At 47.4% G+C, this 69642-nt stretch overlaps 4 protein-coding genes across 4 annotated transcripts; 3 read left to right on the top strand and 1 right to left on the bottom strand.

Moving 5' to 3' along the window:
- The first annotated feature begins 648 nt into the window (after positions 1–648).
- On the top strand, positions 649–2704 carry LOC106543167 (uncharacterized). Its single transcript, XM_087711229.1, has 2 exons — positions 649–2157; positions 2241–2704. The coding sequence occupies exons 1-2, from the start codon at positions 694–696 to the stop codon at positions 2475–2477; spliced, it is 1701 nt and encodes a 566-aa protein (XP_087567355.1). The 5' UTR covers positions 649–693; the 3' UTR covers positions 2478–2704.
- Positions 2705–9647: 6943 nt separating this feature from the next.
- Positions 9648–28924, top strand: LOC106556423 (uncharacterized). The gene is made up of 6 exons (XM_087711226.1): positions 9648–10337; positions 12210–12663; positions 16307–16433; positions 19724–19879; positions 21682–21804; positions 23238–28924. The coding sequence occupies exons 2-6, from the start codon at positions 12376–12378 to the stop codon at positions 24395–24397; spliced, it is 1854 nt and encodes a 617-aa protein (XP_087567352.1). The 5' UTR covers positions 9648–10337; positions 12210–12375; the 3' UTR covers positions 24398–28924.
- A 3815-nt stretch (positions 28925–32739) lies between these two features.
- On the top strand, positions 32740–55271 carry LOC106554327 (uncharacterized). Its single transcript, XM_087711178.1, has 6 exons — positions 32740–32884; positions 35153–36240; positions 41806–41935; positions 47746–48222; positions 52554–52781; positions 54331–55271. Exons 2-6 carry the CDS (start codon positions 35482–35484, stop codon positions 54936–54938), a joined length of 2202 nt encoding a protein of 733 aa, XP_087567304.1. The 5' UTR covers positions 32740–32884; positions 35153–35481; the 3' UTR covers positions 54939–55271.
- A 2937-nt stretch (positions 55272–58208) lies between these two features.
- LOC106553935 (uncharacterized) lies at positions 58209–66874 on the bottom strand. The gene is made up of 4 exons (XM_087711231.1): positions 66501–66874; positions 65617–65908; positions 62747–63920; positions 58209–58534 (listed from the first exon to the last, which is right to left on the bottom strand). The coding sequence occupies exons 3-4, from the start codon at positions 63828–63830 to the stop codon at positions 58209–58211; spliced, it is 1410 nt and encodes a 469-aa protein (XP_087567357.1). The 5' UTR covers positions 63831–63920; positions 65617–65908; positions 66501–66874.
- Between the last annotated feature and the right edge of the window lie 2768 nt (positions 66875–69642).

Below are 69642 nucleotides of genomic sequence, written 5' to 3'. Positions count from 1 at the left end.
CTCCCTTATATAGACAGCCTCTTAAAGTGATAACGCTGCTGCCTCATTCTCATTGCATCATCTCAATTTACAGCCTTATTACAGCAGCTGGTCAATTATTATATCATATATTATATATTATACCATTAGAGTTAAATTGTCCTGCAGTGAGTTGTCTTGGGGTCGTTTGGCCATGGCTCGTTGCCCCATAGGGGAATTGACTATGGTGTGTTGGCTGCGGTGAGTTGTCCCATTCAGTCCACGTATACGGAGCCATCTGACATATGCATGTCAAGGGGGTATTTGTGTGTCCTCACAGTGGGTCCCTCATCTGCATTAACCCCCTGCCCCCAATCGAGAGAAAGGAAAAGGCAGAGATCATCCCAGTTCAGTTAGGCAAATTGGGGGAGTGGGCTAACAGGGATTTTGTTGGCCATCCCTCCCCTCTTGCTAAGAAGGGGAATGGGGGATCTCGGGTCAGCTCCACAGGGAGGATCCCAGCATTGCTTTGATTCGGCTGAGACGAAATTGAAGCTCCAGGATCTCCCCAAAGCTCATGTAAGGGGCCTCCTACCTGTTTTGGGAGCTGAAAGAGAGCAAATATATGTCCTCACTTCTTTTTTTTTTTGTCCTCAGGTGCAGCCAGGAAAAACCTGCAGTCAAAGTTTTGCTCGCAAATAGTCTCTGGTTACAAGGAACCGCAAGTGAGCCACTATGGAAACTATGCAAGAGGGGAAATGCGTCAACCGAAGGAATCAGGAGAGACTCTTCGAATGCTCCCATTGTGGGAAATCCTTTGCTTACCGGTCCCTCCTTTTGATCCACCGGAAGCTGCACACGAGGAATGGATCCCACCTGTGTTTCCTTTGTGGGAAATCCTTTCCTGGAGTGTGGAGCTTTGCCAAACATCTCCGCAGCCACCCTGGACTGAAGCCTTACAAATGCGGAGAGTGCAGGGAGCGTTTTGCTAAAGGCTCGGACCTTGGAGCCCATCAGCGAATCCACCAGGGAAAGAGACCCCAGGAATGCCTGAAGTGGTGGAAAAGAATGGGCTTTCCTCAGAGTTCAGAGCTGCTTCAACATCAGCAAATCCACACAAGGGACAAATCTTATATTTTAAAAATTGCCCAGCAATCATCTCTTCAAAATCAAAAGAAAAGAAACCGAAGGGAGAAAAATGAAGAGTGCCCAGAATGCGGGAAATGTTTTTCCACCCAGGCCTTCCTGATACGACATTGGAGAATTCACACTGGCAACAGACCTTATCAATGCTCCGATTGTGAGAAACAATTTATGTATTTTTCATCCCTTTGCAGACACCAGAAACGGCACCCAGGAAAGAAACGCCATACATGTGAGGAGTGTGGGGAAAGCTTTTCCTCCAACTCCTATCTTCGTGCGCACCAGGATGCCCACACAGGGGTGAAACTGTACAAGTGTGCAGAGTGTGGGAAATCCTTCGTTACAAAGGGAAACCTGTGGCAACACCAGATGATTCACTCACAGGAAAAGTCCTTCCAGTGCATCGAGTGTGGAATGTTCTTTCATACCAAAGGAGGCCTCAAACGTCACGCGAAAATTCACAAAGGAGAAAAAGATTACAAATGTTTAGACTGTGGGGCAGCCTTTGCTTATTCGTCATCCTTAAGAAACCACTGCAACATCATGCATATCGGAGTCTCCCCCCATAAGTGCCCCGTCTGTGGCAAATGCTTTTGTAGGAAAGCAAATCTTTTGAGGCATCAGCAAATTCATACCGGACAAAAACCTCATCAGTGTCAGGAATGTGGGAAATCTTTTACTCACAAAGAATATCTCCGGACCCATGAGAAATTTCACACAAGTGAGAAACCTCACAGGTGTGGGGAGTGCGGGAAGTGCTTTACTCGCCGTTCGGACCTTCGGGTACACGAGAAGATTCACACAGGGAGAGGTTCTTATCCATGCCCCGAGTGTGGGAAAAGCTTCAGTTGGCGTAGATCTCTTCGGAGGCATAAGGAAGCACATACGATTCGGGAAAAGTGCCCAGAGTGTGGGAAATGTTTCTCCCAGAAATCACATCTGTTGCGACATCAGAAAGTTCACATTGGAGATGGTCCCTATGAATGCCCAGAATGCACGAAACGATTTGTGGATTCTGCTGAACTTCAGAGACACCAGAAGGGGCACAGAGAAGAGGCCCTATAAATTGGGGGGGCGTGTGAGGAAAGTTTTTATCAACGTTCAGAACTTTGGGTACATCAGAGATTCCACACAAGGAGGAAGCCTATACATGTGGGGAGGTTGAGGAATGTTTTGCTCAAAAGGCGGAATTTGGGGACCATCAGAAAATTCACTCGGCGGAGAAGCCCTATCGGTGCATCGAGTGTGGAACAGTTTTCCGCCGTGAATCAGCCCTTAGAAGTCACATGAAAATTCACACGGCGGAAGTACCGTATTCTTGGGACTATAAGACACACTTTTTTGTCTCCCAAAAGGGGGTGATTGATGCCCTCTGAATCGGAAAGAGGCGAGAGAGCCTGGTCACATGACATCAGCTTTGGGACCACATTGCTGAGTAATAAAAATTCCAGTCCCACGTTGTAATGAAGGAGTACCTATATTTGATAACTCTCCTTCTCTGAAGAGCTGGCTTGTGTCTTGTCATTTCTTACAACAATACTGATATATAACACTTTTAATTAAACGTGTATCTTGAATAAATATAACTTTGACTTTCAAATAACACTGATTTTGTTATTGTCTTGGGTGACATCTGTGAAAAAAATTCAGGTGCTCAGGCATGAAAATGTGCCGCTCAAACACTATACTTTTCCGCCCACACTGAAAAAAAATTAGAGGGAACATTGGGGAGAAGCCCTACGTTTGCGCCCACTGCGGCAAGGGTTTCGTTTCCAAGTCGGACCTCCTCAAGCACGAACGGACCCACACGGGCGAGAAGCCCTACGTCTGTGCTGACTGCGGGCGCAGCTTCAGCAGGAAGCAGTTCCTGGTGACCCATCGCAGGACGCACACGGGGGAGAAGCCGTACAAGTGCGCCGAGTGCGGCAAGAGCTTCAGCCAGCGGACCTGTCTGGTCATCCACGAGAGAGCCCACACCGGCGAGAAACCGTTTCAGTGCCTGGTGTGCGAGAAGAGCTTTGGGAGAAGGGATATTCTTGTGACGCACCAGAAGCTCCATGCCCAAGAAAAGGCTTTGCAGTGCGCCAAGTGGCTGTGAAACGGCCACTTCACTGAGTGCGGGACACAAGGGAGTTCCCGTCTGCCATGTGATTGGGGAGGGATTAAAAGTGGAGAATGGAGGGTGAGGGAGTGTAAGTGTGTAGGAGATGGATACATGGATTGTGATTCAAGAAATAGGAGCTGTGTAAACATTCTACTTTGTGGTGTGCAGAGATAGCATTCATTGATAGAATGTGCCACTCAAACACTATACTTTTCTGCCCAAACTGAAGAAAAAATTAGAGGGAACGTTGCTCCCCAGCCCCCAGGAGGACTCTGCAGGCTTCCCAAACCCTTTGCACATCTCATTTTTGCCAAAAATTGGCCCATTTTTGGCAAAAATAGGACACACAGGAGGAGGGTTCGGGAGGCCAAAAACTGGGCCATATTCGGTGTGTAAGATGCACAGACATTTCCACCCAATTTGGGAGGGGGGGAGTGCGTCTTATAGTCTCAAAAATACGGTACTTCCTAGCCCATCCTAGAGCTCCTGATGGTCTCCCATCCAGCACTCCTGAGCTTATTGAATATTCAACTATTGAATGGAGATAAAAGACAGGATGAGCGAATAGCTGGGGTGAAGATGAAAAAAAAAAGGCATAAACTAAGGGAACTTTTTGATGACAAGTTTGGAAGTGGAAGGAACAGAAATATCAATGGGAAAATTAAAGGATTTTGGTGTTTCAAAATGAAAAGTCATAGAGGACGATATTCACAAAAGCATGAAAATCGAAGACCAAATATAATTGATGAAAAAACTGGTTTTTAGATAGACACAGAAATAAAACCCTTGATTTTTTTATTTTTATCCTGAATATGAATTGTACGTAATTTCAAAATAATTGAGTTAAGGCATGGAATGACTCCAAGAAGGATACGTTAAGAGGGAAAAATTACAACCGCCACTGCTGGGGAGATTTTCTGTGATTAAAAAGGAATATATTACCTAGAACCGTGATGGCAAACCTATGGCACACGTGGACCGAAGTGGCATGCGGAGCCGTGTCGGCTGGCACATACGGCATCACCAGTTCCTCTTCTGGGTTGCTGGTGCGCATGCATGCACAACGATCAGCTGTTTTTTGTGCACGTGGCAGTGCTGGAAACTGGAAGAGCTGGTCTTCTAGTTTCCATTGTGTGCATCCGTGCGGGCTGGCTGATTATTGTGCGCGCATGCTGCCAGTAACCAGAAGGCAACCAGGCCAATGCCCATGCGCGAACCAGAAACTGGAAGTTCATTTCCCGGCATGTGCATGCCCAATTGGCAGCTTCGGGGCACATCCCTGACGAGCGTGCGTGCACACCCTTTTTGGCACTTTTGCCATCACTGGCCTATTTTATACCTGTGATTTGTTTTTTTCTGGCCTGAGTGTAGAATCTTATTTTTTTCACCATTGAATTGCATCTTGTTAATCCATTCAAGACAGGATTAAAACTCATAAGGAAGCCGGCATCTAGGATTAATTACATTTGTTAAACTAGATTAAAAATCCAAGGAAGCCAGCACTTTAGACTCATTCATTGCTGGCCTTCCCAAGACAAACTAATTAAAAGCTTATACAATAGCAGAGTTGGAAGAGACCTTGGAGGTCGTCTAGTCCAACTCCCTGCCTAGGCAGGAGACCCTATACCGTTTCAGACAAATGGCTATCCAACATCTTCTTAAAGACTTCCAGTGTTGGGGCATTCACAACTTCTGGAGGCAAGTTGTTCCACTGATTAATTGTTCTCACTGTCAGAAAATTTCTCCTTAATTCTAAGTTGCTTCTCTCCTTGATTAGTTTCCACCCATTGCTTCTTGTTCTACTCTCAGGTGCCTTGGAAAATAGTTTGACTCCCTCTTCTTTGTGGCAACCCCTGAGATATTGGAAGATTGCTATCATGTCTCCCCTAGGCCTTCTTTTCATTAAACTAGACATACCCGGTTCCTGCAACTGTTCTTCATATGTTTTAGTCTCCAGCCCCCTAATCATCTTTGTTGCTCTTCTCTACACTCTTTCTAGAGTCTCCACATCTTTTCTACATCGTGGTGACCAAAACTGAATGCAGTATTCCAAGTGTGGCCTTACCAAGGCATTATAAAGTGGTGTTAACACTTCACTTGATCTTGATTCTATCCCTCTGTTTATGCAGCCTAGAACTGTGTTGGCTTTTTTGGCAGCTGCTGCACACTGCTGGCTCATATTTAAATGGTTGTCCAATTCAGATCACAAAATACACAAACAAGCCTAAACGCTGTGGGGAAAAACTGTATAAAAATCCATGTACTGACAAAAACCTCAGCTGACCCAAGATTGCTGTCGGTTCTGTTCATCATTAAACCATCTTTCCAATCAGTACCACCACCACCACCCCGTGTTTCCAGCGCCTTGCTCCCAGTTTGGAACTGGACCAGATGGATATTTATCCCAACAGTACATTGCTCGATGCCCACATTTTGGCCCTACAAGGTCTTTCCCCGTTCCTCTTTCCAGCACCCCAACAAGCCTTGCACGCCATCGATCCACTGCAGAGAAGATCCTCTACCCAAGATCCTCTACCCCAGGGATCTCCAACCTTGGCAGCGTTAAGACTCGTGGACTCCAACTCCCAGAATTCTGACTGAGCAATTCTGGCTGAGGAACTCTGGGAGTTGGAGTCTACGAGTCTTAACGTTGCCAAGGCTGGAGACCCCTGCTCTACCTCTCCGCTTCCTCCCCCCCCCCAAAAAAAGAAGCCGGAAGTTGCCTTGAGCTATTTGCATTCCTCTCCCCCACAGGCCGACACTTCCTGCCCCTCTAGGAGTGGCACCTCCATCTCCTTAACCCCTCGAGCGCCAGGCTATGAGAAGGTCTTTTCTCCCCGCCTTCTGTCGCCTTCCGCTTCGTTCCGGACGGCAGGAGGAGCCCCTCCGACGACCCCCCCCCCTCGGAGGGAAAGCGGAGGAGGTGATCCGGGGCTGCAAAGGAGAAAAGAGGTAAAATCAGGGGGAAGAAGCCCTAGCTGGGTGGTGGAAGGGAGCCCATATGCTGCGAATGAGTCAGTGGCTCTAATGGAGCGGGGGGGGGGATCCACCCACCCACCTAAGATCCTAAGATCGCTTGCGGGGATCTTCAAAACCGGGGAGTCGAACGTGGGGAGATTGCAGGAAAGGACCCCCCCCCCCGTGGATGTCCCCCCCACCCCCACTTTCACCCTTCTCTAGATGCCACAAGGACTCAGAGAGCCTTTGCACCTGCTCAGTTGGCAGCCCTCATTAATTCCACGCGTGGATTATGTGTTCTCAGCTCCAGCCTTCCCTCCTCCACCGCTACCGTTTTGCCAGAGGGGGTTAGAGTAAGAGAAGCAGGCAGTCCTCGATTTATGTCCAGAATGGGGATCAGATTGCTAAGAGAGGTGGCCGTTAAGTGAGTTGCACCCAATTTTATGACTCCTTTTTTCCCCTCCCGCGGTGGTTAAGCAAATCGCTCCTGTTGTTAAGTGAATCGTGCGGTCATTGAACAAATCCAGCTCCCCTCGGTTGATTCACCTTGTGGGAAGTGACCTCTGGACATTGCAATGGTCATAAATACATTAACAGTTGCCAAGCGCCCAACTTTGATCACGTGGCCGTAAGGAAGCTGCGACGGTCGTAAGTGGGAGGAGCGGTCGGTGCCGTAGCAGCTCCAAATGGTTACAAAACAAATGGTTGCAAGGCGAGGAGTATATGTATTGAGAGATTCAGTTGGATTGGCAGGTCTAAGAGATGGGGTCTTGGCTGTGCGGGAGGGGAGATCCTGAGGTTTTGGAGCTCCACCTCCTGGGATGGATATTGGGATCCAGGTTTACAGGTGGTCCTCAACTTATGACCACAATTGAACCCAAAATTTATGTGGCTAAGTGAAACATTTTTTAAGTGAGTTTTGCTCCATTTTACAACTTTTCTTATCACATTTGTTAAGGGAATTACTGCAACTGTCAAGCTAGTCACATGGTTGTTAAGTGAATCTGGTTTTCCCATTGAATTGCTTGTCAGAAGGTTGCAAAAGGTGATTCACTTAACAACCAGGTTACTCATTTAACCACTAAGGGGATTCACTTAACAACTATGGCAAGAAGAACCGTAAAATGGGGCAAAACTCACTTAACAAATTTCTCAGCAACATAAATTCTGGGCTGAATTGTTGATCGTAAAGTCGATGGCTACCTGTACAGTAATAACAGCTCTCGTATCAATAGAAATTTATCTTGGATGAGGGGAAAAATGTGTGCTTGTGATAAGGTTACTCTATTACTCTGTAGAAAACAGTTCCAATCACCAGCCTCAGGGAAGTTCAAAAATGAGCAGTTTATAATAACCCTAAGAAACTGTCATGGATTTTCTTTCCTAAAAGGTTAGATGGCGGGGTGGATAAATATCGATGATTTTTTAAAAATTTAAATTGTATTTTTTTATTTTTATCAAATTCATTTTAATAAAATGCTTTTGGAGTATAAAAACCCATCTAAAGATAGTTTTCTGTTTGAGATGCATTAACAATTTAGTTATTCAGCATGAAACGGAGCTTAGTTAGGCAGCATGAGGCTGTATATTCTGCCATATTTACGTTTTTGATAAACCCATTCAATGAATCCCGAGCTCTGCAACCTGAGATAACATGCACTCTAAATAGGAAACCTTCATTTTGTTTGCAAATAATAATATTAAGGATTTGAACTACCAGCAAGAATGAGTCCTTACGTTTAAAGAGCACTTGTCGTTTCGGATCCATCCTGGCAGTGCCTATTAGCGGGCAGCCACTCTGCTGCCCAGCTGCCCACCATGTCCCTCACCTTGTGTCATTGCTGCATCACCAGCCATCCCATTAAAGTGACTGGGACTGTGAATGAGTCAACAGCAGATCAGAGGATGAGCCACTGCAGGATGACATGCTATTTAAAAAAAAATTTAAATCAAGCCTTTTTACTAGTGTTTTAAATCGTGATTTTAATCGACTTGATTTAAATCAAATCCACCCTGGTTTTTGGTCAACTTTAATATCACAAAAATTTAAAGGGGACAGCCTTAATTTTGGATGATAGATGTTCTTTGAGAAAAGTCAGGTTCTACTCAGAAGAATTTACGCAGGCAATATTTAGATAATAGTATGTGAGTTTTTCTTTGCTGTCACATTAAAATTTTTATTTTGGAAATAAATTACTAGCTGTTAAGAAAAACAGGTCAACGGGAATTTAAAAACAATGAATTGAGCATATAAATGTGATCATATATTTTCCCAGTTGTTCGTTGTCTTTATAATTGTAGAAACGCCAAGTAAAAACTTAGCTTCCCCCGCAACCTATTTTAAATTTTTCTTTGCTTGTTATGTGTCCACATATTCAGTATCTGTGTTTTCAAGTCAAAGATCAATTTACCCACGAGCTGGGTTGATTATGGGGAAATGCAGATTTTGTGTTGTGGTTCAAATAGAAACAACTCTTTAGGGATGTAGGTGTGTGTAAGTTACACAAAAAAAGAAGCTTTGATGCTAGCAGATCATGAGAAAAAGGAGATGGAAAGTATCTATGTTTTGGCACGGTCTTGAAGATAAATGGCATTACAGTACAGCTAATCCTTGGTTCACAATCACTATTGGGATTGGGATTTTTTTTCACTAAGTGATGCAGTTGTGAGTTGTGCCAGATTTTTCCATTTTTGCCCTGATTGTTATGTGATTGTGGCTTCCCCAACTTTGCTTGTCGGTAGCTGACTGGGATGGTCCCAAATGACAATCATGTGTAACCCCAGAAGACTGAAACCATCATAAATACACACTGATTGCCAAGCGTCCAAATTTTAGAACCAGAATCGTAATAGAGCTGAAAGGGACCTTTGAGGTCTTCTAGTCCAACCCCCTGCTCAAGCAGGAGACCCTATACCATTACAGATAGACAGGTGGTTATCCAGCCTCTTCTTAAAAGCTACCAGTGATGGAACAGCCACAACTTCTGAAGAAGGGAAGTTGTTCCACTGGTTCATTGTCCTCATTGTTAGGAAGTTTCTCCCGAATTCAAGGATTTTAGAGCAACCCGCAGAGGCTAGTCTCAGGCGCAATTTGGAGTCGATTGTCATAAATCACATTTACGCACAAAGTTTCTGCTTGAGAGCCGAAGCTAATCTGTTTTTACCAACTTGGCCACCCTCCAGAAATGCTGGACTAGAGCTCCCATCGCTCTAAAGGCTGTATATGGGCCTACCTGCTGGGGATGATGGGGCTGGCAATCCAGCTTCAATCCAGCTTCATTTGAGAGCCTCTGGTTTAGAAAAATCTGATCTGCAGTCTTTCCCCCGGAATGCTGTTTTACCGGGGAAAATCTCTCTTAAGGGTTAAATTGACCGAGACGTCTATTCCTAGGGTGCCTTCTAGGAAGAAGAATTGTAAAATGGGTTTTTTAGGTCACTTCCTGCTTTTAACACTATTTCCACCTTCTTTTCCACCTAGGGATTTTTTTCCCCCCATTCTGGGGGTCAATGGCTGGGCGGGATCTGGTGAGTTTCTTAAGTTTAAGGAGAGGGGAAGAGAGAGACTCAAGAATGCAGAAGAGAATGGCTGTGAAATCCGAGGGAACGAGACAGGATTAAGGCTTTTTAAATGGATGGATGCCCCTGCTCGTTTGAGGAAGCAGATGGGGTTGCAATAAGGCAGCCTCTGAATGCACAGAGAGCCCCCCTCACCCCCTCACACACACACACACACACAAACCACACAAATGCAAGACGGAGGTTAATTGCAAAGAGAATCCCTGTTACGTTTTTTGCATCGGTGCATTTTCTTCATTATTGCAGTTGATTTGTTATTCAGTGCAGTCTCCTAAGAAGTCTTCAAGTTATACAGGTAGTCCTCAACATATGACCGCAATTGAGCCCGAAATCGACCTTTGCTAAGCGAGACGGCGATCTAAGCGAGTTTTGCCCCACTTGAGGACCTTCCTTGCCAGACTTGTTAAGTGAATCAACTGCTGTGGTTAAGTCCGCAACACGCTTGTTAAGGAAATCTGGCTCCCTCTCTGACTTTGCTTGTTGGAACGTCGCAAGAGGGGATCACGTGACTCTGGGACACCGCAAACCGTCGTAAATATGAGTCAGTTGCCGAGCCTCCGAATGTTGGTTAGGTCACCATAGGGCTGCTGCGCCGGTCGTAAGTATGAAAAAACGGTCCTCACTTTTTTCAGTGCCGTTGTAACTCTGAACTTACTAAGCGAACTCTGAACTTACTAAGCAAACGGTTGCAAGTCAAGGAATAGGTGTACAGTGTAAGCCGTATCCTCAGTGGGGGAAATTGTGAGTCTGTGGAGATATGACTGGTGACCTCACAATTGTCGATGGAGATTCTCTCTCATCCCAGGTCATGGTTGTCCCAAAGGGGTTGTTTTTTCAAGAGACAACAGGACTTTCTGGTTTTTCCCTGAAGAGGAAAAGAACTAGAGCTGAAGAAGCTTCTTGGATGAGAAGTGAAACCTCTTCAAGGAAAAACCAGAAAGTCCTGTTGTCTCTTGAAAAAACAGCCTCTTGGGGACAATCTCCCAATTAGTGTTTTTATTTTGATGGATAGGAAGCGCACCTATTCCAGGGATGGCTAACCTTTCCCATACCAAGTGCCCAAAGTGTGCGCAAATGTGCCCGTGCGTGCCCCAACCCCCCAAATTCAATGTGTGTCCCCATACAAGTGCCCCCCCGCATGCACGCACACCCCTGCCCATGCTCCCCAGCCGACGGGAGGCACGCGCGCATGCCCAGCAGAGTTGAACTGGGGCGACGGCTTGCGCGCCCACAGAGAGGGCGTGCTATAGGTTCGCCATCACGGATCCATTCATTCCCTTGGCTGCCTGCATTTTAATTCGTAGTGACTTAACGCAACGGCCCCCAATCTTTTGGGCACCGGGGACCGGTTCTGTAGAGAGAGGTTTTTCTGTGGACTTTGGGGCGGGGGGGGGGGAATTGTGTGCCGCCGGCATCCCGTGAATGGGGCTTTGCTTGTTTACGTGGCCCGGTTGCTGGCATGCTGCAGCTGAGTGCCAGACCACAGACCGAGGGTTAGAGACCCCTGAGTTAAAGCGATGGTGACCAAGTCAGTGCTTAAAGCTTTCTCAAATTTGAGATTGAGATTTAATAAATTTGTATGCTGCCCAATCCCGAAGGATTCTGGGCGGCTTAATAAAAACAATTTAAAAATACTAAAAAAAATTAAAATACAAAGAACAAAACAAGTTAAAAGAACACAACATACACTCAATTCTTAGTGGGGCTGGAACTCAATCAAGGATCAGCATCCCCAGGCCTGCCGGAACAGCCAGGTCTTAATAGACTTTCAGAAGGCCGAGAGAGTGGGGAGGGTCCGGATCTCAGGGGGTAGATCGTTCCATAGGGCCGGGGCAGCTACAGAGAAGGCTCTCCCCCGAGGAGCCGCCAATCGACATTGTGTAGTCGATGGCACACCAAATCTTGGCGACTTTCGCAAAGGAGCCTGGGATTTCTGTTGCTAAGCAAGACAATTGTTAAGTAAATGTTGCCCCATTTTATGATACTTGTTGCCACGGTTGTTAAGTGAATCCCTGCAGTCGTTAAGCAAGTAGCAATAGCAGTAGCCCTTAGACTTATATACCACTTCACAGTCCTCTCTAAGCGGTTTACAGCCTATGGCCTCCACCTCCACCCGCAACATTTTACCGATCTCGGAAGGATGGATCTCAACCTTGAGCCGTTCAGGAACATGAATCTGGCTTCCCCATTGACTTTACTTGTCAGAAGGTCGTAAAAATTTATCACGTAACTCCAGGACGCTGCTCTCTGTCATAAATACGAGTCGGTTGCCAAGTTTCTGAATTTTGACCATGTGACTTCGGGGATGCTGGGACGGTCATCCGTGTTAAAAAACGGTCACAAGTCCCTCCTTTCAGTGCCGCCGTGACTTTGAATCACCATTAACTGAACCGTTCTAAGTCAAGGACCACCTGTACAAGATTAGCTTATCTGTGTCAAGCTATTATGGTTTGTTTTTTTCCTCTTTCAGGTAAGGAAAGATCTGGCTAGCTGGAAATCAGCCCATCTTGCCTCTTCGGTGACCGTGTCCTTCAGGCGGGGTGTTACTAAACAACAATCCACTGACTTTGTAGAATCAAGAACTTGACCCTCTGGGCTTCTCGCATCTCCAAATTCCAGCTGTGTTGGTCCTGAAGATGAGGACCAAGCAAGGAGACTCTTTGCCTGCCAGCTCAGAGTTGAGAGAGAGGCTGAAGCAGGAAGAGAAAATGGGTGAACTGGATGTGGTAGGCCCCCAAACGGCTCCCCAGGCTTCTCTCGCCTTCCAGGCTGGTGGGAATAGCAGGGAAAGAAAGGGGTCAGCCATCTTGGATGAGGCGAATGCCGTCCACTCGGACACATCCCAGGATCAGATGCAAAATCAGGAATCGCAAAGGCAGAAGCTGGCAGAAGATGTCTTACTGGGGGAAGGAGAAGAAGATCAGGTGAGCCTGGGACTGCCTGGCATTTTCCAGGAGGAATCTGTTTCTTTCAAGAGAGAGTGTTGCGGTGGCCTAGAGGTGGGGTTCTTGCCTCACGGTCAGAAGGCTGTGAGTTTGATCCTGGGTAGAGGCAGATGCTTCTCTCTCTGGGTAAAATGAGAATGTACCATATTTTTCGGAGTATAAGACGCACCAAGATTTTGAAGAGGCAAATTAAAGTATATATATATATTTTTGCACTCTGCAGACCTCCCCAAAATGGCCCATTTTTTTTCCAAGAAAAGAGCATGCATAGCCTTTAGGAGGCTTGTAGAGGGCCCCTGGGAGATGCCCCCCCCCAAAGCGAGTAAAAAATGACCTGTTTTTTCCTAACATGGGCACATTTTTTTGTCAAAAAAGGTATGCATAGCTTTTAGGAGACTCATAGATGCTTCTGGGGGATGAGGGGGGGCAAAATTGAGCAAAAAAAATGGCCCTTTCTTTGCTCATTTCTATCCTCCCCAGCCCCCAGGAGCACTCTGGAAGCCTCCTAAAGACACTGCACAGCCATTTTGGTGAAGGAGGTGGGGTTTCGGGAGGCAAAAAATGCTGTATTCAGTGTATAAGACACACCCAGATTTTCAGCCTCTTTTTTGAGGGAAAAAGGTGTGTCTTATATTTCGAAAAATACGGTATCTGCTGAACAAAACTCCGCATTGGCGACAGGAAGGGCATCCGGCCAATAAACACTCAGCTCCTTTCAGTTGCTCAGACTTCGCCCCGCAGGGGATTATGTGATTCAGTGGTGGGTTTCCAATTTTTTTACTACCGCTTCGCTCGTGCGCATGCGCAGAAGCATCCAAGTGGGTGGGTGGAGCCTCCCGCCGCTGCTACTACTGGTTCCCCCGATCCAGGCCGACCCAGGAGCAACCCACCTCTGATGTGGTTGTTAAAAGAGGATGATGATGATCTGCTATTTCAGGAAAAAAGTGAAATGGAGCTGCTGATTACTGAAAAGGTTCTTCAGTGTGGCCAGATCTCCTGGCTTCAAATTGGCATTTCTAAAACAGATGAGATCAGATGGGCTCCTGGAGTGTGTGGATCTCAGATCCGATTCCTTGCAGATCGAAGGAAAAATCGGGACTAATCCGATGGCACTTTCTCTGACGAACCCATTTTTATCAATAGGCAGAGGTTTTTGTGAGCGAACTGAAGGTCATGAAACCTTATGCTCTGTAATACAGTTGAGTTGGAAAAGGTACTGCCGGACTTGAAGTACTCTTACCAATAAAGGAGACTATTTACCTCTCAGGGTTGACACGATGGCTCCTTGGCGCTCTCTGAGCTTGGTGGTTTTCTTGCAGACGTTTCATTACCCAACTCAGTAACATCATCAGTACTGCTTTGGGTAATGAAATGTCTTCCAGAGAACAATGAGGCTCAGAGACCACCAAAGATCCCTTTTCTGAGGTTTTGCTATTCTAGAGTCTAGATTAGGGGTGTCAAACTCAAGGCCCGCAGGCCGGATTCAGCCCGTGGGGTGCTTAGATCTGGCCTGCAGGGCCTCCCTCGAAACAGTGAATGGTTTGGTTTGGTTTGGTTTTATTAGTTTTGTATGCCGCCCACTCCTGAAGGACTCCAGGCGGCTTACAATAAAACAGGGAAAGGGGATAAATAAGACAAGACAAGACAAGACAACAATTAAAAAAAACAACCTTCACAATTGAAAAGGGGCTGGATACTTCAACAGCCCCCAGCCTGCCGGAACAGCCAGGACTTAGTAGCTTTACGGAAGGCCGGGAGGGTAGTAAGGGTCCGGATCTCCACGGGGAGTTCGTTCCAGAGGGCCGGAGCAGCAACAGAAGAGGCCCTCCCCCGGGCCATGACCGGCCCATGTTGCCTCTGTCAGTGAAATTGGAGTTCGGGAGGGCCGTTTTCACTGGCAGCAGGCTGCGGGATGTCAAGCTGGCCACGCCCCACCCTGGCCATGCCTGCTCAATCCACCCAAGGTCAAACATACCATATTTTTTGGAGTATAAGACGTATCTTTTTCCCTCAAAAAAGATGCTGAAAATCTGGGTGCATCTTATACACTGAATATCTCATTTTTGGCCTCCTGAAACCCTGCCCCATTCACCAAAATGGCCGTCCATAGTCTTTAGGAGACTTTCAGAGTCCTCCTGGGAGCTGGGGAGGGCAGAAGTGAGCAGAAAACAGGCCATTTTTTGCTCAATTTTGCCCCCTCCCAAGCCCCAGGAGCACTCTATAAGCCTCCTAAAGGCTATTCATGCCCCTTTTTTGACAAAACACGGGCCAGTTTATGCGAAAAACGGGCTGTTTTTTGCTTGCTTTTGCCCCACCCCCCAGGAGCACTCTACATGCCTTCTAAAGGCTATTCATGCCCTTTTTTGGGGGGGGGGGAAACAGGCCCGTTTTTGTGAAAAACAGGCCGTTTTTGGAAGGTTTGCAGAGTGCAAAAACTTTTTTAAAAAAAATTGCCTCTTCAAAACCTTGGTGCGTCTTATACTCCAAAAAATACAGTAACCCTGATATGACCCTCAATGAAATCGAGTTTGACACCCCTGGTCTAGACTGTGTTTCTCAATCTCAGCGCTTTTAGAATGTGCGGACTTCAACTCCCAGAATTCCCCAGTGGTTTTGCCCCAGTGGGAAAGAACCAGCGCTTAACTCAGGGTTGGCTCGTGTTTTCTTGGCGCAGCGCTTGCTCGGGGCTTCCTGGGTGCTGCAGCTTGGCGTGGCGCTGCTTGGTGGCTAGTAGGGGTGGCTGTGACTTCACCCAATGCTGCAACTCAAAGACCTCTTGCGAACCTATTCTCCAAAGCAACCGAGGGCAGGACAAGAAGCAATGGATGGAAACTAATTGAGGAGAGAAGCAACCTAGAACCAAGGAGAAATTTCCTGACCGTTAGAAACATTAGTCGGCGGAACAACTTCCTTCCAGAAGTTATGGGTACTCACTCCATCATTGGATGTTTTCAAGAAGAGATTGAACCCACATTGGTCTGGAATGGTATAGGATCTCCTGCTCCAGAATGGGGTTGGACTAGAAGACCTCCAAGGTCCCTTCAAACTTTTATTCTGTTATGCGCAGCATACAAAGCAGAAATGGGGGGGAAGATAGGGGTTTGTGTGGGAGTTGTAGGCAATCCTTTACCTTACTGAGGCTTGGGGCTGGTGGGGGGGGAAGCAAACCTGGCATTTATTTGTTTGCTGATTTGTTGGTTTCTTTGTTTTCCAATTTTATTGGCCGCCCATCTCACCACAGGATAACTCTGGGAATGGCTTGGATTGGGGTGAGTCCTTGGATAAGGACTGGAGGACTTCACATAACGATGGCAAGTGCTGGGATTGCCATCACTTAGTGAGGTGGTCGCATGCCTTCTTGCTTTATGACCGCAGGAGAAATTCCGATCTTGACCGGGGACGTAAGTCGAGGACTATATTTAAACCGCCTTCTCCAACCCTGTGGTTTGACCTGTGCTGGCCTAGTCCTCCCCTCGTCCATAGCCAACTTGCACCTCGAGGACTTGTAATGCCCATTATATGGAGGACAGCGGTTTTGGGGAAAGCTGGACTGGGCTAACGGGAGGGAGGTGCGCTCCAAATCGAGTGTCTCTTAAGAAATGTTCTCTCCCCTCCACCTCAGGGGCCGGTGACTTTTGAGGAAGTGTCCGTGCGCTTCAGCAAGGGCGAATGGGGGATGCTGGATCCAGAGCAGAGGGCTCTCTATCGGGAAGTCATGGTGGAAAACTACGGGACTGTGGTCTCTTTGGGTAAGAGTCCCTTTGATCCTCCGGTGGGAGGGAAGCTTTCTTTATCGTTATAAAGGACTAGCTTTATAGGGGTCAGCAACCATAAACACTTAAAGAGCCACAAAGCTCCTAATAGGAAGCCCCCCCATTCAATTCTGGAGCCGACTGGAAGTCTGGTTCCCTCACCATAGAGTCTCCTCCTAGCGTGGCGTCCTTTTTCCTCTACCTGTCCTAATCAAAAGCCCTAGGTTGGATTAGAAGACCTCCAGTATCCCTTTCAACTCTGTTATTATGGCATTCAGGCCTTCAATTTATGAATAGAGCCACTGAGCCATTGCTGCAACTGCCAGAAATTCCCTGTTTAGTGCTTGAGGAGCCGAGGTGGCGCAGTGGTTAAATGCAGCACTGCAGGCTACTGCTAGATCAGCAGTTCAGCGGTTCAAATCTCACCGGCTCAGGGTTGACTCAGCCTTCCATCCTTCCGAGGTGGGTAAAATGAGGACCCAGATTGTTGGGGGCAATATGCTGACTCTCTGTAAACCGCTTAGAGAGGGCTGAAAGCCCTATGAAGCGGTATATAAGTCTACTGCTATTGAGATAGCAAGTTTGAGCTCAAATATTTGGAAAATGCCTAGTTGGACTCTGCTGGTGAGTCACTTCAACTCAAACAAAAGAGAAAGAGTACATATACATTATATATGTATATATATATGTAGGACTTTGGTTATTCGGGTTTTCTCCCGCGTAAAATTGGAGGTGTCTTGGCGACGTTTCGACGAAGTCTCATTCATCATCTTCAGGCTTGTTTGCTCGGCTTCATGCTTCTAGGAGCAATTGCGAAACGTCGCCAAGATACCTCCAATTTTACGTGGGGGAAAACCCGAATAACCAAAGACCTACATACTAACACCCGCGAAAACCTTAGAAATATATATATAAAGTCACAACCCCTGGTATGCCCAAATATGGGAGGAAGATCACACTTCCATTCTCTGTCCTTCGGCTCGTCACAAGAGACCATCCAGACAGAAACCCAATATTTTTTACTGTTGCCTTTTTGTTACATTTGTTATATTTGTGCTGATAAATAAATAAAGGGAGACTAGTATAGATCTATTTCAAGCTATTTAGCTCTCATCAGCTAGCCATACCCTTACTGGGATTAGAACCTGTGCTGTATTGCCTCTTAGGCAGATGTGTTAACCATTGAGCTACAGAGCTCGACTCCTTATCAGCCAGGCCAGGGTAAAAGGTATATATTTAAAGTCACAACCCCTGGTATGCCCAAATATGGGAGAAAGATCACACTTCCATTATTTATCAGCACAAATATAACAAATGTAACAAAAAGGCAACAGTAAAAAATATTGGGTTTCTGTCTGGATGATCTCTTGTGACGAGCCGAAGGACAGAGAATGGAAGTGTGATCTTCCTCCCATATTTGGGCATACCAGGGGTTGTGACTTTAAATATATACCTTTCACCCTGGCCTGGCTGATAAGGAGTCGAGCTCTGTAGCTCAATGGTTAACACATCTGCCTAAGAGGCAATAGAGCACAGGTTCGATTCCCAGCAAGGGTATGGCTAGCTGATGAGAGCTAAATAGCTTGAAATAGATCTATACTAGTCTCCCTTTATTTATTTATCAGCACAAATATAACATATATATGTATGTATGTATGTATGTATGTATGTATGTATGGAGAGAGAGAGAGAGAGAGAGAGAGAGAGAGAGAGAGAGAGAGAGCGCTAGATACTGTATATATCTCTATCTATCTATCTATCATCTATCTATCTATCTATCTATCTATCTATCTATCTATCTATCTATCTATCTACTATTTATATATGCTGGTCTTGTATCATCACGTTTATTCATGTTGTGGGGGTGTTTCTCTATTTCGATAGCTTCCATAATTATTCTCTTGTTGAAGTGTTCTGTTTTGGAGATTAACCTGGTTCCTTCAAAAATAATTTCATGTCCTGTAGCTTTAAGGTGCTGGAAAAGGGAGGAAGTTTTTTCTTTTTTTCTTGTGTCCTGCGATGTGTGCATTTTTTCTCCTGTTTGTTTGTCCTATGTATGCTGCAGGGCAGATTTTGCATGGTATTTCGTAGAGTCCTTGATTTTCTAGCTGGAGAATAATTATGGAAGCTATCGAAATAGAGAAACACCCCCACAACATGAATAAACGTGACGATACCTCCCGCCTACCAGACATCTGGAAACCAGCCCGAGTCAACAAATGAGCCCCACCCATCACCCAGGCCGTTACAACACGAAACAACAATGGATACACAGCCAGCACCAATCAGCACCAATCTTACCAATCATGATACAACCACACAACCAATCATTCCACTTACTGAAACAAAGCCAGCACTCCACACACACCCCCACCAAGATTTATAGAAAGACGGCAGCTCCGATCACACTTTAAGCCAGGGGTAGTCAACCTTTTTATACCTACCGCCCACTTTTGTATCTCTTGTTAGTAGTAAAATTTTCTAACCACCCACTGGTTCCACAGTAATGGTGATTTATAAAGTAGGGAAGTAACTTTACTTTATAAAATTTATAAAGCAGGGTTACAGCAAACCCCTACCGCCCACCATGAAAGCTGGAACTCCCACTAGTGGGCAGTAGGGACCAGGTTGACTACCACTGCTTTAAGCCCAAAACCCAGCCTGAAGATGGCGAGTGAGACCTCGCTGAAACGTTGCCAAGACAATCTCAATCTTACACGGGAAAAGACCCGAATACAACAAGACCAGCATACCTACACCTGTGAAAATCCACAAATATATATATATATTTGTGTCTGGTCCCAAGATTTGTTTGTTGCCTGGGGGTTATATTTAAGTGATTCAGGTGATTTTTCTAGAAATTAACCTTGGTTGAATCTGGGTAGGTTGCAGGAGATCCCAAACGTTTAGTAGTTGGACTCCAAATAAAGTAGGTTCCTGTCTCCTGAGGGATGTGCAAAACCAGCATTTTGGAATGAAATGTTCTGGAGAGTGGCAGAATATCCGGTTTCTCCTTCAGGCCCTGATGGCCCCTTTAGGACTTCTGGACTTCAACTCCCAGAATTCCTGAGCCAGCATGGGAGTTGAAGTCCACAAGTCCTAAAGGAGCCATCGTTCCCCAGCCCCGTGTTACAACAAAAATCGAAGAATAAAAGTTATTTGCAGAAACCCACGTGGGCCTTGCTTCCTGAACTTAACAGAGCTTGACAGCTTTATCTATAGGGAAAAGGATCTTTGCTTGAAGTCCTGCTTCTCCCTAACTTTCCCCATGGCCTTAATTCCAACAGGTGACACCTGGGAGAAGGATGGTGAGAATAGACCTGTTGGTACGGTGCCCAGTGAAGGTCCAGGGAAAGAAGCAGAAGACAACCTGTGGAATGAGAGGGGGGGAAAGGAAGAAGAAGACAACCAACCGACTGAGACGTGGCCAAAGGAATCAGCAGGTATTGAATGAAGAAATATTGTGCCTTTGATGGATGTGGGAATTGTGACATGCAGTAGCATCAGGTCCTCATCTCCTGCCCAGAGTCTTAGTACTTAAGGTCGTCTCTTGAAATGAAATGCAGGGAGTCTCGGGAGGAGAAAGCAGAAAAATCGAAAAGTTAGGCTGTCTGCTACAGCCAAGAGATTTCTCCTTGATTCCTTTTTTTTGGGGGGGGGGGGTTTGTTGTCCTGCGCAGTGGAGAATTTTGCAGAACATAGCAATACCAATAGCACTTAGACTTATATACCGTTTCATAGTGCTTTTACAGCCCTCTCTAAGCGATTTACAGAGTCACCCTATTGCCACCAATAATCTGTGTCCTCATTTTATCGACCTCAGATAGATGGAAGGCTGAGTCAACCTTTGAGCCTGGTGAGAATCCAATTGCTGGTTGTGGGCAGAGTTAGTTTGTAGTATTGCATTCTAACCATTGAGCCACTAGGGCTCCTAGCCTAACCTAGCCCAACCTAACCTACATAACATAACATAAGATAACATAACATAAGATAACATAACATAACATAACATCAAGGGTGGGTTCCTGCCAGTTCTAACCTCTTCTATAGAAGAGGTTCCACAAATCTACAGTGCTTTTTAGAACCGGTTCCAGCTCCCTTTCCCCCACCCCCCATCCGCACATCATCAAGATGAAGAGCGAGAGGAGAAATTCTGGGAGTTGAAGTCCACAAGTCTTAAAGCTGTCAAGTTTGAACACCCCTGGGGTTTTTTTTCTAAAGGGTTAGGGGTGCAAGGGCCTTGTAACTTGACAGCTTTAAGACTTGCGTGCTTCAAATGCCAGAGTTTCTGAGCCAACATTTTGGTTGCTAAGCAAGAGCGTTGTTAAGTGAGTTTCATCACATTTTACAAGTTGGCCATGCCCACCCAGTCACATGGCTGGCAATCCACTCCCACCCAGTCACATGGCCGGCAAGCCACTCCCACAAAGCAGGTCACACCTACAGAAGAGGTTCTAAAAAAATGTTGAAACCCACCACTGCATAACATATAACATAACCTAAAACCAGAGCGGAGGCCTCTGCTGCCATGCGAGCGGTCGCCCAGCTGAGCTCCACCAAGTACGTGCCTTCTGCCAGCTAGTTGATTTTCGGGTCTCTGCAAAGCACTATACAAGCCATCGAGAATATAATAGGAACAGGAAGTGCCTCACAAGAGCAGGTAGAGGTAAATCCTAGAGAGGAAGGAAATGCATCACTGAACAATGGAGATGAATGCTAGACAGGAATAAAGCTGCATACAAGGCATGTGGGGGAGGGGGGGTTGTGCCCTTTTTTTGGTCCCAGGAGGCTTCAGTGAGGCCCTGGTGTGTGTGTGTGTGTCGCGGAATGGGGGTGGGTGGGTGCGCGCATTTTATTATGGTTGTGGGCGCATGTGTGCACACTTTTGGCACACGAGGGCGAAATGGTTAGACATCACTGACCTAAAACATGACCCAACACAATATAACATAAACAGCATATTATAACATAAAACATAACAACATAGCATAACAGACATAAACATTCTTTCATGGTGCTCTGGTTGAGCTTCAGGTGTTGTTTTGTTTCTTTGCTTTAATCCTGGACAAATCAGCTTTTGTTCTTTTTTCCTTTGAAACAAGAGAAACTTGTTAAAATAAGCAACTTTGAAAAATTGATTTGGAAAATGAGAAACTGCCGATTTATATTCTGGGAAGAAATAAATCTATGTGGTTCCCCCCCCCCCCAACTTTCCCTCTCTCTTCGTTTTCTTGATGGCTGAAAGAGGATGGGACAATTGCTGGAACAGACACTGAGACCGCTGGAGACCCCGAGTCCAAGGTGCTCCCATCAGCACTGCCAGGAAGATCACCAGGAAAGATCTCTTTTGTGATGGGGACGACTGAAAGTGAGTATCCAGAAGAATGGGGGGACTGCCCCACCCCCACCCCAGCCCCATCAGCAGAATGCCTGTGTCAGCGTTCCAGGTATCATGTAGAATTAAATCAGAGTCCAAGGCAAAATGATCCTTAAAGTTCCAATTTAATAAATCAGATATTTTAGCACATCTGTGTTAATCCCAATTCTGGAAATGACATCAGAATTCCACCCAGTTAAAAGTTCATGATCTTGTCCCCACACCCACAATCCATCACATGGTCCAATCTTCTTCACGCTGGCATCTCCACCCAGCTGCTTTCGGTCAGGTGTAAAAGTGCGGAGACAAAAGATGACCTTGAGCTTCTAGAAAAGATGATAACAATACATTCCACAATCCTACTCCGGTCTATTCCCCCCTCCCATCAATTATACTAATGAAACAGCATAATGAAATAAGAGGAATAGGAATAGGAATAAGTTTATTTATAGGCCGCCCTTTTCCCTGAGGGGACTCAGGGCGGCTAACAACTTATAGGGTGGGGATACAAACAGTAACATATAACATAACACATAATTAAAAAATAAACAACATTCATTCAGCATTCGGGTGGGGGCGAATCAAATCTTTACCCCCAGGCCTGGCGGGATAGCCAGTTCTTGAGGGCTGTGCGGAAGGTCTGGAGGGTGGTGAGGGTACGAATCTCCACGGGGAGATCGTTCCAGAGGGTCGGAGCTGCTACTGAAAAGGCTCTCCTCCGCGTAGTGGCCAGCCGGCACTGGCTGGCAGATGGCACTCGGAGGAGGCCTAATCTATGAGATCTAATCGGTCTCGAGGAGGTAATTGGCAGGAGGCGGTCTCTCAAGTACCCAGATCCACTACCATGAAGGGCTTTATAGGTGGTAAGAAGCACCTTGAAGCGCACACGGAGATCAACAGGTAGCCAGCGCAGCTCGCGGAGGATAGGTGTTATGTGGGTGAACCGAGTTGCACCCACAATCACTCGCGCGGCCGCATTCTGGACTAGCTGAAGTCGCCGGATGCTCTTCAAGGGCAGCCCCATGTAGAGCACGTTGCAGTATTCCAGCCTAGAGGTCACGAAGGCCCGAGTGACTGTTGTGAGGGCCTCCCGATTCAGGTAGGGTCGCAACTGGCGCACCAGGCGAACCTGGGCAAATGCCCCCCTGGTCACAGCTGACAAATGGTGTTCAAAAGTCAGCTGTGGGTCCAGGAGGACTCCCAAGTTGCGGACCCTGTCTGAGGGGTGTAAAATTTGGCCCCCCAGCCTGAGCGGTGGAACACTAACCAAATTATTGGGAGGGAAACACAACAGCCACTCGGTCTTTTCCGGGTTGAGTACAAGCTTGTTAGCCCGCTCTTTCTCTCTCTTTCTTTCATTTTCTCTATTTCCCTCTCTCTTTCAATCTCTCTCTCTTTCTCTTTCTCTTTAACTATCCTACTAGGTGACCCCTGTGAAAGTGGAAGTGAATGGGAGCCGTACGGGGTGCTGTCAGAAGAGACAGAGGACGAAGAAGACGCCGTAAGCCACTTTGGGAACCTCCAAGAGCCAGGAAAGAGTAAAGGAAGCCAACCCGAAGAGTGGCTGAATGAAGACAGTTCCCAGGGAAGCGACTACACTGCCATGCTGGCGCAACAAAAGGCCCACAAGGGCAAGAGGAAGAACCAGTGCAAAGTGTGCGGGAAAAGTTTCACCCGGAAGGCGAGCCTGAAAGTTCACCAGCGCATCCACACGGGCGAGAAGCCCTATAAGTGCACCGTCTGCACCAAGGGCTTCTGCGACAAGACCAGCTTCCTTCGCCACCAGAGGATCCACACTGGGGAGAAGCCTTACAAGTGTCCCGAGTGCGGGAAGAGTTTCAACCGGACTACCAACCTGATTACCCACCAGAAAACCCACGTGGAGAGCCGGGAGAAGACCTTCCACTGCTCCAGCTGCAGCAAGAGCTTCTACAACAAGTACAGCCTGAAGACCCACTGGCGGAGCCACACGGGGGAGAAGCCCTACAAGTGCTCCAGCTGCAGCAAGAGCTTCTGCGACAAGTCCAACCTGGAGGCCCACTGGCGGGTGCACACCGGGGAGCGGCCGTTCGAGTGCTCGGAGTGCGGGAAGAGCTTCAGCGACCGCCGGACCCTCCTTCGCCACCAGAGGATCCACACTGGGGAGAAACCCTACCGGTGCACCGAGTGCGGGAAGAGCTTCAACGACCTGGCCACGCTCCTCCGGCACCAGAAAATCCACACGGGAGAGAAGCCCTACCATTGCACCGAGTGCGGGAAGAGCTTCAACCAGAGCTCGCACCTCATCCGGCACCAGAACACGCACGACGCCAAGCGCCATAAAACCTTGGAACCCAAGCGCGGCGCAAAGGCTTCCGTCGGGACCAATATCTTTTTGGATATTGGGAGCTTCGCCCAGGGGAGCTATTACCAGTATGCCCACCCTGCCGAGCCGTTTCATTGGCCTCTTTCGACCTACCCGTCTTCCGCCGAGCCGGGAGAAGCAGGCATGCCGAACCTGTGGACTATTCAGGAGACCTCAGTGGGCGATCAAGCCATCCTGGTTATGAAAGAATTCACAGAGGAGAGGACCTTAGCCCTGTGAAGGCTCTGAACGGAGGAGAAAAATGAAACCTGTATTTTTTTCCCCGGGGAGGGCAGGGGGGCAGGTTCATCGATCTGAAATCACAAAAAGCAGGGATTTTAATTTTTATTTTTGGGGAAAAGAAACTGTTCCCCCCCGCCCCCCCCCCCCCCCCGAAAAGATATCAGTTTCCACAAGGACGGTGTGAAATCCTCTGGACTCCTTTGCTCACTGTTTGGCTTGTGGCCATGATTGGAGAGAGATCTTTTCTTTCTTTCTTTCTACAAAGACTCAGTTTCGGGAGTAAGCTTGGGGAGGGGAGGAAAATACGAAGAGCTTGAAGGTTCAGCTGGCATGGTTTGGTTCCCCCGGGGGGGGCTCTGTTTTCTCAGTCCACCCATGGAAGAGAAGAATTGAATTGAAACAGTTGGAAGGAAAGATAGTCAATGTCTTTGAAAGGAGGGTGTTTGCCCTCCCCGTTTTTCAAACGGGATCCCTTTTTATTTTAGTTGAATCAGGGGGGACCCCGTTGGATCTCTTCCACTTGCTCTGAGTAACAAACCCAGGGTTGAGAGGGATGTGGCAAGAAGGGCTTTCTGGTGTTTAGTAAAATAAAAAGACGCCCTCTTTTGTCAGCTGAAGAGAAACTGAAGTACAAAAAAAAGATGACAGGTAAAGAACAGGCGGTCCAGAAAAAGCTAAAGGGGAGGGAAAAAAGCATTGTAGAAGTGACACAAGATCACTGTTCCGCAAAGACATTTTTTTTATTGTTAGGTTTTCAAAGAAGAGGCCTTCGAAAGGGGGGGCGATTCCCAGCCGTGTCAGCTTTTAAGATGACAGGACTTCAACTCCTGGAATTCCCCAGCTACGCTCAAAGAATTTCCCAGGCCATCTGGGAGTCGAAGTCAGGGCTGGGCTTCAAAAATTTTAGGAATGGGTTCTCTGCCCAGTTGCTGGGTGGGTGTGGCCATGGTGGGCGTGGCCTAGTTGGGGCCTCCTGCAATACAGTTGGGGTATTTTCACCTTCCCCAGGCTAAGGAGGCTTTCCTTGAGACTCTGGGCAAAAACTGCTTTCCCGGAGCTTCAGAGGCCCTTTTTCCCAGCCTTCCAGAATTTCCGGGAGACTCATTTTTCCCCTTCCCCGAGCCTCCACACCACAGGTGGTATTCAGCAGGTTCTGACCAGTTCTGGAGAACCGATAACGGAAATCTTGAGTAGTTTGGCGAACTGGTAAATACCACCTCTGACTGGCCGCGCCCCCATCTGTTCTCTGCCTCCCGACTCCCAGCTGATCAGGGATTTTGCGGTATCCATCCACTGCCATGCCCACCAAGCCACCCCCACCAAGCCACGGCCACAGAACCGGTAGTAAAAAATGTTGAACCTCACCCCTGCTCCACGTGGGCCCTGCACTTACCTTGCATCCAAAACGGGCTGCATGGAGACTCCTGGGAGGGGAGGGCAGGGCCAGCCAGTGGTGGGATTTGGAGGTCCTCCGAACCAGCCATAACGTTAGCTACAGGTTCTCCCGAACCAGGGCGAACCTGTAGCAGCCCCACCCCTGGTTGATGTCCAACGTCTTAAAGTGGCCAAGTTTGAAAAAGCCCGAAAGCAATGCTGCCAAAATTACAAACCCATCATGGATAATAAGTGTGGATGCACGAATAGCCAGGAGTGTGTTAGGTTTTCAGCATGCTGTGTTTTTTTTTTAAAAAAAACCAATCAAACCGTCAATCCTAATGCAGCACAGAATTTAAAGCATGTTATGGCCAGTTTATTTTAGTGGGAATCAGCGTGCTTGACTACAGCTGCAGAACGTAACAATCAAACCGATTTAAGATTGCAGGTTTAACAAAAAAAAAGGGCCTTGTAGGAGCCTGAGAAAAAGATGGATTAATGCTGCATTATATTTTTTTACAGCCAAACATTAATCCTCTCGAATGCTGGTGAGGAGATTCCCAATGAGACACGGGCACAATTCTGGGGCAGGAAAATCTCTGCAATGGAAACAGAATCTCCTTCTGTTTGCTTGTCTGAGGAAAAACATCACAGGGAAGGCTTGCTTTATTTATTATTATTTTAAATCCCTCCCCTTTTATTTTATTTTTTTAATACATAAATACTCCTTCCTCCTCCTGTTTCCCCTACAATAACAACAATTGCTTTGGGAGGTGGGTCGGGTTGAATGAGAGGGATGCTCCCCCAGTCACTCAGCCGCATTTCGTGGCTAAGGTGGCACCACAACCCAAGCACTTCGATTCCCTTGAATTTGTAAATTGATTTCAGATTAAAAAAACATTTCTAGCCTGGAGCCTTCGCTACTAGGCCAAACTGACTGTTGTTTTGCATGCAGACAACAAGGTCACCATCTATAGCAGGGGTATCCAAACTTGGGAACTTTAAGACTTGTGGACTTCAACTTCCCGCTGGGGAATTCTGGGAGTTGAAGTCCACAAGTTTTTAAAGTTCCAAGAACTAATGTGAGTCTTATACTCTGAAAAATACGGTAGATCTGCTGAACAAAGCTCCGCATTGGCGACAGGAGGGGCATCCAGCCAGTAAACACCCAGCTCCATTCAGTTGCCCAGACTACACTCCGCAAGGGATTATGGGGTCATTAAAAGATGATGATAGAAGAATAAGTGGAGGACTGGGGCCTCATAGGACTCCTGAGCACAAATCGGGGCCATGCGAGGATGTCACACAACAGAGATTCGGTGGGAGTTAGCTTAAGCATTTGAACATTGAAAGATTTGAGGGTTAGGTCTTACTCAATTCAGGCTTCCTGTAAATTAGAAAAAAGAGAGCAAGTTTGGTGAAGTGGTCAAAAGCATTGGGCTAGAAACTGGCAGGCCCTCAATTCCAGCTGGGTGACCTTGGGCTAGTCCCTCTCTCTCAGCCCTAGAAAAGAGACAATAGCAAACCTCTTCTAAAAAATATTGCTAAGAAAAATGCAGGGATTGGTGGTCGTCGTCTCTGGGAGTCAAGATTGACTCCAAAGTGTGCGTGCACACACACACACACACGCACACAAGCTGTAACTTCTGTTTAAAATATTTCTTAACCGTATTTCATCCGATGAAATCATTGGGGTGAAAATGTAGAGACGGGTTAATTTAAAAAAAAAACACATTTCTAAAACAATTTTGGGTTGTAAATGCTGACATTTATTGGTTAACGATGAAAGTGAGCTGTTTTTATAAAAGGGCCAGTAGGGTTTGAGGCAGAGAATGATGGCCTTATGCAACTCTACAATGGTAAAGATTAAAGATTTTCTCAAGGGGCCTCTGTACTGGAAGCTACTTCCATGGTTGTGAGATTTTTCTGGGAAGTGTTACATAGAATGGTACTGTGGTGCAAGTTTTGGGAACTTGTGATCAGACAAACACTAATATTTTTCATTTACCAGTACCTGTAAAGGGATAGAGAAAAGGATGGATATAGGTCATTTACCAAAGGTACTTCAAATTGAAATCTATAAACAGGATTTTCTCAAATGGCCATCACGTTCATCCATCCTGTTCTGAGTTTTCAACATGTTTATTGAGTTTCTGATTCTATTGTACGTTCTGTATATTTTAAATTTAGATTGTGTCTGCTATCCATACTTAGTTTAGGTTTTCGCTATTTATATTACTTTAGTTTCTCTTTTGTTTTTATTTTAACCCTGAGGTCTTTCCAGCACAACAAACTTCTAAAATTACACTGTAAAACCCAGCACTTTGATTCCCTTGAATTTGCGAGGTAATTTCAGATGTTTTTAAAAAGGCAACTGAAAACTAATAATTGTGATCCTTCTGTAAAACTCGTAGTGGAAAGGGGGGAAAAGTCTCTTGGATGGAGAGAATCTATTCTGAAAAACGTTGCAATACAGATAATCCTCGGCTCACAACAATTCGTTTAGTGACAGTTCAAAATTAACAACGGCACTGAAAAAGTGACTTATGACCATTCACACTTGTGACCGTTGAAGCATCCCCATGGTCACGTAATCAAACTTCAGCTCCTCAGCAACTGATTCATATTTATGACGGTTGCAGTGTCCTGAAGTCATGTGATCAACTTTTGCCACCTTTTGGCCAGCAAAGTCAATGGGGAAACCAGATTCACTTAACAACTGTGGCAAGAAATCTCATAAAGCGGGGCAGAACTCATTGAGCAATTGTCTCATTTAGCAATGGAAATTTGTGGGCCCAGTTGTGGTTGTGAGTCAGGAGCGACCAGAACTTTAGAAGAAAATGGGACTTGCGAATGGAAGACTCTTTGAAATAGTGACATGGTGTAACATGTGAATGCAAACACGATTGCTGCTGAGCAAGTGTCACTGGTCAATTTCCCAAACATGAGATCCCCCCCACCTCCTCTTAACTGGTTCCTTGATCTTTTGCCCTTTTGTAGGAATTGTGTCAAATCTGTGCTTTTGGAAAGTTAGCTGGTTCTTGTAGGTGATTGCCTTTCATATGCATGGGCAGCTTTAAAGGGATTGTATGGTAATCATCTTTTAGTGTAATGGGAAGATGCTTTGCAAATAAAGAGTAATAAAATGGTCATTTCTGTCCAAGGTTTTAACATTTATATATGTTCAACTAGACAACTCGGCTCCTGGGGGGGGGGGGATGAGACCTCATTTCAGAGGTCTTTCCTTATCTAAATAGAGAAACAGAATAACCAAAGACAGGAAAAAAAACTGGGAGTTGGAACGATTTCTGCCAGCTTTCCCATTACTTGTGGTAATCTGGCTGGGGGTATCAAAATTCCTTCCTTCCTTTCCTTTCCTTCCCTCCCTCCTTTTTTCTCATCTTTTCCTTCTCCCTCTTCTCTCCTCCCTTCTCATCTCTCTTCTTCCCTCCTTCTCTTCTCTCCTTACTTCCCCACTTCCTCCCTCCTCTTTTCTCCCTCCTCTTCCCTCCTCTCCTTTTCTATTCTTTTCTCCTCCCTCCTTCTCTTCTTCTAATCTCTTCTTTCCTCCCCTCCTCTTCCTGCCTCATCTTCTCTCTTCCTCTCTCCTTCTCATCCCCTCTTCCTTCGCTCCTCCCCTCCCCTCTTCCCCCTCCTTGTTCTCCCTTCCTCCTCTTCTTCCCTCATGCTATTATTTTCCCCTCCCTCCCTCTTCCCCCTCCTTCTCATCTCTTCTTTCCTCCACTCCTCTTCCTCCTCCTCTTCTTCCTCTCTCCTCCCCTCCTTGTTCTTTTCTCCTCCCTCCCTCCTTCTCATCTCTTCTTCACTCCTCTTCCTCGTTTTCTCCTCTCCCTCCCTCCCTTCCTTCCTCCTGAGCATCATATGCACCAGGGATCTCAAAAGTAGACAGTCTCTTTGGTTCAGCTTTCTGCAGCCAGTGATTGAACGTATCGCCGCAGCAAGGATACAGAAGTTATTGAAGAACCGCTCTGCATAAGTACCAATGAGAACCCAAATCCTCCATTTAATGCTGGAGGTTGAAAAATTAATTAGTGTTGCTGATCAGCTTTTCTGGGGTTAAGGTTGCCTCTGATGAGAGCTTTGGTGTCGCATATTAAAATCCATGCTGTTTAGAGTTTGATTAGGGTTGCCTGAATTAATGTTGTGGCTTTAAGGCTTTAATGACAATACAACCTGTAAATGAAATAGTTAAAAAAAAAACCACCTTGGAATCACCAACGTCATAAATCAAAAGGAGGCGGGATTTCCTTTCCACCATGTGCCTTGTAATTCCGGGCCTTTCTAGGCATCGCAGTGCGGTTGCTTTAACCCTTGGAGCCCCGCTGCGGACTAAATATCTTCAGCTCGCGAGCATGCGCTTAAGGCAGGGGTGTCCAACTTGGGAACTTTAAAGACTTGTTGACTTCAACTCCCAGAATTCCCCAGCCAGCATGGGGGGGGGGGAAGCATGGCTGGCTTGGGAATTCTGGGAGTTGAAGTCAACAAGTCTTAAAAGTCCGCAAGTTTGGACACCCCTGCCTTAAAGCGCAAGCGCTCGCGTCCCTTTCTCATCTGTCACTCTGAGCATGTGCAGAGTTCTTTCCCCGGAGAAACCTCAGGGGTTTTGAATGAGGAGGAGACGGAAGCCCTGCTAAGAAGCAGCAGAGCGATTGAGCTGCGCTTCAGCCGCGTCAAGGAAACACTCTGCACATGTTCAAAGATCCTGCCCTGCTGTTTCATCTGGAAACTAGAAAGCCCCGATGGATTCGGGGTGAGAAAATGCAATTCCTGTCCCGCAGAACGGATCATTACTTAGGAGTGTGGCGTTAGGAGTTGCAATCTTGCTTAATGTTAGGCGTGCAATCTTGGATTGCAAATCTGTATCCCCCGCCCCCAATATTTTGGAGGAGGTAGAAGCAATTCTAGGCTGGGTCAATGTGTTTATTGATTTATTTTAATAAATTTATATACCGTAGCTACTCATCTCACCTGGAGGAGGAAGAACAGAATTAAAAATGAATTAGTATAATAACAATCGTGAAATCATACAAAATTTTAAAAAAAATGGGTTGAGGGATGAAATCATACCCCAGTCTCCAAGGTCCCTTCCAACTCTGGTATTTAAAACTCAATAAACACCTAATGCAATCAAAAATACTATGAAGTATCATGCAAAGCAATTCAACAGTTAGCAATTCTACATTTAGTTCTACATTTAGGCAAGAAAGACAAAATGCACAGGTACAGTTTATGTGGTACCTCCCTCAATAGTAGTAACTGTGAGAGGGATCTTGGAGTCCTAGTGGACAACCATTTAAATACGAGCCAGCCGTGTGCAGCAGCTGCCAAAAAAAGCCAACACAGTTCTAGGCTACATAAACAGAGGGATAGAATCAAGATTACGTGAAGTGTTAATACCTCTTTATGAGGCATTGGTAAGGCCGCACTTGAAATACTGCATCCAGTTTTGGCTGCTACGATGTAGAAAAGATGTGGAGACTCTAGAAAGAGTGCAGAGAAGAGCAACAAAGATGATTAGGGGACTGGAGGCGAAAACATATGAACAACAGTTGCAGGAACTGGGTATGTCTAGTTTAATGAAAAGAAGGACTAGGGGAGACATGATAGCAGTCTTCCAGTATCTCAGGGGCTGCCACAAAGAAGAGGGAGTCAAGCTACTCTCCAAGGCACCTGAGGGCAGGACAAGAAGCAACCGATGGAAACTAATCAAGGAGAGAACCAACCTAGACAAAGGAGAAATTTGCTTGACAGTGAGAACAATTAGTGGAACAACTTGCCTCCAGAAGTTGTGAATGTTCCAACATTGGAAATTTTTAAGAAGATGTTGGATAACCATTTGTCTGAAGTGGTGTAGCCACTTCAATATGTGCTTAATGAACTCGCATACTGTCTGGGTCATTTACATAGTAATACTTATTGTGCTCCTAATCTCTTTTATCCAGTCATTGATAAACAAATCCCAAGCTTGAAAATATTCTGTGTCTTCTTTTTCTTTTATCTTTCAACTCTATTTTAAACTAAACTAAACTGTTGTTCTCTGGAGAGTGTTAATTCAAAAGGTTCAATTTGAAGAAGAATAGATGTGAAAATATCTATGGAAAATAGAATAGAATAGAATAGAATTAAACAGAGTTGGAAGAGACCTTGGAGGCCTTCTAGTCCAACCCCCTGCTTAGGCAGGAAACCCTACACCACTTCAGACAAATGGCTACCCAACATCTTCTTTAAAACTTCCAGTGTTGGAGCATTCACAACTTCTGGAGGCAAGCTGTTCCACTGATTAATTGTTCTGCCAGGAAATTTCTTAGTTCTAAGTTGCTTCTCTCCTTGATTAGTTTCCACCCATTGCTTCTTGTCCTGCCCTCGGGTGCTTTGGGGAATAGCTTGACTCCCTCTTCTTTGTGGCACCCCCGAGGCATAGCAACACTGCTATCAATTGAAAGAGTGAACACCCCGAGAGAGAAGCCAACTTGTTTAGAGCACGGCTGACCGAAGAATTCTGGAAGTTGAAGTCCACCTGTCTTTAAAGTTGCCAAAGTTGGAGTAAACCCTGAAATTAGAAGGTGTTAGCGATGTTCCTACGGATGCTGATCCCGTTGAGAGATGCTTGGGATATTATAAGCTCTTCCCTTCTGATTGTCCAGGCCAGGGAATCCTCTTCTCCAGCTGTGCTAGAAATCCCAGGAGCCTAATTGCAGGTCTCTATCGTCCCCAGGCCTTGTGTGGAATTGTCATCCTGGCCACCCCCCCCCCTTTTTTTTTTAAAGAAAAGAACCCCAATCAAAATGTTCTCCGTGTGCACCTCAACAGGAGGCCACGGGGCCGTCCTGCTCTCACACACCAGTTGCTCCCTCCATGCGCCTCCGAAAGCCCACTAAAGGGTTACACCGCAGCCACTCCTACTTCCTAGAGAGGCTGGAGTAACCTTGGGGCTGGAGGATGGGTGTGTATAATATTGGCAAGGCCTCTTCCTGCCTTGTAGGAAACTACCCGGAGAACAACAAGAGGCCAACAGCCAACACCAACACCCCATTCCCATCTACGCCAGGGGAGCTCCGTAGATTGTGGGGACAAAGCATTAATGCGCAGGTGAGAATCAAGCTGTGTGCAAAATTGGGATGTCAAGGTTTTTGGACGGTCCAATCTCGGTCACTTGTGGTCCTCGCGCTCTCTTGCACTCTTTTCTCCTTTGTGCGATGCTTACATTCATTTTCAGTTGGCAATCTGTCTCGGCAGCTGAGGTTTCTTTCCCCAGGGGGGTGGGGGGGAGCCTTTTATTTTCCGTTTTCTCCTTGGTTCCGCTTAAAAACTAAAATAAAAGAGCACTGGAATTTTATTTCTTCCTGCTGCAATAAGCTGCGATGCCTGCCCTTTTAAAAAGCTTTAGCATTCTCTCTCTTTACAGCGATGAATTTGGATGGCGGGTGCTCTCAGAAGGTAAGGCCAGGGCAGCCACACGGGGGTGAAAACCCCAGCAAAAAAGAACTTGAAACACTTTTTATAACTTCCCCTCTTTACTTGACATCTGAGTAGCAGTGGTGTAAGCTAAGAATGCTTCAGAATTTGTTTCTAGCTTCGAAGAAGCCGAGGTTTGTAAAGTTACACCCAGATTAGTCCACAGAGAGAAGAATTTGCAGTGTGTGCATAATGTTGTATTCGTTTATTTATTTTCGTCATGTTTGTGTAGTATATATTGGCGGTGACCCTTTGAGAGAGCTGAATGCAATGAAATTTCATTTTAATTTAGGGCGATTAGCGTTCATTTAAAGTGACAATGAAGTTAGTCTTAAGTCTGTTATTAAGTCTGCCCAGGTGTGTTGGAATTGAGGTCCCTACAAATATTATCTTTTAAGGATGCCTTCTAGGCCCTGATTTATTTATTTTAAAAATGTTGCAATCCATTTTTTCTCTTTCTTATTAGAAACAATCCCAATATGAAGTAAAATTGATTTTTTTTTAAAAATGTTAATGGTTTACCTCTAAAAATATCTTTAAAATCTTTGGTAGTTAAAAAAAAACAACTTTAAAAGGACCAAAAACTTGGTATAACATCTTAAATCGAAAAGTCTAAACAGGAAGGGTTATATCTGTTTCTCAGGATGTTCAAATTGTTGGACTCAAAACAGGCGAGACTCCGATTTTAAACAGTTGTACCTTTTGGATCTAATCTACTCTGCAGGGTTGTTTTGGGGAAAAGCAGCTGAGAAGGGACACATTATTGGTTCTTTAAATTCTAGAGGATAAAAAGGGTAACTTTTCAATACAGTATTTCAGGTTAACATTTTACATTCGGTTCATTTACTTGGGAGCAAATCCCATTTAATTCCTTGTTAGGATTGTAGATGCATAGATTACATCAGAAGGATAATCCTTTCCATAAGATTTTGCAGTCGAATAAACAAGACAAAAAGAGAAGGAAAAAGAAAAATAGTCCTCAACTTGCAATCATTTCTTTAGTGACGGTTAGAAGTTACAAACAGTTCTGGAAAAACTGACTTATGACAATTTTTTCACACTTACGACTGTTGCAGCATCCCATGCCACGTGATAAAAATTCAAATGCTTGGCAACTGACTCACATTTACGATGGTTACAGCCTCCCAGGATCACATTATCTCCTTTTGCGACCTTCCATTGGGAAGCCAGATTCCCTTAATAACCATATTATTAACAACTGCAGTGATTTACTTAACAACTGTGGGAAGAAAGGTCATAAAATTGGGCAAAACTCATTGAGCAGCGGTCTTGTTTTAACAACATAAATGTTGCACGCAATTGCAGTCGTAAGTTGAGATAAGTTAAAGCATAACGCCATTTTCAGCCAGGCAGCCACACCAATTTTTAAAAAATAAATAAACAGTGATAATTCTGCTGGTTGAAAACAAAAGAAATCTAACAATAATAGCAATAGCAATAGCAGTAGACTTATATACCGCTTCATAGGCCTTTCAGGCCTCTCTAAGCGGTTTACAGAGAGTCAGCATATTGCCCCCAACAATCTGGGTCCTCATTTTACCCACCTCGGAAGGATGGAAGGCTGAGTCAACCCTGAGCCGGTGAGATTTGAACCGCTGACCTGCTGATCTAGCAGTAGCCTGCAGTGCTGCTTTTAACCACTGCGCCACCTTGGCTCTTAACAAGGTTGTAGAATACTATGTTGATTAGAAGCTGGTGAAATTATCTAAAAAAAGTCTGCACGCTGTTGAATTTTCCTGAACTCAGAAAAAATATAGGGCCACAGTTCACTCAACTCATGTGAGATGTGCAGCTAGATAGATCAGATTAATAAGTACTTAAAATATCTGGGGATAATCCGAGTTTTATTCCAACATTTTAAAGTGCCTTTCTCTCTTTCAGAATCAGCTGGGCACCTCTCCAAGGAAGAAAATTATCTCTGCTGACCAGAAATGCTGCTGGTCCCTTCCTTGAGTGATTTCTTCTTCTTTTTTACTGAAATCTTCCAAAGTTTGTGGGCCTCACCAGAAGATCCACCTGGTTCCTCCTTTGTAATCATTCATCTTTGTCTTTGAAAGCTATCTTTCAAAGTAGAGACTACAATTGTTCATGTGCTTATTTGGCTTCGAAACCTTCGCCATTGCGGCTTTGAAAAGCTCCTGTCTGCCTCAACGGGGACCTTTCCTCCATTATATGTGGCCGTTGCCTTCTGCGAAGCGTTAGCCGCCAAAATGGCTACCGAACTGAGGGCTGGAGGAGCCGCCTTTCTCTCCTTGCAGAATGTTCTGGGACACCCCCCAAGAAAGCCTGAAGAGGAAGCCCAAGTGCGGGCTCTAGACGCGGATGGGGAACGGACGGTCCCTCGGGTCATTCAGGTTGGCACCATCGGAGAATTTCTAGGCTGGATGCCTCCCCAAGAGATGATCCAAGGATCAGAAGAAGGTTTGGCTCAACGCTGGGAGACCCAGTGGCAGGAAGTCTTGAAGGCGGTCCAGCCTCGTCCTCCTGGGTTGGGGACTCCACACCAGACAAAACCTTTCCCCTGGGACTCCTGCGAGTCCGTCCCCAACACCAGCCAGTGGTCGAATGGAGAAAGTGTTCCTCAGTTCTTGGTGGTCAACAACGGAGAGTTACGTCCTCGGATCCTTTATGGTCCAGGGGTGGAAGAAAACAGGCCGATGAAGCACTTACTTGTAGACCAAGAGGCTCTCTTGACCGAGGCACAGCGCCAACGTTTTAGGCAGTACAGTTACCAAGAAGCTGAAGAGCCTCAAGAGGTTTGCAAGAGACTCCGGGAATTTTGCCGTCAATGGCTGATGCCAGAGAAACACTCCAAAGAGCAGATCCTGGAACTGGTGATCTTGGAGCAATTCCTGGCCATCCTCCCTCCAGAGATGCAGGGCTGGGTCAGAGTCCGTTGTCCTCAGACTTGCTCCCAGGCCGTGGGCCTTGCAGAAGAGTTCCTCAGGAGTCAGAAGCAAGAGATTAAGGTAACACTGGTCTACACCAGTGGTGGGTTCTGGTACCCACCAGTGGTGGGTTCTGGTATGACCTGGTACAAGTGTACCGTTGCCTGCTGGGAGCAGCAGGCACCGTTCCTGTACAGTTCTTCAGAGGGCCCACCCGCGTTCCTTACCTGTATTTGACCCAACCGGGCCATTTGCGCACACAGCGTACAGCGCCTGCGCAATGCTCCGCTGAGCAGCTGGAGCGTCGCAGGCGGTGAATGTGCATGCATAACATATTTTGATTAGATGAATTAGAAAACAGGTGATCAAGGTGCTGGTTGGCTAAAGTTTCAAGATATTTCCCAATATAGATGTATACACAGGCAAGGATCGTGACCCGACAAATGCGCGAACGACAAAAGCGCGGCGACAAAAGCACGGCGCTAAAACCGCGATGTCAAAAGTGCGCTGACAGAAGCACGATTTAAGTTAAGGTAAGGTTTAGGGTTAGGTTTGGGGTTTGGTTTAGGGTTAGGGTTACAGCACGCTTCTGTCGGTGCGCTGTTGTTGGCGCGCTTCAGTGCTCATTCGCCGGCACGGTTTTGTCACCGCGGTTTAATCAGGCGCTCTTTTGTCGTTCGCGCATTTGTGGTGGAACCGGCGAGGATATTTGCCTAAAAGGAGAGAGGTGTCTTAATGACCATGATCAGCGGTAGGTTTCACATTTTGTTACCCCTTGTTTGCCCCATCTTCCCGCGCCCACTTCACACGCACCCAGCCTTCCACGCATGTGCTTTGCTTGCATGTGCGCCTTCCATGCGTGTTCCCAACCTACAAAACATGCCTAAATAGGATTGCATAGAGCCGCGGCTGGAGCGGGCCCACCCGCAATTTCCGCTACCGGTTCGGGCAAACCAGTCCAAACCGGCTGAATACAACCTCTGATCATGATGCCTCATAACTTCTCGACAAAGTACGCTAGAACAATGAAAATGGTACCACGTGAAAGGGTCTACCTTTATCTTCACTTTGAGAACAAGGAGGGAAGCAACTTAGAACGGAGGAGAAATTTCCTGACAGTTAGAACAATTAATCAGTGGAGCGGAATTTGCCTCCAGAAGTTGTGAATGCCCCAACACTGGAAGTCTTTAAGAGGATGTTGGATAGCCATTTGTCTGAAACGGTATAGGGTTTCCTGCCTAGGCAGGGGGTTGGACTAGAAGACCTCCAAGGTCCCTTCCAACTCTGCTGTTGTATTATTGTATTGTATTAACAGCAAGGCAGATAACTATGAAAAACACGTGGAAAATTTGCTTAGGTCCTAGAAAGCATGTCACTGAAAATTAATTTCTTACACTCGCATTTAGACTATTTCAAGAGCCACCATGGCACAGTGCTTAGAATGCAGTATTGCCGGCTACTTCTGCCTGCAATTGGGCAGTTCGATCCTCACCAGCCTCAAGGTTGACTCAGCCTTCCATCCTTCCGAGGTTGGTAAAATGAGGACCCAGATTGTTGGGGGCTTAGAGAGGGCTGTAAAGCAGTACAGAAGTCTTAAGTGCTATTTCTATTTCCCTTTGAACTGTGGGACAGTAAGTGATGAGCATGGGGAGAGATTCCACCAGGATATTGCAGGCATGGAGCAGGCATGGAGAAAAGATACCAATGCTATGCTTGTAGGATCTCCGACAGGATCCTACAGCACAGAGGTGGGTTCCTGCCAGTTCGCACCAGTTCGGTAGAACCGGTTCGTCAAATCTACCGAACCGGTTAGAAGAGGTTCCACCAGTGGACCCGGAAAGCAGGCCGCACCTACAGAAGAGGTTCCAAAAATTTTTGAAACCCACCACTCACACACACACACACTCACACAGAGAGAGAAAGAGAAAGAGAAAGAGAAAGAAAGAAAGAAAGAAAGAAAGAAAGAGAGATGAAAGAAAAAAAGGAAAAAGGGACAGAGAGACAAAAGGAAGGAAAGAGAGAGAGAGAGAGAGAGAGAGAGAGAGAGAGAGAGAGAACACATGGCCAGCAAGCCACTCCCACCAGGTCACATGGCTGGCAAGCCACTCCCACAAAGGAGGCCACACCCACAGAGTAGGTTCAAAAATTTTTTGAAACCCACCACTGCTACAGCAGTTCACAAGAGAAAAGCCAAAAAGCCCAGTTTAGATACCGAATAAAGTTAGAACCTTGTCGTTTAATCTGGTGTTAGAGCGTGTCAGTTTTTCATGCCAGAAGCTTGAAAATGTTACACGAAACAGCAATAAACAAATGGAAAGTTATGCTCTTGGCATCAATAAAAAGATAAATGTATAATGATTGGCGTGGCACCATCCTCATTGGTACATTGCGTTTTGCAGAAAAGTTATGGAGCATAAATGTACATTCCCCCCCTCGTAATTTTGAGTTATTTTGATGCCATTTTCGCCTGAAGCTGTATTTTGGGAACTGGAGCCAATTGATACTCAGGACTTAATTTTCCTTTATTAGTGACCTAATTCAGATAAAATTAAGCTGCTTTCGTTTCCAAGGCTTTTTCCTTGTGGAGCAGCGTAACAGGGGGAAAGTTTGCAGCAGTGGTGAAATCTAATTTTTTCCCCCTACCAGTTCTAGTGGGTGTGGCTTGGGGGTGTCATGTGACTGGGTGGGCGTGGATATGTAGTCATGTGACTGGGGGGTGTCACTGAGCCGAGGTGGCGCAGTGGTTAAATGCAGCACTGCAGGCTACTTCATCTGACTGCAGTTCAGCAGTTCGGCTGTTCAAATCTCACCGCTCAGGGTTGACTCAGCCTTCCATCCTTCCGAGGTGGGTAAAATGAGGACCCGGATTGTTGTTGGGGGCAATAGGCTGACTCTGTAAACCGCTTAGAGAAGGCTGAAAGCCCTATGAAGTGGTATATAAGTCTAACTGCTCTTGCTACTGCTATAAAAGACAGAAACTCACTTTAACAATGTCCTGCTGGAGTTGGGTTGGACTAGATTACCTCCAGGGCCCTTCTAGCCCCGGATTGCTGTGCTCCTTCAAGGTATCCTCTGAAACTGCATCTAGTGCCAACTTTATGGTCCTTCCTCACTCTCCTTTTTCCTTCCCTCCCTCTCCCTCCACCCTCTCTCTTTGTTTCTTCCTTCCTTTCTTTCGCAGCATCCCCCCCATCTCCCATTTTTGGCCCAGCAGGCCTCAGGGAAGCCTTCCGAGAGCAAAAACGGACCCCAAATGCTAAAAAAAAGTTTTTTAGAAAAGTTCCTACCATCGCACAGCACAGCTAATTGTCGAAACTTCTTTTTACTTTGTTAAGCATTTTTTTTTTACTACCAGTTCAGCCGAACGGTAGCATTTCACCTCTGGTTTGTAGTCTAGAATTAGCATCAACTGGAAAGTTTTTTCAGAAAGTGATTTATTGACTAGGTGTGTTCCCCACAATCGCTTCCCACAACAGGTTGGACTAGATCAGAGAAACTGGTCCAGGATTCCCTCGGGGAGTTTTTATGATTGAAAGGGACCAAAATCTTGAGTCTCTCACTCCTATCGTGATTGTGATGCAATATTTCCCCTTTGGGAGGAAATGCTGGGGGGAGCTCAGGCTGGATTTTCAAGAGTTAAAACCAAGCCTGTGAGACATTGCACCTGATCACCCTGTGGGATTCACAATGACAGCCATCAGAAAACTTTTGCGACTTCAGTAGAGAGACATCTGACGCTGCTCTTTACAAATGCGTTTTTAAGTGATGACTGTCTAAACGTCCTAGAAAAGGTTGTGTGGGGGTTTTTTGTGGGGGGGGGGACACACAGAAAAAAATGACCAGATTATTTCAAGGGAAGGGCCTCTGTGGAAGAATTAAAGGAATGTGAATTTCTATAAATCTTCTAAAGCATATAAAGAACGGTTCAAATTCAAATTTAATGAATTTATATGCCGCCCAATCCCGAAGGACTCTGGGCGGCTTACAGAATACAACTCTAAAAAGGATTAAAATTAAAAATAGGGAAGAGAAACAGATTAAAAAGAAACACGTCATGCACTCAATCTAGGCGGGGCTGGACCTCATTCATGAGGTCAACAGCCCGAGGCCTGCCAGAATAGCCAGGTTTTAGTAGCCTTTCGGAAGGCCGAGAGAGTTGGAAGGGTCCGGATCCCTGGGGGTAGGTCGTTCCATAGGGTCGGAGCAGCTACAGAGAAGGCCCTCCCCCAAGGAGTCGCCAGCCAGCATTGTCCAGTCGACGGCACTCGGAGGAGGCCCATCCTGTGAGATCTTATCGGCCGTTGGGAGGTATGTAGCAGGGTTCCACCACAAAACCACGTTCGACTAAAGGGCGCTCGACGAAACCGCGTAGCTGACGTCATCACAGCGCGACAACAGCGCGGAGAAAAAAGCACGCTGTAAACGCTAAACCTAAAATTAACCCCTAAACCTAAACCTAACCCCCTAAACCTAACCCTTAACCTAACCCTAAACCTAACCCTAACCCTTAACCTAACCCTAAATCTAACCCTAAACCTAACCCTAAACCTAACCCTTACCTTAACTTGAATCGGCTTGCTTTCAAAGCGCTATTTAAAGCACCCTTCTTTCTCCGCGCTCGCTGTTGTCGCCCTGTTGATGACGTCAGCGACGCAGTTTCATCGAGCGCACTTTAGTCGAGCGTGGTTTTGTCGTGCCACGATGTAGCAGAAGACGGTCTCGCAGATATCCGGGTCCTAGGCCATGTAGGGCTTTAAAGGTGATAACCAGCACCTTGAAGCGCGTTCGGAGACCAATAGGGAGCCAGTGCAGCTTGCGGAGGATAGGTGTAACATGGGTGTATCTCGGTACACCCAATATCGCTCGCGCGGCTGCATTCTGGACCAGTTGTAGTCTCCGAACACTTTTCAGGGGCAGCCCCATGTAGAGCTGGGCATGGCTAGTCTAGTGAGGAGAAGGACCAGGGGAGACATGATAGCAGTCTTCCAATATTTGAGGGGCTGCCACAGAGAGGAGAGAGTCAAGCTATTTTCCAAAGCATCCAAAGGCCAGACAAGGAATAATGGATGGAAACTGACCAAGGAAAGATTCAACCTAGAAATAAGGAGAAATTTTCTGACAGGGAGAGCAATCAACCAATGGAACAGAGGTTGCCTTTGGAAGTTGTGAGAGCTTCATCACTGGAGGCTTTCGAGAAGAGGTTGGACTGCCATCCATCAGAAATGGTGTAGTAGGGTCTCCAGCTTGGGCAGGGGGTTGGACTAGATGACCTACAAGGTCCCTCCAACTCTTCATCTGTAGCATAGATTTTAAATACAGTAGAGCAATGACCTCCAACCTTTTGGGCACCAGGGACCAGTTCCGTGGGGAGAGGTTTTTCCGTGGACCGGAAAGGGCTGGTTTCATGTGCCATCTGCATCCCATGGATTCGCTTGTTTGCACACCCCAGTTGCTGGCATGCTGTGGCCCTGTGCTGGTCTATGGGTTGAGGACCCCAGCAATACAGCAGTCCTGATTTAGCTACCGAGCATTTAGAACAGGGGTGTTAAATTGAAGGCACATGGGTTTCCTGCTTGAACAGGGGGTTGGACTAGAAGACCTCCAAGGTCCCTTCCAATCCTGCTATTCTATTCTGTTCTGTTTTAGGTGCTGGAACCATGCACAGAAGTGGTGATGATCTCCTTGGAGGCTGAAGGATCCCTGGCAGCCTCTGGATCTAACAGCCTCCTTTGTGGAGAAGCTGAACGGAAAGACGGTCAGGATCCCAACTCAGTGGGTAGGTACTCCTTGTAGTAAAGGCAGGAGAGAGCATTATATGTTGATTGGTGCTGGAAGTGTATGATCGGTATTTATCCGTATTGAACACAGGCAGTCTTCCACTTACAACACTTCCCTTAGTGACCGAAGTTATAATAGCGCTGGAAAAAGTGAGTTATGACTATTTTTCGCACTTACGACCATTGCAGCATCCCCTATGGCCACGTGATCTACAGTCAGATGCTTGGCGACTGATTTCTACTTATGACAGTTTCCCTTTTGCTGACCAGCAGAGTCAACGGGGAAGCCAGACCGAGCTAACGAATGTGCTGCTAACTTCTCAACTGCAGTGATTCACTTAACATCTGCGGCAAGAGTGGGGCAAAACTCGCTCAACAACTGTCTCGCTTAGCAACGGACATTGTGGTCATAAATGAGGACTCCCTGTAGGTCTGGAGCAGAGGTGGGTTCCTACCAGTTCGCACCAGTTCGGTAGAACCGGTTCGTCAAATCTACCGAACTGGTTAGAAGAGGTTCCACCAGTGGACCCGGAATGCAGGCCACACCTACAGAAGAGGGTTAGACTCACACAGAGAGAGAAAGAGAAAGAGAAAGAGAAAGAAAGGAAGAAAGAAAGAAAGAAATAAAAAAAGAAAAAAGAAAGAAAAAGTGAGAAAGAGATGGAAGGAAAAAAAGGAAAAAGGGACAGAGAGACAAAAGGAAGGAAAGAGAGAGAGAGAGAGAGAGAGAAAGAAAGAAAGAAAGAAAGAAAGAAAGAAAGAAAGAAAGAAAGAAAGAAAGAAAACACATGGTCGGCAAGCCACTCCCACCAGGTCACATGGCCAGAAAGCCACTCCCACCAGGTCACATGGCTGGCAAGCCACTCCCACCAGGTCACATGGCTGGCAAGCCACTCCCACAAAGGAGGCCACACCCACAGAGTAGGTTCAAAAAAATTTTGAAACCCACCACTGGTCTGGAGAGGTCCTCCAGGACAATCACTTAGTGATTCGTTGTTAAACGAGGACTACTTATACCCCAAATTTGACCTCTTAGGAGAGGGAGGAGACAGGTGGAGAAATTGTGAGGGCAGCAGCCAATGGGTTAATTATCATCGGCTACATCCGGGGTGTTAAATCAATTTCATTGAGGGCCACATCAGGGCTGTGACTCATCTTGAAGGGGGGGGGCAACTGGGTGGGCGTGGCCAGTTTGACACCACTCCCCAAATTGCTGGCATGGGTAGAGCGGGCCGAAGCGACACAGGCCAGACCCTTACATTTTCTAGGCCGGCCCCCACAGGCCGGCTCCAACGACATCACGGGGCAGATCTGGCCCACGGGTCTTATATTTGACACCCTACATCAATAGCAATAGCATTTAGACTTATATACCGCTCCACAGAGCTTTATAGCCCTTTCTAAGCAGGTTACAAAGTCAACGTGTTTCCCCCCCCCCCCCCAAACAATCTGGGTCCTTATTTTACCCACCTCAAAAGGATGGAAGGCTGAGTCAACCTGGAGCACCTGGTGAGATTCGAACTACCCAATTGCAAGGAGCCGGCAGTCAGCAGAAGTGGCCCGCAGTACTGCACTCTAACCCCTGCGCCACCGTAGCTCTTGAAATAGTCTAAATCGGTTTTTCTCAACCTTGGTGACTTTTAAGTCCTGTGGACTTCAACTCCCAGAATCCCCCAGCCTGGGGGATTCTGGGAGTTGAAGTCCACAGGACTTAAAAGTCGCCAAGGTTGAGAAACACTGGTCTAAATGAAAGTGTAAGAAATTGATTTTCAGTGACATGTTGGCACCAAGCGCTTTCTAGGCACCGAAGCGAATCTTCCACCTGTTTTTCATAGTCTGAGGAAGGCCGAGTCAAAACCTTGAGCCAGTCAGGAGGTTCAGGGTTTCAGATCTCTGTCCTTGATGGATCCGATACGAAAAGATTCTGGAGGACCAAGAGAACAGAGGGAAATTAATGGTTTGCCTAGTAAGCTGTTGTTTAATGGAGACGCTCAGTCATCCCAGGACACAGTTGTCCCAAAAGGGTTTTTTTTTTCTCAAGAGGCAACTGGACTTTCTGGTTTTTTCTTTGAAGGCGTTTCACTTCTCATCCAGAAAGGTTCTTCAGCTCTGACTGAACAGCTCCCAACCAGCCCAATCTGTGGTATTGTGCTCTCCTCACCTCCAGACCTGAATGGGGAGGTGTGTCTTGTCTGGTGTGGGCTGACCTCACCTTTCCTCCTCCTCCTCCTCCTCCTCCTCCTCCTCCTCCTCCTCCTCCTCCTCCTCCTCCTCCTCCTCTTTTTCCTCCTTCTCCTTCTCCTCTTCTACTTCTTCCTCCTTCTCCTCCTCCTTCTCCTCCTCTTCCTCCTCCTTCCCCTCCTCTTCCTTCTCCTCCTCCTTCTCCTCCTTTTCCTCCTCCTCCTCCTCCTTTTCCTCCTCCTCCTTCTCCTCCTTCTACTCTTCCACTTCTTTCTCTCCTCCTCCTCCTTCTACTCTTCCACTTTTTCCTCTCCTCCTTCTCCTCCTCCTCCTCTTCCTCCTCTCTCCTCTTCCCCCTCCTCCTCTTCCCCCTCCTCTTCTCCTCCTCCTCCTTTTCCTCTTCCTTCTCCTCCTCCTTCTCCTCCTTTTCCTCCTCCTCCTCCTTTTCCTCCTCCTCCTTCTCCTCCTTCTACTCTTCCACTTCTTTCTCTCCTCCTCCTCCTTCTCCTCCTTCTACTCTTCCACTTCTTTCTCTCCTCCTCCTCCTTCTCCTCCTTCTACTCTTCCACTTTTTCCTCTCCTCCTTCTCCTCCTCCTCCTCTTCCTCCTCTCTCCTCTTCCCCCTCCTCCTCTTCCCTCTCCTCCTCCTCCTCCTTTTCCTCTTCCTTCTCCTCCTTTTCCTCCTCCTCCTCCTCTTTTCCTCCTCCTCCTTCTCCTCCTTCTACTCTTCCACTTCTTTCTCTCCTCCTCCTCCTTCTCCTCCTTCTACTCTTCCCCCTCCTCCTCTTCCCCCTCCTCTTCTCCTCCTCCTCCTTTTCCTCTTCCTCCCCTTCCTCTTCTTCCTCCTCCTCCTCCTCTTCCACTTCCTCCTCCTCTTCTTCCTCCTCCTCCTCCTCTTCCCTTGCTTGCTGCTTCTATCCTTGTGCCCTTCCTTTTGCCTGCAGTCCCAGAGGTGCAACTGGACTTTCTGGGTTTTTTTTTCTTTGAAGACATTTCTATTCTCATCCAAGAAGCTTCTTCAGCTCTGACTGAATGGTGGGGAATGGAAGGATTTCTATTCCTTGCAGACAGCTGGTCATTTGCATCCTTTTAGAACAGGGGTAGTCAACCTTTTTATACTTACCACCCACTTTTGTATCTCTGTTGGTAGTAAAATTTTCTAACCACCCTCTAGTCCAACAGTAATGGTGATTTATAAAGTAGGGATGTAACTTTATAAAATTTATAAAGCAGAGTTAGAGCAAACCCCTACCGCCCACCATGAAAGCTGGGACGCCAGGGGTGGGTTCCTGCCAGTTCTAACCTCTTCTATAGAAGAGGTTCCACAAATCTACAGTGCTGTTTAGAACCGGTTCCAGCTCCCTCCCCCCCCCACCCGTCCGTCTGCACATCATCAAGATGAAGAACGAGAGGAGGAATTCTGGGAGTTGAAGTCCACAAGTCTTAAAGCTGTCAAGTTTGAACACCCCTGGGTTTTTTTTCTAAAGGGTTAGGGGTGCAAGGGCCTTGTAACTTGACAGCTTTAAGACTTGCACACTTCAATGCCAGAGTTTCTGAGCCAACATGACTGGAGGAGGAATTCTGGGAGTTGAAGTCCACAAGTCTTAAAGCTGTCAAGTTTGAACACTCCTGGGGGATTTTTCTAAAGGGTTAGGGATGCAAGGGCCTTGTAACTTGACAGCTTTAAGACTTGCGTGCTTCAAATGCCAGAGTTTCTGAGCCAACATTTTGGTTGCTAAGCAGGAGCGTTGTCAAGTGAGTTTCGCCACATTTTACAAGTTGGCCATGCCCACCCAGTCACGTGACTGCCAAGCCACTCCCACAAAGCAGGCCACACCTACAGAAGAGGTTCTAAAAATTTTTTTGAAACCCACCACTGTGGAACGCCCACTAGTGGGCGGTATTGACCAGGTTGACTACCACTGTTTTAGAGGGTCCTTGAAGAACTTGGAGATTTATCTCTGTCCTGAGGGTCCTCTGAGTAGTGCTAATGGTTCCTGTAGTCTGCCATTTCCCCCCCTGGAAATCCATTCCTACTCCCACACCATTCAAATGATGTTCATTCCAAATTGCTATCTACTATCTAGTGGTCACCTGGATTTTTGCTGTTGTTGTTCAGTGTTTAAATCATGTCTATCTCTTCATATCTCTCCATGGATGCCACTCTTTCCTCTCCTCCACTGTCTCCCGGAGTTTACGCAAATTCATGCTCATTGCATCCATGACTCCATCTAACCATCTCCATCCTCTGCCCTCCCCTTCTCCCTTTTGCCTTCCATCTTTCCCAACATCGGGGTCTCTTCCATCGAATCCTCTCTTTGGATTAGGTGGCCAAAGCACAGGAAGTCCTCAACTCCAATTGAGCCCCAAATTTTATCTTGCTCAGTGAGTTTTTCGCCATTCTACAACTTTTCTGGCCACAGTTGTTAAAGTGAATCCCTGTGGTTGTTAAATCAGGAACACGGTTGTTAAGTGAGTCTGGCTTCCCCAGGGACTTTGCTCGTCGGGAGGTCGCAAAAGGAGAATCCCATGACCCTGGGACACAGTGACCGCCATCAAGGGTTGCCAAGAGTGCGAACGGAAATCATGTCATAAGTGTGAAAAACGGCCCTAAGTCCCTTTTTTTCAGTGCCGTTGTAACTTCGAACGGCCATTAAATGAACTGTTGTAAGTCGAGGACTCTCTTTATCTGAGCTCCAGCTTCAGTGGCAATAGCTTTTAGTCTTAAATACCGCTTTACAGTGCTTTTACAGCTCTCTCTTTAAGCGGTTTACAGAGTCAACCTGTTGTCCCCAACAATCCGGGTCCTCATTTTACCCACCTTGGAAGGATGGAAGGCTGAGTCAACCTGGAGCCTGATGAGATTCGAACTATCAAATTGTAGGCAGCCAGCAGTCAGCAGAAATAGCCTGCAGTATTGCATTCCAACCACTGCGCCACCACAGCTCTTTATCTGTCCTTCCAAAGAATAGTCAGGGTTTGTTTCCTTTAGGAGTAAGCTAGTAATAGTTGAGTCTATTGAAGCCTCTCTCGGTTGGAAACTGGGTGCTGGAAAGGACAGTGCCCTGCCCCTAATCTGATGTACCAGCATCCAATTCCAGCTGTTGCTTCATGTTCTTGGTCTAGAGCAGAGGTGTCAAATTCAAAGCCCACGGACAGATCTGGTCCTTGCGGTGCTTAGATCCGACCTACGGGGCTGGCCTGGAAATAGCAAGGGACCAACCCGCAGGGCCTCTGCTGGGGAAAAATGGGGTGCGGGGCGGCCACGGGCGTCTCCCATTGCCCTGTTTTCGGCCTTGATGGTCTCCTGCAGCACCCTGCTGGTGAAAGCAGGGCACATGGGGGCTGCCCACGGCCCCCGTTTCCCGTTTTGGCCAGCAGGGTACTGCAGGATGCTGGCTATCCCGTCTCCTTCCTTGCCCCCACCACCCCAGCCAGCCCATGGAGGACAACTGCAATGCTGATCAGGCCCTCCAAGAAATCCAGTTTGACACCCCTAGTCTAGAGCAGGGGTCTCCAACCTTGGCAACTTTAAGACTGTTGGACTTCAATTCCCAGAATTCTGGGAGTTGAAGTCCGCCAAGCTTAGAGGAAGCTCAACATCTGGATGTTTATGCTGTTTCAACAGGTGGCCCCGCCATGAGCAGGAATCCCCTGGGAGTTTCTCAGCCAAGGGATCCCGAGCTTCCCGTGTTGTTTGGATCCTTAATGGGGAAACCAGGATCCCTCGAGAGCAGAGAAGGGCTGGTGCAGAAGAACCCAACGGAGCCCATCCCGAAAGGGGATGGGGCAAGGCTTTGCAGCGAAGGGGTGTACGAGACGGTGGTCCGTCTGGAGGAACACGGACACTGGTGCCTCGAATGCGGCGAAAGCTTTCAAGACGCCTTGGAGCTTCAGAATCACCAGAATTCCCATTCGGGTCGGAAGCGTCCGGAGTGTCCAGAATGCGGGAAAAGCTTCCGGGACCTTTCGCACGTTCTCCGACATCAAACCGTCCACACGGGAGAGAAACCCTACGCCTGCTTCAAATGTGGACAGAGTTTCACCCAGAAACCAGCACTTAACCGGCATCTGAGAAAACATTTGGAAAGCCAGAATGACTCAGGTACAAGGAAGGCTCCCCTGCCGTTAATCTCAAAGGCTGTATAGCAGGGGTGTCAAACCAGGGGTAAAATCCAGCCGGTTCTGACAGGTTCTGGAAAACCGGTAGTGGAAATTTTGAATAGTTCGGAGAACCAGCAAATGCCACCTCTGGCTGGCCTCGCCCCCATCTATTCTTTGCCTCCCAAGTCCCAGCTGATCGGGAGGGAATGGGGATTTTGCAGTATCCTTCCCCTGCCACGGCCACCAAGCCACACCCACAAAACCACTGTGTCAAACTCAGATCTCGCCCACAGGGCCACTGTGGAAACAGTGAAGAGTGGCCCGGGGTGCCTCTGCCTGCAAAAATGATGCTTGGGAGGGCAAGCATCTGAGTTTCTTTTCCCGAGCTTTTGTGGCTGTTGCAGCTGAAAACAGACCTTGGGAGCCCATTTTCACTGGCAGAGCGCTCGGGCTACCATAGGTTCCCCTGACACGAGTGATGTCAAGCTGGCCATGCCCACCCTGACCACAGACCCCCGTCGGCTCCCCCAAGGTCAAACACAACCCTGATGCAGCCCTCAATTAAATTGAGTTTGACACCCCTGAATAGGGAATATATAGAGGACTCCAGAGAGTCCTCGACTTAAGACCACGATTGAGCCTGAAATTTGAGTTTCTTTCACATGCTGTACAGGTAGTCCTCGACATGCAGCAGTTTATTTAGTAACCGTTCGAAGTTACAACGGCAAAAAAGTGACATGATTGTTTTTCACTCTTACAACCAGCATCCCCAGGGTCACATGATTTACCTTTGGATGTTTGACTCACATTTATGATGGTTTCAGGGTTCCGGGGTCATGTGATCCCCTTTTGTGAGCTTCTGACAAGCAAAGCCAATGGGGAAACCAGATTCACTTAACAACTTTAGCACCTCGTAGGATCCCTGCTCCGGAGCTTGTCGGGTGTGAGTCCCTACTGTTGAAGCTGGACCTCAAGGGTCAAGTGGGTCTGCTGCTAACGTACCTGCCTCCCAACTGCGTTGCAGCAGCCCTCCCCTCGCTCCTCGAGTCAGTAGCCGAGCTAGCAGTTGAGTTCCCTAGGCTTATGGTTCTGGGGGACTTCAACTTGCCTTCGCTCGGTGAACGCTCTGACGGAGCGCAGGAGTTCATGGCTTCCGTGACAGCCATGGGCTTGACTCAGGTAATTCGAGGCCCAACCCACTCAGCGGGTCACACACTCGACCTCGTATTCCTCTCGGAGCAGTGGAGTTATGATCTTGGTCTGAGGGGTAATGAGATCATACCCCTGTCGTGGTCAGACCACTGCCTACTGAGGCTAGACTTCCGGAGGCCAAACCCCCACCGTAGGGAGAAGGAACCGACCAGGTGGTTCCGCCCCAGGCGACTTATGGACCCTGTAAGGTTCCAGACGGAGCTTGGGGTTATTCCTGATACTCTCGCCCACAGTTCAGCGGAGACTCTTGCTGCTGCCTGGCACTCGGCAGCGTCAGAGTCTCTGGACCGGATTGCGCCACTACGGCCCCTCCGGGTCAGCGGCTCCCGGAGGCCTCCTTGGTTCACCGAGGAGCTCCGGGAGATAAAGCGCCGGAGGAGACGCCTAGAGCACCAGTGGAGATCCGATAGGTCCGAACCGAACCGGGCACTTTTGACAGCATGCACCAAGGAATACATCCGGGCATTAAGAACAGCTAAAAGAACACACATTGCCACCTTGGTAGCGTCCGCCGAGTCCCGCCCAGCCGCCCTGTTTAGGATAACCCGCTCCCTCCTAAATAGGAGGGAGACGGGGGACCCCTTACAGGGTAGGGCTGAGGAGTATGTTCAGTTCTTGGCGGACAAAGTTGCTCGGTTTCGGTCGGACCTGGACTCCACTCCCGCAGATCCAGCCGAGACACTGGGGAATGACTTGGCAGACCATCTCTGGGTTGAGTTTCAGGATGTTGCCTCCGGGGATGTGGACAAGGCTATGCGAGCTGTGAGTGCCTCCACCTGTATACTGGACCCGTGTCCCTCCTGGCTGGTTGCCAACAGCAGCGAGGTGACACGAGGCTGGATCCAGGCGGTTGTTACCGCCTCTCTTCGGGAGGGGCACTTCCCTGCCGCGCTCAAGGCGGCGGTGGTGAGACCCCTCCTGAAGAAACCATCCTTGGATCCAGCCGCTCTTAATAACTACCGTCCAGTCTCCAACCTCTCCTTCGTGGGGAAGGTTGTTGAGAAGGTGGTGGTCTTCCAGCTTCAGCGTACCTTGGAGGAAGCTAACTACCTTGACCCCTTCCAGTCCGGCTTCAGGCCCGGTTACAGCACAGAAACCGCTTTGGTCGCATTGACCGATGATCTCTGGAGAGCCAGAGATGGAGGCCATGCGTCCATCCTGGTTCTCCTTGACCTCTCAGCGGCTTTCGATACCATCGACCATGGTATCCTTCTGCGACGACTGCGGGAGGTGGGGGTGGGCGGCACTGTTCTGCAGTGGTTCTCCTCCTACCTCTCGGACAGGTCGCAGTCGGTGTTGGTAGGGGGGTAGAGATCGTCCCCGAGGCCCCTAACTTATGGGGTGCCGCAGGGTTCGGTCTTATCCCCCCTACTATTTAACATATACATGAAACCGCTGGGCGAGATCATTCGGAGGCACGGGATAAAATACCACCAATACGCGGATGATACACAGTTGTATCTGTCCGCCCCGTGCCAACTCAATGAAGCGGTGGACGTGATGAACCGGGGCCTTGAGGCTGTTAAAGACTGGATGAGAGCTAACAAACTGGTACTCAACCCGGACAAGACCGAGTGGCTGTTGTGTTTTCCTCCCAACAATTTGGCCGACGTTCCATCACTCAGGCTGGGGGGTCAAAATTTATACCCCTCAGACAGGGTCCGCAACTTGGGAGTCCTCCTGGATCCACAGCTGAGTTTCGACCATCACTTGTCAGCTGTGACCAGGGGGGCATTTGCCCAGGTTCGCCTGGTGCGCCAGTTGCGGCCCTACCTGAACCGGGAGGCCCTCACAACAGTCACTCGAGCCCTTGTGATCTCTAGGCTGGAATACTGCAATGTGCTCTACATGGGGCTGCCCTTTAAGAGCATCCGGCGACTTCAGCTAGTCCAGAACGCGGCCGCGCGAGTGATTGTGGGCGCACCACGGTTCGCCCACATAACACCGATCCTCCGTGAGCTGCGCTGGCTACCTGTTGATCTCCGGGTGCACTTCAAGGTCCTACTTACCACTCACAAAGCGCTCCATGGTAGTGGATCTGGCTATTTGAGAGACCGCCTTCTGCCAATTACCTCCCTCCGTCCCATCAGATTGCATAGAGTAGGCCTCCTCCGAATTCCATCCGCCAGTCAGTGCCGACTGGCGACTACGCGGAGGAGAACCTTCTCAGTTGCAGCTCCGACGCTATGGAACAATCTCCCCGTGGAGATCCGCACCCTCACCACCGTCCAGGCCTTCCACACAGCTCTCAAGATCTGGCTATCCCGTCAGGCCTGGGGATAAGACTTTACTCTCGCCCCTCCCGAATGTTGAATGAATGTTGTGTTTTTACTGCTAATTATTTTTACTCACATTTTCTTTTTGTGTTTTGTCCTGCACTCCCCTCCCCTATTATTGTAAGCTGCCCTGAGTCCCCTCAGGGAAAAGGGCGTCCTATAAATGTTTAATAAAACTAAACTAAACTAAAAACAACCATATTACAGATAGTCCTCGACTTACAACAGTTCGTTTAGTAACGGTTCAAAGTTATAACACTGGAAAAAAAGTCAGATTCACTTAACAACCGTAACTTAACAGATGCAATGATTCCCTTGACAAAAGTGGCAAGACAAGTTGTAAAGTGAGGCCAAGCCAATGGGGAAGCCGGAGTCCCTTAACAACCATGGGACTAACTTAGCAACTGCAGTGATTCACTTACCAAGCGCGGCAAGGAAGGTTGTAAAACGGGGCAAAAGTCACTTAACAACTGTCTCGCTTGGCAACGTAAATTTTGGGCTCAACCCTGGTCGTAAGTCAGGCGTCATACTCAATTTCATTTGAGGGTCACATCATGGCTGTGGTTGACCTAGGTTGGTGTGATCAACTTGTTGGGCGTGGCCAGCTTAACACCACTCCTCAAACTGCTGGCATGTTTCCTCTTCGCACTGGGTAGACCGGGCCGAAGCAATGCTGGTTGGCCCTTAACATTTTCCAGGATGCCTGACTGGCCTGATCCAACCACATCGTGGGCCACATCCGGCCCGCGGGCCTTGTGTTTGACACCCATGTTGTAAGTAAAGGACTATCTGTACGCTTATAGTTGTTTGGGGTTTTTTTTTGTTTTTCGTTTTCTCCAAACAGGTTTCATCCTGAGTATGAAACCCCCAAGGACGGACATGGGTAGTCGTAAGCGGCCAGAGTGCTTGGCATGTGGGAAGAGTTTCCGGGACGTTTCTCAGGTCCTTCGGCATCAGACGGTCCATACGGGAGAGAGGCCTTACAGCTGCCTTGAGTGTGGGCAGTGCTTCACCCAAAAGCCAGCCCTCAACCGACACAAGAGGAAACACCTGAAAGGCGAAACCTACGAAGGTAGGGATGGAAGCGGGAGAGACAAGAACCAGTGGTGGGATTCAATTTTTTTTTTTACTTCCAGTTCTGTGGGCGTGGCTTGGTGAGTGTAGAATGGCTTGGTGGGTGTGGCTTGGTGGGTGTGGCAGGGGAAGGATACTGTAAATCCCCATTTCCTGCCGATCATCTGGGACCATCCTCGGAAGGATGGAAGGCTGAGTCAACCTTGAGCCGATCATGATTGAACTGCTGCCAGTGGACAGAATTTGCCTGCATTCTAAACCACTGCATTCAAATTCATCAGGGCTCCTTACATTGTATTACTGTATTTTTCGGACTATAAGACGCACCGGTGTATAAGACGCACCAAGATTTCGAAGAGGCAAGTAAGAAAAAAAAGTTTTTGCCTTCCCTCAGCCCTGCTGAAGCCTGCTGAGGGCTGCTGGGGGCTGAGGGCTGAGGGAAGGCTGGCTGCTGGGGGCTGAGGGAAGGCAAAAAAAAGCCTCCATTTTTGTGAAAATGGGCCGGTTTTTGCCTTTTCTTTGCATAAATGGGGACATTTCTGCCTTGCCCCAGCCCTGCTGAAGCCTGCAGAGGGCTGCTGGGGGCTGCTGGGGGCTGCTGGGGGCTGAGGGAAGGCAAAAAACCCTCCTTTTTTGTGAAGAACAGGTGAAAAACAGGCTGTTTTTTGCCAAAACCAAGGTTTTTTGCCTTTCCTCAGCCCCCAGCAGCCCTCTACAGGCTTCAGCAGAGCTGGGGCAAGGCAAAAATACCCCCCTTTTTTTGCAAAAATGGGGCGCAGGGGCGGGACTTTGGGAGGCCAAAAATGACTGTATAAGTCATTGGTGTATAAGATGCACCAACATTTCCACACTCTTTTAGAGGGGCAAAATATGCATCTTATACTCCGAAAAAAACAGTATATACAATACAATAGCAGACATGGAAGGGACCTTGGAGGTCTTCTAGTCCAACCCCCTGCCTAGGCAGGAAACCCTATACCGTTCCAGACAGATAATAATATACCATATTATTACCTTATTCTCAAATTGTTCTCAAATTGTTCTCTGATTTAGCCTAAGTTCTTAGCTGCTTTATGAGCTTGTCTGAATGGTCCAAGTGGCTTCAGGTTTCAGGTTTCGTTTTATTTATATGCCACCCTATTCCCAGCGGACTCAGGGCGGCTCACAAACCCAAGAGGGGAAGGGAAACACAAGAACTACAAATACAAGCATTTAAAATAGCCAACAGCCACACAGATCGAGAGGGGAAGGGAACTCATCAACCCCAGGCCTGCCGACACAGGTTTTAACGGCTTTTCGGAAGGCCTGGAGAGAGGTGAGGGTCCGAATCTCGGCAGGGAGTTCGTTCCAAAGGACCGGAGCTGCCACAGAGAAGGCCCTCCCCCGGGTAGTAGCCAGATGGCATTAGCTGGTAGATGGAACCCGGAGGAGGCCGGCCCTGTGTGATCTACTGGGTCTTTGGGAGGTAATTGGCAGCAGGCGACTTAAGTGGGTTGAGGATCTCCTCTTTCATTGGCTGCATATTTGCACTTCTTTTCTTACTGCAGGGGACCAAGAATGGCACGGGAACCAGGAAAATAGCCACTGGGATGGGGCAACCCCTTCTTGGGCCTGGCCTAACCAAACATTCCCCGAGAACGGAGTCGGCCCCTTGGCCAGCAGCCTGGGACAGCAGCCACCGACCAATCAACATCCTGAAGCTGCTTCCGGCACGGACCAGGAAGGCAAAACGGCGAGGAAAACCACCAGCCGTCGGGGGCAGAAGAAATACTGGTGCTTTATCTGCATCAAAGGCTTTCGGGACAAGGCAGATTTGGTGAGGCACGACCGGATCCACACGGGAGAGAAACCTTACACCTGCCCGGACTGCGGACGGAAATTCAGCTACACCTCCAGCTTGTACAAACACCAGCTGATCCACAGGAGAGCGGACAGCCAGAAAGGGAACCAGCTCAGAGAGGTGTCCATGGACTACGATACGGGTGGTTTTTCAGCCGTCCGCACGGCTCCCTTGGCTTGTCTTGAGGGCGACGAGGGGTGGCGGAATGGGGTGAAGTTGGAGGCGACTGAGGTAAAACCATCCACGGAGGCCTTATCGGCAGGAAAGGCCCACACGCAATCAAGTGACTTCGCTTTCGACATTTCAGCGACGTAATTCAAAGCGGTCGGCTTCACTTTCCTGCACCTGGTGCGTTTCGGACTTTAGCACCCGCGAATTCTAGCTTGAACGGAGAAGAGACGCTTGGCTAGTTGAGAAAAGCGATTCAGTCCAAACCAACCAGCCGAATCCCCCCTCCACAGGTGGGTGGGTGGGTATACATGCACCCACCACCGCCTGGTTCTGTGTATATATGTATGTAAATGACTCTTTCTTACCTTTGACCATCGTTACATTACTAATATTATTATTTTATGCACAATAATACTTCAGTGACCTCCGTTTACAGTTTTCCGTTCTCTGTTCCAATAAAAGGCTAAGCCAACTTTATTATCACAGGCATGTTTTTAAGATACGGGGTGGGGCGGGCGAAATCTTACGCTCTCAATCCCCAAGATTTATTTTCGGAGCAGAGAGTCAGGTGGGAGTCAAAAATATCAAAATGATACAACAGAAACACCCTGCTGTTCTTTTGACATGCATGTTGTGGCCTGTCAGCGGGCAGTAGAGTCGGACAGTGAGAAGGTTGGGGAGGAAGATGGGCCAGGCCTGGAGTCTGGGGAAGGCTCAGATGAGGGCTCTGCGTCAGAGGCAGGGAGGGGACAAAGGCCGTCTGGCAGTTCTCAGCTGCCTTCAGAGCTAGACAGCAGTGAGGCAGAGGAACAGCTGGAGCCTGTTCCCAGTGTGCGCATGCGCAGAGCTGCCAGAGGACAAGAACAACTCAGAAATCAGGGTCGACTTGGGAGTAAAGCCACAGGTGGAAGGTGAATGACCCCTCCCATAGGAAATAAAAGAAGAGCAAAAGGGGAGTGGGCTTTTGCAGGAAACAATTCATTCGTTTGCTCATTAGTTCGTTTCAGGAGTATGAAGATCTGTCCAGGAATCTCAAAGACTCTGTGCCAAGTCTTTTCTTTCACAGCACTGCATTTGGGAAATCAGAGAGGAGAACAGTAGAAATGTATGGGCCGGTCCTTGGGAAGGAAGAGCCACTGCTGCTAGCGACGCCCCATCCTAGCTCTGTGGATAAAAGTCAGGAGGTGGAGATGAATAGGTGCGGCAGAGAACGATTCCTCTTCCGTCCAGCTGCATTTAATAGCCTGCAAGTTAAACTTTTTGCCAGGTCTGCCGGCACTAATAAAGGAATCTTTACTTCACGTCAGAGGGTTGCCGTGTTTGAGGACACACAAGATACACATAAGAAAAAGAAAGTGTGTGTTTGGTGTGTGGGAAATGTTTTTCTGGATTGTCTACCTGTGTCTGGGTCAGAACAACTGTTACCTTTATGACCTGCTTTTGTGTTTTTTGAAAAGATTTCAGGATAAAATCTTTTTCGACGCTACAAGAATTTCTATCGGCTCCCTCTGAGGGGACTCACAAATGCAGGACAACCATTGTCTCATTTCAAGCAACGGATTTTCCACACCCCAAGCTCTGATGTGGTTTGTCACCCGTAAAGAGGGTCCTGCCATCTGAGCACCTGGAGGGTTTATCTGGAGGGCATTTTTACCTCCAGACCCAGGTAGACAGTCCAGAAAAATATTTCCCACACACCAAACACACAATTTCTTCTCCTTGTGTATCCTTTCCTGATGCATTTTTAGCTTTGATTTACAATGAAAAGGTTTCTCTCACTCTGCACCAGTGGTGGGGTCCTACTGGTTTGGCTTGCTTCGGCTGAACCAGTAGTGGTATGCCGGCCTGGGAAACAGAACCGGCAGCAACCCAGGCTGGCCACGCCCCTGAACCGGTTCCCCGGTTACCATTGTCGCCACAGCCATCTTGTTTTCGAGTTCTGCGCATGCACGAATGAACCGCGTGTACAAACGAACTGGCCAGAACCTACTCCTGCTCTGCACGCTTCTAAAGGCGATTTTTCCTGTGCGATTTTGGGTGTGCCTTGAAAAATGCTGATGGGTGGGTGAAATATTTCTCACAATCTGAACATTTATGTGGTTTTTTTCTACTCTGGATTCGCAAGAGTACTTTTTCCCACGGGAAAAAAAAACATTTATTGCACTCGGGTAGAAATTGAGTTCAGCAGCTCTGCTTTCTCTCTGCTGCCTGTTACTTCTTTGTCATCATCTCTTTTTAGTGGACCAACTGTTGCCTTGATTTTGGGTACTCCCAATTCCGAAGTTATAGGGAAATACATGCAGAGTTTGGAAGGCATGTAGAGTGCTCCTGGGGGCTGGGGAAGGCAAAAACGAGCAAAAAACGGCCCATTTTTGTGATAATGGGGTGTGTAGAGAGTTTTGAAGGCCTGTAGAGTGCTGCGGGGGGCTTGGGAGGGCAAAAACACCCCCATTTTTGTTAAAAACAGGCCATTTTTCACTTGTTTTTTCCCTCCCCAATGCATCCCATTTTTGCGAAAAACGGAATGCACAGGGCGGGGTTTTGGGAAGCCAAAAATGCTGTATGCAGTGTATAAGATGCACCCAGATTTTCACCTTTTTGGGGGGTAAAAAGCTGCATCTTATACTCCGAAAAATACGGTAAGTATAAAAATACAATTAACAGTGAAAAACTAAATGAAATAATTTGAGATTAGATAACGGAAGAATATATTTTAATGAAAATAAGTGTATTAATAGTAAAATTATAAGGATAGAAGGATTGGAAAGAGTATGAATGGGTGTAACATTAAATATTTGAATGATTGTGGCTGCTACTAGAAGTGTATATTGAAACATGGAAAATTGAAGGAAGGATCACGTCTTTGAATATTAAAAGGATAGGGAAAGTGGGGGGAAGAGGCTAAAATAGAGGTAGAAAGAAGTGGGGAATGCTAGTAAAATCAGACAATATAATGTATGGAAGAACTATTAGAAGGTTTAGAACTGAAAGACAATAGTAAAAGTTATGTATTAACAAAATGGAAAATGAAGTGTAATTACTGGGAATAACAATATTATGTTTACTTGTACTGAAATACATGATACCGGGGTATTACATCATTCACGTAATGAGATGTATGAAATTTTAAAAAAAACTTGCAAAAAGAAAAATAGCAATAGCAATAGCAGTAGACTTATATACCGCTTCATAGGCCTTTCAGGCCTCTCTAAGCGGTTTACAAAGAGTCAGCATATTGCCCCCAACAATCTGGGTCCTCATTTTACCCACCTCGGAAGGATGGAAGGCTGAGTCAACCCTGAGCCAGTGAGATTTGAACCGCTGAACTGCTGATCTAGCAGTAGCCTGCAGTGCTGCATTTAACCACTGCGCCACCTTGGCTCTTAAAAAGAATAAAAGGGTTTTCATTATTGTTCACAGCTGAAGAGATTTATCTCTGCTATGGACTTTTTGGTGCCTTTTTAGCTTTGATCTACTAGGAAAAGATTTCTTGCACTCTGCACACTTGTGAGGCTGCTCTCCTCTGTGACTTTGGGTGTGGATGCGAAGGGCTGAAGGTTGGGCAAAACATTTCCCACACTCCAGACGTTTATATGGTTTTTCTCCTGTGTGGATTCGTTGATGCATCACAAGAGAATATTTCCATGAAAAACTTTTATCACACTCTGAGCATTTGTGGGGTTTCTCTCCCGTATGGATTCGGCTGTGACTTATTAAGTGAGATGACTCAGCAAATACTCACCCACAGTAAAACTCTCCTCTTTCATTACTGTGGATGTTTTTATAATTCATTTAATAATTGGACCTCTTTTTAAAACTTGAAATACAAAAAGATACAAAAAGAAACAAAGAAATGGTAACATTGTAACATTGTAACACTGCTACTTGGAGGCTAGAGGTTTGTGCATTGGAAACGAAATACTTTTCTCACTGATTATCCTGGCTTGGCACTTCAAGGACTCACAGCTTGCTTATAGAGAGTGACAAGAAGAAGAAAAGCACACAGATGTTCCTTTGAAGTAGATTTTTAACCAGAGAAAGGTGAAATGTTATTGTGATGCTTAATTCTGCTAAAACCTTCTAAGCTAGAGTAGCAGTGTTTGTCAGCTGGAAATCATGGCACAATTTCAACACCAGAAAGAAGTTTTAAATCTGCAAAAGGTATTCTCAGAAATACAGACATTATCAAATACAAGTGAGAGGATAGAGAAGTTGGATTACTTTGTGCATCTAACAGTAAAATATGACGGAGAAGTTGAAGATGACGGAGAAAGTGAAGATCCAGCGAGGGGGAGGGGGCGTGTCCTTCCCCATATGCCCCTCCCCTCTAATCTCCACTCCCAGCCGGGACCATGCGCTCTGCAATCGCCTCTGTTCCTCCAGTGGGCGTGGAGCAGTGGTGGGTTTCAAAAATTTTTGGAACCTCTTCTGTAGGTGTGGCCTGCTTTCCGGGTCCACTGGTGGAACCTCTTCTAACCAGTTCGGTAGATTTGACGAACCGGTTCTACCGAATAAGTGCGAACTGGTAGGAACCCACCTCTGGCGTGGAGGGTGCCTCTGCCCATGGGAAGAGTGTCCCTCCCTGCAGGCTGGAAGCGGGGTTTCCTAATCCCCAGAGACCCCAAGACAGGAAAGAGGAATGTTTGGGGAGGGACCCAGATCTCCTCCTTCTTCCCATGGAGGCAACGCCCTGCAAGAGGGAAACAATCAGCCAAGCCCCTGCAGAATAGAAATGCTTTTTTAAATTTTTATTTATATCCACCTTTATTATTTTTACAAATAAGTCAAAGACAGTGAAGATATCCCACGGATCTTCCTTCACCTAGTTGCCTCACAACAACCCAGCAGGATGGTTTATGCTGAGAGAGAGAGAGACTGGCCCAAGGTCGCCCATCAGCCTTTCATGGCCAAGGTAGGACTGGAACCCAGGGCCCCAGGCTTTCTAATGCAGGCCCTTAACCTCTAGGCCATACTGGATGTCCTGGGTGTTGATTGCGAATGGTCATCTTTGAAGATGGGGGGACTTCAGCTCCCAGAATTCATGCTGGCTGGGGAGCACACAGCTTAAAATTTTGAAGTTGAGAAACACAGATATGGATGTAGAGAGGCATGTACCGCCGTCCATGTAGAGACACACATGTTTGAAGATTGTTTATGAAAACCATCCCCCCCCCTCACAACCCTTCAAGGAGACATGTAAGAATTCAAATCCACGATCAAGACCAGAACTTGTTTGAGATGAGTGAGGCTGGCAGGGCCCTTGCTCACTTGCAACAAGCAGCTGCAGAAGGGGAGACAAACCATTATGAAATGGAGAATTAACCCAGGAAATGTGACTTTTCTGTCGCAGCCCCTGGGAAAGACCCTTTCCTGGAGGGGAGATGCTGCAGCCCCCTCAACTTTCTGGAAAGCTTTAGGGGGCTGTTTCCCTCCCCAATGTCTGGGACAGAGGAAGTCTGGGACTGGAGAATTTGGTTGTGTTTGTGGGTGTGTCTCAGGCACCTGATTGATTTGGTTTTCTTTTTTTTTATTTATTACACAGACAACAATGGGAAAGGGAGAAGATGGGGAGAAAAAAAAAGGGGGGAGGGGAAACCCATCTTCACATACAATATGTCGTTTGATCACCGGTGCATATACATCCCATATCTCTCTGTTGTATATTTAATAAACACCACAATAAGCTAGGGTTTAAAAAACAAAGGAAAAAAAAACAAAATAAAACAAGAGAAAAAAAGGGGGGAGGGGGGGAGGCCAAAAAGGACAAAGTCCAAAAAAAGGGGGGGGGGAGCCATCATCACATGCAGCATGTCGTTTGGTTACGGTTGTTTTAACATCTACATCTTCAAATAATATTTACCATCTCAGATATTTCCTCTAATGTAACTAAAGGCCTCATTTTCCTTCTACAACATATATTCAGTTAACATTAGCATTATTTTCCCCCAGAGAGTATACTTCTATTCATTGTTAACCTTGCATTTCATACCTTCAAACAGAGATCTTATTCCTTCATTGTTCAACAAGGCATCGCTGCCTATATATACCAGTTTTCATTTGTTCCCCTATTAAGAGTTGCAGATTGTTTTGGTTTTCTTGATTTTGGCTTTAGAGTTGCGAGTCCCTTTTCAGAGTTGTGTTTTACAAGACAACTCTGTACACAGAGTCCAATTTTTGCCTTTATACAATGACCCACTTTTGCACAATGCCCCAAGGTTTATCAGCGCTTTATGACATTCAGTCCACAATTTACAGCATAGATGTTTCCTAACGGGGCAAAGAAGCTAACTTGTGAGGTGGGTGGTTTCCATATTTGATACTAAATAAATATAAATAAATAACTGCAGGTGATTCCTCAACTTTCAACCTTAAGTGGGTCTCTGCACATTATGGATCCGGGTCATGAATAGCTTTGGCAGGTGGGGTCCATTGAAACTGTGAAAGGTGAACCCCCATGGCTGCCTCTGCCCTCCAGCTGTGCCTGATTAGCTCTGGACTGAAAGGGGGGACCAACCCAAACTCAGCCTCTCCCACTTGAGCTCAGAAGGGAAGGAAGGAGAGAGAATCCCACACAGGAGGGGCCACGAATAATGAAACCCCCCCCTTTGTTGGCAGGAGGAGCTGAAGGCCGGCAGGTGGAGATGGTCTGTGTGTGTGTGTGTGTGTGTGTGTGTGTGTGTGTAGGAATTAGCAGTGTGAAACAGGCACACTGGGCTCTTTTCCCTACTTCCAGTTGACCTTCTGTGTCTCCCAGGACTGGACCTTCTTCCCAGAGAGCCCGAAATCCATAAGGAGAAAGAGCCTCCATCAGACCTAAGGAGCATCCGGGTACCAGGCGCCTTGGGGGAACCAGGTGTCCGGATCAAGGGGCTCACAGGGGGCCCCGCCCTGTGCTTGGAGGGGTGGGGAGATGCCAGAAGCCCCCTGAAGTAGCCAATAGGAGTGCGGCTGATCCTGGCTTTTGAGCATATCAGCATTCAAAGTTTTTAGAACCTTCGCTTTTGTCAGTTTAGTTATGATGGTTCCACAGTTGTTGAAATTCATTTTTCTCATTAATCTACCCTCAGTACCTCATATTGATAAAGAAAGCAGCAGGATTTGACTGCAGAGCATGGCACCATCTGATTGCCATTTTGACTCTTTTGACTATCCATAATATTTTTTTAAGAGTTATCTACGCAGATCAACAAAAGAACTTTAGCACAACTGTGTACAGTATGATTGTGAATATCCTGTATGTATGTGCGTGAACATATGAAAAAACAATGTGAAAAACAGAAAAAATCCCTCCCCAAAAGATAGTAGGAAAAATAATTTTTTCCTCTTCATCCTCAGCCAGCATATTCAACATCAACCCTTTATCACTAAATAAAATAATAGGATGCATCTTCATTCCACCCTCAACCCATTTTAATCCTCTCTAAATTTTCACTTCTTATTCATTAACAAGGGCTAGTAAAAAATAACAAAAAGATCTGGGTGCAGGTGATGATTGTAGCAGCTTATGACCCGAAATCCATTCCCCATTTGTGGTCATAATCAAAGACTTCCAGTTCTCTGCCAACACACATATAACTCAGTTCCTGGTGAATTTTAACATGTGACATTTAAAAATGCATGTTTTCCACATTGTTCACGACTAAACAGGTTTATCTCTGTTGTGGACTTTCTGGAGCATTTTGAACTTTGATTTGCTAGGAAATGGTTTCTCACACTCTGCATACTTGTATGCCTACTTTCCTGTGTGATTACGGGTGTGCATCAGGAGTGCTGAAGGTTGGGCAAAACATTTCCGACACTCATTTAAATGGTTTTTCTCCAGCGTGGATTCGCTGATGCATCAAAAGAGAATTTTTCTGAGAAAAACATTTATCACACTGAGCATTTGAGAAGTTTCTCTCTTGTATGGATTCGGCTGTGACTTCTAAGGTGAGTTGAATCGGCAAATGCTTTCCCACAGTTTAAACATTTGAATTTTTTTTCCCCCGTGTGAACTTTCTCATGACTTCTAAGGGCTGATGAGGTACGATAAAATCTTCTACATTCGTTGCATTGATACGGCTTCTCCCCTGTGTGGATTTTATGATGTGACGAAAGGTCTCCACTTTGAGCAAAAGATTTCCCACATTCTACGCATCTGTAGGGCTTCTCTCCTGTGTGGACCCTCTGATGGGTTTTAAGGTTTGGTTTATGGGAAAAGCATTTTCCACACTCCCCACATTTGTAGGGTTTCTTCCCTGTGTGGATTCTCTCATGAACCCGAAGCTCACCTATCAAATAAAAAAATTTCCCACACTCCCCACATTGATAGCGTTTTTCCCCTTTGTGCCTCAGTTGGTGTCTCTGAAGCTCGTAAGAATATACAAATCGTTTCTCACATTCTGGGCATTCAAAAGGTTTCTCTCCAGTGTGAATTCTCTGATGTTGCAGCAGGTTTGATTTCCAGGAAAAACACTTCCCACATTCCAGGCACTTTTCATTTTTCTCCCTTGTGTGTGTTTTCCAATGACTCTGAAGAGATGAACTCCAGGTGAAACATTTTCCACACTCAAAGCATTTGTAAGGTTTGATTCCTGCATGAATCTTCTCATGGGAACAAAGATGAGCTTTCTGAGAAAAGCTCTTCCCACATTCCCAACACTTGTAAGGTTTCTCCCCTGTGTGGATTCTCTCGTGGTTTCTGAGGGTGGGTTTTTCACGGAAAAATTTCCCACATTCCAGACACTGGTGAGGTTTCTCTCCAGTGTGGATTTTCTGATGTGTAAGAAGGTGTGCCTTTTGACCAAAGCGCAAGTCACATTCCTCACATTTATAGGGTTTTAGTCCTGGGGGGATTTTGAGATCTTTGGAATTTTTCCCAGAGAAGGATTTCTTCCCCTCCGAACCTTGACTGGATCCTCTTCCCACATGGACCTTCCTGTGGGTCAAAAGGAGGGACCTGCTGGCAAAGGATTTCCCACATTCTGAGCATTCATAGGATTTTTTTGCAATGCTGCTTGTGTTTGATGGGGGATTCAAGCGTTTCCTAAGCTTCATCCTTTCGGGCGGCTGCTGCCTTGGGCTGATTTTCTACCCTCTGTTGACAGTTACCTTCAAGGTAAATCCTTGCCCACAATCTTTTATCCGCTGTTGGAAGGAAAAACAGAGAAGAGTATTTCCTTTTCGGAAATGTAGAGAGTCACAATATCTCTAGAAGGAAAACACTTATGTTGTTGTGGTCATTAAGTGATTTTTGGGAGGTTGTTAAGTGAAGGCAGACCCAGGGAAGAGGTGGAGGGGTGCCTGAAGGGGGGCGGGGAGACCCTGGAAGTCCAGCACAGGCCACGCGTGAAGTAGGAGAGCTGCAGCCGCCCCCAGAAGCCTCAGTCGCCCCACCTGGGCCCTGCAATGGGGCAGAAGTGCCAAGATGGTGCCTTAAGTGGAGTTCTGGGGCCTTCAGCCATTTCAGCCATCTGCCACTGACCCCAGGACTGGACTTCAGCCCAGTGTCACTGCTGCCATCCAGAAATGCCCCCTTAATTCCCAGACCGGAGGCCTCTGCAGCCTTCCTTCCATCCTCCAAGCCGCCTGTTCCATGTTGTTTCCAAGCAAAGTGTCCCAAAGCATCTCTAAGCTTCTCCAGGAACCCCTCCAGTCAAATGCAGACTCTGCTGGGACTCTGATGGCCTCTCTCCCCCACAAGACAAAGCTGTGCTTCTCACCTGGGATTTCAACCACTCAATGACCAGAGAAATCATTACACTAATTGAGCAAAGCCATCAGGTGATACCTCACATAATGACCACTTTGCTAAACAAGCGAGATTCCAATTCCATTGGTAGTCATAAGTCGAGGACTACCTACAGGCACCCCAAAAGATTAAGGCATCACGGAAGCCAAAGAGGAGGAAAGAGAGTTGAGGTGAGTGTAAGCAACCCATTTTTTCTTCCCTTTTCTGATTATTCCACTTACAAGCTCCATCCCATCATGACTCCTTCATCCTGGCTTCCTTGTGACACATTGGCTCCCCCTGCATGGATCCCTTTCACGGCTCAGTCTCTTCCTCTCCTTTGTGCTGTTTGTGTGCTGTTTAAATCTGCCTATCTTCCCTATCTCCTATCTCTTTGAGGGGCTGCTCCAAGGGACTTATGAGAGTGAAAATGGAGAGAAGAAGATAAGTGTAAACACAACAGCATCAAGTCATGAAATGGTAAACAACGGGATAAACAATGAAGGTACAGTAATGTCAAATGAAAAATGGACGGTGGGTGAAGCAGGGAGTGTGGGTGGAAATAGGCTTTGCTATCAGTCTAGTGGCCCCCTCCTCTCTACCTGCCCCACAGGGATCCTTCAGTAGGAAGTGCCCCACCTGCCTTGGGCACGAAGGGAACGGAGCAGCTGTTGGCTTCTCCATCCAGAGCTTCCCTTGGGGCCCCATCTGGTTCCTTCCACAACCCAGGGATTATCAGAAGACACGGGACTGTCTGAATTGAGACCATCCCTCTGCATTTCCTACCCGGATGGGAGAGAGGCCGGCCGATTCCTTGGGACACCCCAGATTGCTTCTCCGATGCCCTGAGCACAACCAGGTCAGACCAAAATGCTGTGTGTGTGTTTGTGTATTAGAAGGAGGAGCTCAGTCAGGACACCCTAAAAGAGACTCGATCCCAGAAGATCCCACAGGAAAGGAGGAGGGGGAAATGGCTCCGATTCAGAGTTTCATTTTTCTCCAGGGGTGACAGCACAGGAACCCCGAAAAGGATCATTGCCGATCAGAGCAAATAAAGCTACACATAAAGATTTTTAAAAAGCTTATTTTCCAAACCAAGTTTCATTGACTCACCTTTAATATTGTCTCTGGGTTACTTGTTACCCCTCTGGGTCAAGGCCAGGGAGGATCCCCACCGCCAAACAGTTTGATTTCTCCTTAACCGATTGGCCCTTTGTGCAGGAAGCTCCTCCTCCAAAGGGGACAAGATTTCCTAATTTTCTAAGATTGAGTCCCAGCCAAAATTTCAGGAGTTCTGATCCAAAATGCCCCTTTCTCTTCTCTGGAGTTCACAGCCACATCTTCACTATTCCCCTGCAAAGGGAAATGAAAAGGACTCAGATGCTGAGCTTAATCCAGAAACGACCTGGAGGAGGAAGAGAAAAATAGGGTTGTTTGAGGAGGATACAAAATAACAGGAGACGGAATCGAGGTTCAAGAAGATCTTGATGGGCCAAAATGGAGGAAACCAGCAGGATGAAGCCCAAGAGGGACCAATGCATAGGAAACCTCAAAGGAAGGTGAGAGAGATCAGAAAAGGGCTCCTCTTTCCTGCTCTTTTTGGAGGTTGCAAGGCTTCCCCCCAGCATCCACCCTGAAGGGCCACATCACAGCCCCTTCAGGACAAAAGAAGGAAAATATTTCTCCTGATTCTACCAAGCAGATTCAACATTAGCATAAGAACAAAGGATTTCATCTGTTCCCCTTTTAAATTGAGCTCAGAGAAAAAGGATCTTTGTGGGTTAAGACAACATGAACTCAATTCAGTTCATTTAGAGCCTTTTTTCTTTCTCCCAAACTCTCCTCTCCCCACTGCAATGAGGTCGCTCTGTGTTAAGAGCACATTACAAACCTCAACAAAGGTTTTAAAGCTCCGTTTTTCCAACTGCACGTGTGGGATAGGGATGCTCAGAGACCTCGGACGGACCACAGAGAGACCTTCTAAAAAAATAACTTACCCCAAAGTTCCTTCCCGGATTCACCCGGAGCCCCCTCGGGGAGCCTTTCCCGGGAGAGGAGCGGGCAGATCCAGCCGAGGGACGGAGCCCCTTTTGTCCCCCTGGAGGGAAGGGCGGGATCCGCTCCCTTCAAGCAACGCCAGAGCCCGGATCTCCCCGAGGAAAATCCTGCGAGCCGAAGATCGGGATCCGCAGCTCCCTTCCTCCTGGCGGGGGGCGGGGGGGAGATCTCCTGGCTGGAGGGGCGGCCTGGAGGGCGAAGGGAGAGCAGCCCCACCTGCCCCCAGCGGGATCCAGGAGCCTCTCCCGAAGGATCCAGCGCAGATCCTCCGAGGAAGGAGCGGAAATCACGGTGGGAAGCGGAAATCCAGCCAGTAAGGCGGAGGGGGGGGGGAGAGAGAGACAGAGCCGGGGGCGGGGCTTCTGCTCTCCTTAATGACTCCGCCCTTCGCCCTGTGGCCCCTCCCCCTATTGCAGCCTCAGCCCCTCCCCTTCCCAGCTGGGGCTCCTCCCCTCCTCCTCCTGTTGCAGTCCGGGGTGCCTCTGCCCATGCGAAGAGCGCCCTTCGGTTCCCCGCCGGGGCTCCAGCATCCCTGAGGGCAACGGAAGGCCCGAGAGTGGCGGAGGGAAGGGCGGGGATGGCGGCGCCTGCCGAGGCTGGAGAAGAGGGGGATGCGGAGGAGCCCCAGGAAGAGCCGCTCCCGGACTCTCCGGGCTCCTTTCCGCGGCTTGAGGCGGGATCGGGGAAGAGAAAAGAGGCCTCCGTGCAGCCGCGGTTGGGGGAGCGCCCGGGGGAGGATCGGGAAGGAGCCTCCGGCGGATCCCTTCTGGTGGATCCAAAGATCCTCAGAGTGGATCTAGGCAGCTGCTCTCCCCCCCCATCCCTCTCTGCCTTTCCCGTCCTATGGATCCCTGCAGGCGTTTCGTGGGGCGGGGGATCCCTGCCAGCATCGCCTCCTCCACACCCGGGGCCGGATGGTCGCCCAAGTGCAGTTCCTCCGCCTCTTCCCTCGCTTCCCCCCAAACCATCATCCCCTCCTCTGGGGGCCGCGAGAGACGCAGCCAATTCTGGCAATCTGCCCACATCGGGTTCCCGATCCCTTTTGGATCCTCCCGATGGGGGGAAATCATCATCATCATAAGAGCCGAGGTGGCGCAGTGGTTAAATGCAGCACTGCAGTTCAGCAGTTCGGCTGTTCAAATCCCACCAGGCTCAAGGTTGACTCAGCCTTCCATCCTTCCGAGGTGGGTAAAATGAGGACCCAGATTGTCGTTGGGGGCAATATGCTGACTCTGTAAACCGCTTAGAGAGGGCTGAAAGCCCTATGAAGCGGTATATAAGCCTAACTATTGCTATTGCTATCATCATCTTCCTGTGAGCTGAAGCTGAAAAAAGGGACCTGGAGAAGCTCCGTCATAGGAACCTTCCCGGCTGCTGGTTAACCTTTTCCTAGCTCTGTCGGATCCCTTCAGCTTCCCTCCACGGGATCCCCAGGAAGGATACGGAGACTGAGCAGGTGGCTCTGCAACAGGAAAAGGCTTTAGAGATCCTCTCCCCTCCCCACCCTCCCTTGGAGATCTCACATTGAAGCAACCATCACTTCCAAATTCTTCGTCTTCTGTCCCTCTGTCCTTCCTCTCTCCTCCCCCCAACTCAGCCCAGAATTTCTCCTTCTGGCTCCACTCTCAGAATAAGCCTCTGCACAAAGGATCCCTTCCCTTTTCGCCTACAGAACAAGTAACAACTGCAAAAATCAACTTACATTCTTATTTAGTGACAGTTCAAAGTTACAGGGGCAATAGAGAAAGTGATTTATGACCGTTTTTCACACTTAGGACATAGTTCGCATCTCTCACACATACACACAGAGTCATGTGATCAAATTTCACGTGCTTGGCAAATGGTTCACACTTACGGCCGCCACTGTGCTCTTTTTGTGACCTCCCAACAAGCAAAGTCAATGGGGAAGCCAGATTCACTTCTCAACTGGGAGGGGGGAGTGGAGGGGAAGCTGATTATGAGCGTAGCTGCACTTAATTGAAGAGGAACAGACAGTACACCACAAAAAGTGTCACTTCAGAATCCAGATGTTTTATTAGAATTTACAGCATAATAAACGTAAAGCACCTACATCAATCACATTGCAATGAGGGTCAAATCAATCGAACCGCCAAAAGGGATGGAGTGAAACTGACGGAGCACCTCCCATTCTTCACTCTTGCCTTATATACCTTAAGTCCTCAAAGACACCCAATTTTCAGGATTCTGCCGCCTTGCCATAGCAACAGGGCAGTGGCTCATCACTTCAGCCTAAACGTCACAGTATAACTATAGTGTATTTATAGATGTGAGCAACATATGTTCCTTTTTTTCCTAGGATCCTAGCCCACCACATCTTGCACAGCACATTTTCATCATACACAGCATAATTGCCACGTACCGTTTTTTTCGGACTATAAGACACACCAGAGTATAAGATGCACCAAGATTTTGAAGAGGCAAAATAAAATAAGTTTTTTGCACTCTGCAGGCCTCCCAAAAACAGCCCGTTTTTTGTGAAAATGGGCCTGTTTTTTGTCCAAAAAAAGGGGCACACATAGCCTTTAGGAGGCTTATAGAGTGCTTTTAGGGCTGGGTAGGGAAACAAGCAAAAAACCGGCCCATTTTTTGCTCATTTCTGCTCTACCCAGCCCCCAAGAGCACTCTGGAAGCCCCCTAAAGGCTATGCATGGCCATTTTGGTGAAGGGGTGGAGCTTTGGGAGGCCAAAAATGCTGTATTCAGTGTATAAGATGCACCCAGATTTTCACCCTTTTTTTTAAGGAAAACGCTGCATCCTATACTCTGACGAATACGGTAGTCAGGGACACAAGTCCATCACACAGGCACCACTGAGCATGAGTGAGCATGGCCAGTTGGGCACAGAACAAGTCACCCCTCTGGGCAACTGGACCACCTGAAAAAACCAGCCAGTAATGTGCCAGCAAAGGGGAGGTAGGCACTTGGGGTGAAGGGGCTGCAGAGGAACAATTCAGACAAAGTGGGGAGGGGAAGAGGCACTTCTCCCCCCCCCGGGCCAGAGGAAGCATTCTCTAGGGCCCAGGAGTTGTGGAGGTGCAGAGCTCATCATTAGGGCTGGCCT

Source organism: Thamnophis sirtalis, unplaced genomic scaffold (genome assembly GCF_051295495.1).
Source record: "Thamnophis sirtalis isolate CommonGarterSnake01/CBP01778 unplaced genomic scaffold, rThaSir2_p1.2 scaffold_3, whole genome shotgun sequence".
Lineage (NCBI taxonomy): Eukaryota > Metazoa > Chordata > Lepidosauria > Squamata > Natricidae > Thamnophis > Thamnophis sirtalis.
The sequence above is the reverse complement of the archived record's forward strand: the minus strand, read 5'-3'. Positions and strand labels throughout refer to the sequence as shown.

What these genes read in the sequence shown, in the direction of transcription:
- LOC106556423 (XM_087711226.1), top strand. Translation starts at nt 12,376, where the DNA reads ATGAGGACCAAGCAAGGAGACTCTTTGCCTGCCAGCTCAGAGTTGAGA. An exon ending in GGGAAGGAGAAGAAGATCAG is followed by an intron (nt 12,664 to 16,306) that starts GTGAGCCTGGGA and finishes CCTCCACCTCAG; the next exon opens with GGGCCGGTGACTTTTGAGGA. An exon ending in TGTGATGGGGACGACTGAAA is followed by an intron (nt 21,805 to 23,237) that starts GTGAGTATCCAG and finishes CTATCCTACTAG; the next exon opens with GTGACCCCTGTGAAAGTGGA.
- LOC106554327 (XM_087711178.1), top strand. Translation starts at nt 35,482, where the DNA reads ATGGCTACCGAACTGAGGGCTGGAGGAGCCGCCTTTCTCTCCTTGCAG. An exon ending in TCAGGATCCCAACTCAGTGG is followed by an intron (nt 41,936 to 47,745) that starts GTAGGTACTCCT and finishes CTGTTTCAACAG; the next exon opens with GTGGCCCCGCCATGAGCAGG. An exon ending in GGAAAGCCAGAATGACTCAG is followed by an intron (nt 48,223 to 52,553) that starts GTACAAGGAAGG and finishes TTCTCCAAACAG; the next exon opens with GTTTCATCCTGAGTATGAAA.
- LOC106553935 (XM_087711231.1), bottom strand. Translation starts at nt 63,830, where the DNA reads ATGAAGCTTAGGAAACGCTTGAATCCCCCATCAAACACAAGCAGCATT. An exon ending in CAAATGTTTAAACTGTGGGA is followed by an intron (nt 58,535 to 62,746) that starts AAGCATTTGCCG and finishes TTTACTGTGGGT; the next exon opens with GAGTATTTGCTGAGTCATCT.
- LOC106543167 (XM_087711229.1), top strand. Translation starts at nt 694, where the DNA reads ATGGAAACTATGCAAGAGGGGAAATGCGTCAACCGAAGGAATCAGGAG. An exon ending in AGAAGGGGCACAGAGAAGAG is followed by an intron (nt 2,158 to 2,240) that starts GCCCTATAAATT and finishes CCACACAAGGAG; the next exon opens with GAAGCCTATACATGTGGGGA.